We start from the raw sequence: 72,089 nt of genomic DNA on the forward strand, positions 1-72,089 counted from the left end.
GAGATTGGACGCGGAGTTGCTACGTTAAGTTGGATTGATATCTTCCCCAGTTATCAGATCGAACATTTAAATCATTCATTTTCTGATCATTGTCCTATTCTTTTGGATACTATGAAAAGAGTTGGAAGGATCAGTGTAGTTTTGATAAGGTGTTTTGATTTGAAGCTAAGTGGTGTTTGGATAGTTCCTTTGAAGATGTGGTTCGAAGTTCGTGGAATGATATGTCAGGAAGTGTTCCAAATAAGCTTGAGAGATTAGGCTCTTTGGTTCAGCGTTGGAGTAGATCCAAAATTAATGAGGAAAGGAAAAATCGAGTGGATTTGGAAGATAGTCTGGAATTCCTCTTTAATCAAGAACCTGATGATGAGATTCTAGGGGAAATAATAGAGGTCCAACTAGGACTTAATCTGGAAGCTGATAAGGAAGAATTATTTTGGGAGCAACGAGCCCGTGTTAATTGGCTAAAAAATGGAGATCGAAACACTAGTTTTTTCCACAAAATTGCTGTTCAACGCCAGTATCGTAACCGAATTGCAGAGTTAGATGATGGGAATGGAAGGAGGTTTTCTTCGACTGAGGATTTATTATGTCTCGCTTCCGATTATTTTAAGGATCTGTACTCGACTTCTGAGATAGGTTTTGACGAACATGTTTTTGGACTTGTGGAAAATAGAGTCTCGGGTAGTATGAATGATTCCCTTCTCAAACAGTTTACTGAGGAAGATATTAGTTCGACAATCAATATGATTGCACCTTTGAAAGCTCCCGGGGTTGATGGGTTTCCCGCTATATTCTTTCAAAGGTATTGGCACATAATTGGCCCTGACATTTCTTCCTATTGTTTATCTATTCTGAGTGGAGAAACTAAAATTGGTGATATTAATAAAACTTGTATTGTTCTGATTCCCAAGGTTGAGAAGCCAAAAAATTTGTCACAATTTAGACGCATAAGTCTCTGTAATGTCATTTATAAAATTATCGCGAAAGTCTTGGTAAATCAAATGAGTAACGTTTCGGGATGTTGTATTGATGAGGCCCAAGGGGCTTTCATCCTAGGAAGGCTTATCTCTGATAATGTGTTCATTGCTTATGAGGTCCTCCATTCTCTTAAGATGAAGAAAAATGGCAAGAAAGGGAATTTTGCGCTTAAACTCAATATGAGTAAAGCGTATGATCGGGTTGAATGGGATTTCTTGGCGGGAATGATGATTAAACTGGGTTTTCATGCCGATTGGGTAGTATTGATTATGAGGTGTGTTTGTTCTGTATCATATTCGGTGAGTCTTAATGGGTCTAATGGGGAGTGGTTTTTGCCTTCAAGAGGCCTAAGACAAGGAGACTCTCTTAGTCCTTATCTTTTTCTCATCTGTGCTGAGGGATTTTCTACGCTTATCAGGGAAGCAAAGTAGAAAGGGTTGATGAGGAGTGCGTCAGTTGGTAGGGAAAGTTTTTCAATAAATCATTTATTTTTTGCAGATGATTGTATTCTTTTTGGGGACGCTTCTTGTGAGGGAGCTCGTGTAGTTCGGGATGTCATTCGAGAATATGAAATGATTTCAGGGCAGCGTGTGAATTTCGACAAGTCATTAATTTATTTTGAGGCTAATGTGGACTCCATTACAAGGGAGAATATTACTAGCCTTTTAGGCGTTCGGGTAGCCTCAAGTCCAGAAAAGTATTTAGGTCTGCCTATGATGGTGGGTCGAAACAAAACTTGGGCTTTCTCCCATGTTGTCGACAGATTCAGAAATAGAGTAGAAGGCTGGAGTATGCGCTATCTTTCAATTGGAGGGAAGGAGGTCTTCATTAAGTCAGTATTTCAAGCCATTTTGCTCAATGTTATGCAGTGTTTTCTTATGCTGAAATCGTTATGTCATAAACTTGAATGCATTATGAACAAATTTTGGTGGACTAATAACAAGCTTGCGAAGGGGATACATTGGAGTTCATGGGACTTTTCATGTAGGCCAAAATGTGATGGGGGAATGGGTTTTAAAAATTTGTTTCTGTTTAATAAGGCGCTTATAGTAAAACAGGTTTGGCATATTTTATCGGAGCCGAATTGTCTTTTAGCCAAAGTTTTAAAAGCTAGGTATTATCCTTTCTCAGACTTATTATCAGTAAATATTGGGTCTTACCCTTTGTTTACCTGGAGAAGCATTTGCAGTGCTCGGGAGCTGATGGTGGAAGGGCTGGTGTGGTGAGTTGGTAGTGGTGACCATATCAACATATGGAATGACTCTTGGTTGCCTAGGAAAGAGAGCAATAGAATACCAGTTCAAAAGATTTTACCTAACTGGACTACTGTAAACCAGTTAATCAATACTGAGACTAATACCTGGGATAATGCGCTGATTCATAATCTAGTTGATGAAACCACTGCAAAGCGTATCCTTTCCATTCCTCTTTCTGGTGCTAATGTAGATGACATGTTGGTTTGGAAATATGAAGGATCTGGGGAATATACAGTGAAAAGTGGGTACCGGGCTCTATCTACAGAGTTACTACAGAATCATACATACACATTCTCTAACTGTGTTGATTATTGTGGTTTTTACAAATCTCTATGGAATTTGAACATTCCTGCGAAAATTAAAATTCACATATGGAGGCTTATTAATGATCTGTTGCCTCATTTCTGTAATTTGGCAAAGAGGTCTTTATCTGTTGATGTCGTCTGCCTTTTGTGTAAGGTTGAGATGGAGGACTCTGGTCATTTGTTATGGTCTTGTAACTTTTTACAATCTGTTCGGGCCACACTTCAAATCCAGCTGCAAGATTTCAGTGAGTTGTCAAATAATAAGCATTGTTTTATTCGGAATTTTTCTATTGCGAGTGATCAGCAGAAGCAATTACTAGTAATCTCTATATAGAGTCTCTGGTTTAGAAGAAATAATCTTGTTCATGAAGGGGTTAAACCATCCTTGATGGAATTGTTAGGGTTTATTCAAGGTTATAGTCGTGGTTTGAGCCTGAATCAAGAGATTTCTAGTCCTTCTCTTAGATCTATGGATAAAGTGGTCTGGAAACCCCCGATGTTGGAGTTTTAAAGCTTAATTTTGATGCGGCTTTTCAGCATGATTTACAACTTGTTGTTACAGCAATTATTGCTAGAGACTCGGAAGGTGAAATAGTCGAGGCAGAAACTTATCTATTTTCGAATGTGAGCGATGCTTGCTTGGCGGAGTCACGGGCATGTGAAAGGGCGCTTCTGTTTGCACTTGAGAAGGAATTTCGATGCTTGAATATTAAGGGGGATTCCTTAACAATTATTAAAAGCATTCACAAGAAGGAGAAAGACAAATCTGTTATTCGGTCAATAACACATCAAATTAATCTTCTAAATGAAAGCTTTGATTCTGTCACTTACACTTTTGTGCCCCGACTAGTGAATAGGACAGCTCACACACTGGTGATGGAAGGATGGCGAAGACAGATTTTTGGTGTCTGGACAGACGGAGTACCAGTCGCTGTGAAGGAGATGGCGATGCTGGACCATCAGAGGTTTCATGGTTCACTTTAATTCAGCTTTGAAAATGGTGATGATTCACCGATTCTCTATCTATAGATTCAAAGCTTAGTTCTCTTCTCTTCTTCATCTCAGGATCTTTCAATAGGAGAAGAGAATCATTTGTTTGGCTGATATTTGGGCTGTCTTTTTGGCTTAAGGTGTTTCTATTGTTGTTGGTTTTGGTAGGTTCTAGAACTATTTTTTCTTTACAGCTGTTTTGGTTTTCATTTATTTATCTGTCCTTTCATGTAGCTGTATGAGGGTGACGTTTCAATGTTTTTTTGCCTTGAGCAGTGTTTAATAAATATCAGCCAGTATTTTTTGACAAAAAAAAGATTAGTCATTTATAAGTTAATTTTTAATGTTAAAATACTAGTTAAAATTAAATAAAAGAAAAGAAAAGTCATCACCTTTTCATTCTTCTTCTTCGACCAAATTTTCCACCATTACTAAAGGAAATAAAAACTTCAAAATTTCAAACCTTCAAAGATATTCGGCCCTTGCATGTAAGCATTTCCTTAGCTTGTTTTTCTTAAATTTTATATTTTTAAGATCATTGAGCTTAATCTAGCTAACTCAAGGACTATTTTGTAATACTATTAAAGTTTGGAAAAGTTACCATTGTTGTTTTTAAAGCTTTTTGGATGTTAATGGTTGAGCTTGAAGCTTGATGTTGAAATAGAGCTATTTTGTAAAGTGAATTTGGGTAGTTTTGAGTTTAGGGACTAAAATGATAATATGTTGAATTTGACATGAATTTCATGTAAATTTCACTACTTGTGAGATGTAGAGGGATGAGAATGAATTCAACATCATGGTTTTAGGATTAATTGTGAAAAATAACCTTATTTCAATTTTAAGGACTAAATTGAATAAAATGTAAAACTTTAAGAAAATTATGAAAAATGTTAATAGGAAGACAATACATTAAATTAAATTTTATAAGGTAATTGAGACCGATAAGTTGAAATAAAATACTGTATAGATCAAGAATTGATAGATAGTCAAGGAAAAGAGAAAATTACATATTAGTCTCTAACACTCTTATCTTTGTTGTTTTCCCCTAGTAAGTTCATATGTTGTAGTATTGTGTAATTTTGTAATTTTTATGTTGATTCGTGAATTTTGGATATGTTTGAATATATATATATATATATATATATGTTTAAATTGTTACAGTTGAACAATGTTATACTGTTATACGTAATGAGCCCGAATGAACATAAGATAGGATACAATTGGCATGTCAATAGGTCATTTTGTGCATTGTATGAGTTTGATATGAGATGAGATGATGAAATATGACATATTATTATACACTGGATGTACCAAAATCTAACATTTATTGCGGATTTTTGGGTTATATTTATAGTGATTCAAACGTGTTTCTGGGAGAGGATGTGAAGCATACTAGCTTGGCACTTAGTGCCCAGGCATATTTTCTGAAGGGATGGTAGCCTTCAGGCTTGACACTCAATGCTTAGGTGCGATCTTGGTTGGATTAGCTTGGTTGAGTATTATGGTGTGTTTTGGGTGGATAATTGCGTATCTGTTTCTATTCATATTAGTTCATCGGGTTGAACTGTGATTATTAAATGATATAATAACTAGTAATGATGCAACATGATACAGTCTTGATGAATGACTTGAAAATGTGTTTATGCTTATGGATATTATATCATGACTTGGTATTGAATCAACTTGTGTAATTGGAAGGTTATATGGCTTGTATGTAATGAAGTCACCTTTTGATATGGTTGTGATGAGAGGGTTTAATGTTAGTTAATTGTTTATTAATTAAACTTTAATACTAAGGTATGTAATATCGTTTTCAACCTATGAACTTACTAAGGTCAATTCAAGCTTACTCTGTTTTGTTTTTCTGTTTTCCTGTAGTTATCGTTTTGTGGAACTCGACAATCGGATCAACTTGAAGATCATACTATCCAACCATCTTTTGGTAGACTTTGAAAAAAATTTATTTCAGTTATGTGGCATGTAATAGGTGTGATTTGTATATTTATATAAGTAATTTATAAAAGTAAGTGTGTTTTGTGATTGCACATAATATGTGTGCTTGTTGGTTAAATGATGTGGTTGCTCATGGCTTGGTATAGTAAACTTGAATGTGGTATTAAATTTGGCATGTGGTAGAATCATATAGGTAATTGGTATGCAAGTTATGTTCATATGGAAATGGTTGGAAATATGTGTTTTGGTTGATGGTTATGACATAACATTTTGATGGTTGATTTTGGATGTTTTAGTATAAAAAGGTAAGTTTGTACTTCTTGTCAAATAATAGGCTAATAGGTTGAAATTATACCAACTAAATGTCGTGGGAAGTTGATATTTGTATTGCATGTTAGGCACATGTATTGTTTGGTTCTAGTTTGGTAGGAAACGAAGCTGAACCTTAGTATTGATTATTGTTTGTGATAGTGCCTTATGGCATATTGGTTATAACTAGGTAAATGACATGTTTTATTATGTTTTTGGTGTATTTTGTTCAGGTCTATTGAATGGTTAATGGTATGCTTGTGGCGTAAGTAAATAGTTGGTGTATGTGACTTGTAAAAGAAGGTACATTTTGGCATACACGAACAAGTGACATGGCTATGTGCTCTGTTTGATCAGGGTGATTTTGAGTTCACACGATCACAGTCTCTCACATGGCCTAGCTACACGACCGTGCGAATGTTTGCAAAAGTTATACAATTAGGTCCACAGGGCCACAATTTGTTACATAGCCTAGCGACACATCCGTATGACTCTTTTATACATGACATTAATCTTGCACATGGTTAGATTACACGGCTGTGTGTTTCAACCCCACACGGCCTCAGTTTTTCACACGACCTGGCCACATGACCGTGTGACCTTTGTTTTATGTTTTTACTCCACTTTTATGTTAAGTTTCAAATGATTCTTTGTTTAGTTTTGAATTGTTTTTAGAGCTTTCGTAAGCTCGATTTAAGCCCGTTCTTGCATAAATAATATGTTTAATTGAATGATTGATAACTAATGATTGTTTTAAAGAAGTTTTAAATTGAAATAACATATTCATGTTATATTTTTTATTATAGTATTCCGTAATCCGATTACAACGACGGAGATAGGTGATAGGGTGTTACATTTAGTGGTATCAAAGCTACGGTTTAGTCGATTCTGGAACTGAATATAGCATGTTTTGAGTCTAGAAGTTACATGCTACATGAACATGTGATAGTGTGATGCTATTTGATCCGATCTAATCTTGTTTTTCTTATAGATTCAAAGATGTCGGCAGAGTCCAATTGTGTTATCATTGATGAAATAGACAATAATGTTCTGGCTTCTGAACATGAAGCGAGCCACAATCCTCTGGTTTTGAAAATGTTAGAAAACAAAGTTAAAAATGCCTTTTTTGGCATGATAGGTCAATGGTTCTTGGAGTTTATGTGAGCCAACCTTGTAGCTCAGCAACCTCACCCCTTTTCGTACATCCTATGGCACCCCGTGTCCTCAAACTACCAAACTACTAAAGTTATACGACGATTGTTGATTGATAAAATCATAATGTGGTGCCGAGGAATTCAGAGTCAAGACAAAAGATGATCCAGCTAGGGTTGATTATTAGCTTTAGAATGTTTAGAGGGTTTTCAATGAAATGGCATGTTCACTTGATGATTACTTATGATGTGTCGTATCTTTGCTTAAAGATGAAACCTATAACTGGTGGAGGTCAGAACAATGTTGAAGGAACCCATTCAGATTTTACGACATATGTACCTCCACCCCACATGCTCATTGTCGACTTTGATGCTAAAGGTGGGTTAAAATTTCCAGAACTTACTCATAAAAGACCAGGTCATGCAATTTCTTCTACAAATTTTGGCGATTTACAAGTTGGAATAGACTCTTCCTCAAAATATGCTTTTTTTTTGTAGTGAAATGGTATATAGCATAAAGCATGGGATCAACTTACATGTTATAAAATCTCGAGCGAAAAATATGATGCCATGTGCATAGTTTGTGACAATATATGTCCATGAAAATCATGATATATGTGAAAAGAAGATGGGATTTTGGATAATAAAAATATAATGCTCCACATACTTGTGTTATTGTAGGTATGCTACAAGATCATCCAAATTGCATTTTGATCTAATCTCCAAATTGTCTTACGTATGGTGAAATACTTGTGTTGTTGCAAGTATGTTATAGGATCATCCGGATTTGGATTCGCAATGATCTCTTACATTATCTTACCTATAGTGAAAGTGAGTCCTAAGATTGGTGCTAGATTTGATTGCTACTATCCGTAGTCAGTAAGATTATAACATGCCATACTACAAGACATTGGTTGCAAAATAAAGGCTATAGGATAGATGTATAACGAGTGGGATAAATCATATAATGATTTGTAGCAATGGTATAAGGTACCGAATTAGTACGTACCAGGTACCATCATCAATCTGCAAATAGAACTTGCATATTGATGACATTCAAGCCATACATTGAAGCATTTCGGACTTTAAGCCATTAGTCCAAATTGATGACATATTCATGTACGGGAAATAATGAGCATCAGTTGCTGTTGGCTATTACACAAGATGGTAATAGAAAAATCTTGCCAATATCTTTTGCAATTTTTGAACAAGAAACCGTTGATGCTTGTGATTTCTTCTTGACTAACTTGAGAAAGCATGTTGTGCCACAACCCGATATATGCATTATTTATGATAAGGCATCTGGAATACAAGTTGCAATTGATCGATGTGACAGCCTATGAAATCATGCACACCATAGGTACTGTATATGTCATTTTGGGTCAAATTACATGGGTCAATTTCATAATGATGCTGAACGGCGACATGCTATTAACATGGGTGTGTAGTAAATATTATTTTTTATATTATTCTTTAACATATACATTGTTTGCATTCATGGATATACTATTTATTTTCTTCGGCAGGGTACGAGCTTTTCACCGTAAAGTAGAACTCCACAGTTTTGGCAAAGTTCTTCAAGGTGCTTCACCACGAAATTACTAACCTTATTTGGTCTAAGTTTCGCAACTTAGGCGGTTTTCACCAGCGTAGTCTCCGAACTGGATCGGCTCGCCAGATCAGGGTGTGAAAAATATGCCTTAATTACGAAATATAATATAAATATATTTATATGGAAATATAAGTTTTCAAATGATTAATTAAGTATAGTAATTAGACCTGATTATGGGTGAGTCGGTGAAAGGGTTTGGACAAAATATAGCCCAAAAATAGGCTTGGGTAAAAAAGGCCCGTTTAGAAAGCGGGTTGGGACTCTCATAAGCTTTTTTGTCCCGAGCCTAACCCACTTTCAATTTACAAAAAAAACATTATACTACTGTTTTTCTCTTGCTTTTTTGCCATTTCACTACTATATTGCTACTACTTTGTTGCTATTGTTTGGATATTATATAACTCTTGTTTTATTGTTAATTTTGCTACTATATTAGAGGCATGTGCTTGTTAAGTTGCACTTATCTTAGTGTTATTTAAGTATAAAGTTTTTTTTAATTTATTTTCAATTTGTTGGGAAATATTATTTTAATATTTTTAGTGTATTTGATTTATTATATCTTTAAATTTATTTTTATATAAAAATAATATAAAAATTTAATACGAGAGGGTTAGGTCGAGTTGGACTCGGGTTTTAGCTTTTTATCTGGTCGGGCTTGGGTAAAATTTTAGACCCATTTTTGGTTAGGTCGGTGCGGGCCTATAAAAGGCCTAAAATTTTGTTACGACGACTCGAATCGAACCACCAATGATAACCTCTAATAGTGACTTAATTTAGTTATTATATTTAATTTTAAATGTAATAATAAATAAATATAATTAAGCTAAAAAATTAGTTTCAAATATTAAAATCTTATAGCAATCAATATGGGTCGATATGCATTGATATTAATTGAAGAAAATTGGAAAACATCGACACGGTCTCAATAGACTGAAATTTTAATCCAAACAATATTTAAACTACTTGATACTAATTGTAAGGCCAAAATTACATCGCTAATTGTTCAAAAAATCTGGTTTGAAAATAATTTTCTTACATTACGAAAAATTAAAATTTTGAAAATCGATCCGGTTTGTGATATTTATAACAATAAACCTTAACCAAATTCGCACTGTTTTTCGACTTAGAGGATTTAAAAGATGATCCACTAGGGTTGATTATTAGCTTTAGAATGTTTAGAGGGTTTTCAATGAAATGGCATGTTCACTTGATGATTACTTATGATGTGTCGTATCTTTGCTTAAAGATGAAACCTATAACTGGTGGAGGTCAGAACAATGTTGAAGGAACCCATTCAGATTTTACGACATATGTACCTCCACCCCACATGCTCATTGTCGACTTTGATGCTAAAGGTGGGTTAAAATTTCCAGAACTTACTCATAAAAGACCAGGTCATGCAATTTCTTCTACAAATTTTGGCGATTTACAAGTTGGAATAGACTCTTCCTCAAAATATGCTTTTTTTGCTGTAGTGAAATGGTATATAGCATAAAGCATGGGATCAACTTACATGTTATAAAATCTCGAGCCGAAAAATATGATGCCATGTGCATAGTTTGTGACAATATATGTCCATGAAAAATCATGATATATGTGAAAAAGAAGATGGGATTTTGGATAATAAAAAATATAATGCTCCACATACTTGTGTTATTGTAGGTATGCTACAAGATCATCCGAAATTGCATTTTGATCTAATCTCTGAAATTGTCTTACGTATGGTGAAATACTTGTGTTGTTGCAAGTATGTTATAGGATCATCCGGATTTGGATTCTGCAATGATCTCTTACATTATCTTACCTATAGTGAAAGTGAGTCCTAAGATTGGTGCTAGATTTGATTGCTACTATCCGTAGTCAGTAAGATTATAACATGCCATACTACAAGACATTGGTTGCAAAATAAAGGCTATAGGATAGATGTATAACGAGTGGGATAAATCATATAATGATTTGTAGCAATGGTATAAGGTACCGAATTAGTACGTACCAGGTACCATCATCAATCTGCAAATAGAACTTGCATATTGATGACATTCAAGCCATACATTGAAGCATTTCGGACTTTAAGCCATTAGTCCAAATTGATGACATATTCATGTACGGGAAATAATGAGCATCAGTTGCTGTTGGCTATTACACAAGATGGTAATAGAAAAATCTTGCCAATATCTTTTGCAATTTTTGAACAAGAAACCGTTGATGCTTGTGATTTCTTCTTGACTAACTTGAGAAAGCATGTTGTGCCACAACCCGATATATGCATTATTTATGATAAGGCATCCGGAATACAAGTTGCAATTGATCGATGTGATGACCTATGAAATCATGCACACCATAGGTATCTTGTATATGTCATTTTGGGTCAAATTACATGGGTCAATTTCATAATGATGTTGAACGGCGACATGCTATTAACATGGGTGTGTAGTAAATATTATTTTTATATTATTCTTTAACATATACATTGTTTGCATTCATGGATATACTATTTATTTTCTTGGCGAGTCGAGCTTTTCACCGTAAAGTAGAACTCCACAGTTTTGGCAAAGTTCTTCAAGGTGCTTCACCACGAAATTACTAACCTTATTTGGTCTAAGTTTCAAACTTAGGCGGTTTTCACCAACAGTAGTCTCCGAACTGGATCGGCTCGCCAGATCAGGGTGTGAAAAATATGCCTTAATTACAGAAATATAATATAAATATATTTATATGGAAATATAAGTTTTCAAATGATTAATTAAGTATAGTAATTAGACCTGATTATGGGCTGAGTCGGGTGAAAGGGTTTGGACAAAAATATAGCCCGAAAAATAGGCTTGGGTAAAAAAAAGGCCCGTTTAGAAAACGGGTTGGGACTCTCATAAGCTTTTTTTGTCCCGAGCCTAACCCAGCTCGAATTTACAAAAAAAAAACATTATACTACTGTTTTTCTACTGTTTTGCTGCCATTTCACTACTATATTGCTACTACTTTGTTGCTATTGTTTGGATATTATATAACTCTTGTTTTATTGTTAATTTTGCTACTATATTAGAGGCATGTGCTTGTTAAGTTGCACTTATCTTAGTGTTATTTAAGTATAAAGTTTTTTTTTAATTTATTTTCAATTTGTTGGGAAATATTATTTTAATATTTTTAGTGTATTTGATTTATTATATCTTTAAATTTATTTTTATATAAAAATAATATAAAAAATTTAATACGAGAGGGTTAGGTCGAGTTGGACTCGGGTTTTAGCTTTTTTATCTGGGTCAGGCTTGGGTAAAATTTTAGACCCATTTTTTGGTTAGGTCGGGTCTGGGCCTATAAAAAGGCCTAAAATTTTGTTACGACCTGACTCGAATCGAACCAGCCAATGATAACCTCTAATAGTGACTTAATTTAGTTATTATATTTAATTTTTAAATGTAATAATAAATAAATATAATTAAGCTAAAAAAAATTAGTTTCAAATATTAAAATCTTATAGCAATCAATATGGGTCGATATGCATTGATATTAATTGAAGAAAATTGGAAAACATCGACACGGTCTCAATAGACTGAAATTTTAATCCAAACAATATTTAAACTACTTGATACTAATTGTAAGGCCAAAATTACATCGGCTAATTGTTCAAAAAAATCTGGTTTGAAAATAATTTTCTTACATTACAGAAAATTAAAATTTTGAAAATCGATCTGGTTTGTGATATTTATAACAATAAACCTTAACCAAATTCGTACCTGTGTTTTCGACTTAGAGGATTTTTTTGTTGACTTAGAGGATTTTTTTTGTTCTCGAGTTTCAACTAAACAATCTTCTCCACTATTTTCGTACCACAAACTACTTCGAGTGTGGGCTCGAATCAATTGAATCGAAACACAGAACTAGAAAAAGTTTTCTCTCCTTTTGGGGTGAAAATGAAAATTCTCTCTTCTTAGTAAAAACCTGCAAAATTGTTATTTCAAAAAAATATATGTAATAGTTGAGATTAAATTCTCTCTATTTTTCAATAGAACAACAACTTTTCAAAAATTGTGTTAATAATGCTACTAGTGTCATCTATTTATAGAAAGAGAAGAAGGTAGAACCTTTATTGACTTGTAGTGATTTATTTTTAATAGAAAAACAACATCCTACTTAGAATAGAACTAGGGTGGATGGCACAACCTAGTATTCCTACTAGGGTTGGCACCCCCTTCAAGTCCAAGAATGGTTTTTAAGCCTCTCTCACATAGGATCCAATTACGAGTACTTTTAAGGCCTTTTTGACTCAATACTTTGTAATGTGATCCAACATGATTTTGTTTTTCTATTTCCCAAAATAAACTTTAATATTGATATATAAAAAAACTTTCTTATCCCTATTTTATCCCAGCAAAATTTTGATGCTTTTATCTCTAGTAAAATTTTGGCGATTTTGCCTCTAGTAAAATTTCCAGAAAATATGTTCAAAATTTCACAACTCAACATGTTCACTATGACCGAATAATTTATTTTCATTTTTGATACGATCACGTCCCGGAGTGCACCTAGCTCGAGCAAGGATCCATTGGAGCTGCCCTAAGGCCCTATCACACGAGCTCGAGCCAAGCTATTTAAGGAGGCCATTTCGGCCTTAGTCCATCAAGTGTGGGGCGAGACATTGGCGAGACACATTGAGAGAGCTTGGACCAGCTCTACGAGTTCACCGTGCAACCTTTTGCAAGCTAAACTCAACTCAACATTAGCTCCATGAGTTCGAATCAGCTTGATGAGTTCAATTTCAACTCAATTTAATTTATGCATTTTATTAGTTGCTGGAATAAATTAAATGTGTTAGTTAAATTAGTTAGTTCAGCTCAAATAATTATTAAGTGTTTAATTTTTCAAAATCTGGACATCTTAATTATGTGTTAAATATGTTTTATTTTAATGCATGCTTTTAATATGTCTTAGTTAATACATATCATTAATTTGTCTTAGCTAATACATATCATTAATTTGTCTTAGCGTATTACATAATTTTAATATGTTTTAGCTCCAGCCGAATTAATGTGCAGGTTTATTATGTCCTAGTTGCTGCTGAATTAATGTGCCTTAAGCTCATTTAATTTGCTGATTTATTAGGTGCAGCTACATGCATGAACGTCATTAATGCAAGGTGTGCTGATGTTTGGCCTCTCCTAAGCACCCATTTAGCTAATGTGCAGCTGGCTATTCATGTTTTCCAAGCTGCTCATTAATTCTTCAAGACTATATCAGCTGATCAAAGCAGCTCATTAAGGACTCCCACACCCTTTGGCCGAATGTAGGCATTGCCCAATCAGCTCCCAATCAACCAAGTTCATTTCAGTTGAATGTGCATCATCTAGAAGCTGTCCATTGACGTCCTCCATGCACAAGGAAACTTCAAGGAAGCTGTTTGGAAACTTCATGGAATTTTCAACACATTAAAGCTGAACACAATTGTCCATTTAGTTGCCTTATTGACCATTTGGATAGTTTAGGTTTATCACTATAAATACTTAGCTATTTCCATGTATTTCAAACTTTTGCAACTTTGAATGAAATTATGTTATTTTTGTGAGATTTACTTCTCTCAAATTTCGTCCAAAGACTTAGCTTGGCTTATTTGTTAGTCAGTGGCGTCAATCTTTGTCTTTTCTGTAGTAGCCCAAATTACAACAATGTTCCAAATAGTGGTTCGAGGCCACCAAATCTGGCAAATAAACTCGTAAATTATATTATTTAATATTTACGAGCCAAATGTAGCTTTTAAAAGATTTTTGAAATAGTAAACTGTGTTTTATAAAGATTTATTTGGTTAAGAAATTGAGAAATAGAGGTATTGAGATCTTGGTGTTATAAACCGAGCCATAAATATTTTTATGAATATTTACGGAGTGTCAGAAAATTTCGTCAGAAAATTTTAATGTTTTGGTAGTCAATTAGATAAAAAGAACTAAATTGAAAAGGTGCAAAACTTGCTAAAGTGATTAAATAGCTTAACCATTAAATAAAGAAGGACTAAAAGGGAAAATGGACCATTATAAAATGGCTGAGGCGGCATAGCGTGAAAAAGGTCAAAAGATTTGTATGTGAAAAGGACAAAATTGGAATTTTAACAAAAGTTACATGGCCAAATTGATTTTAATGATTTCTAGGCCATTTATTCTTCAGCTTTTTGTCAAAAACAACCATGAAAGAGGGTTTTGAGCTAGTCTTTCATCTTTTAGCTTCAAGTAAGTTCAGCTCTTGCTTTTTCCTTGAAATTTTTATATTTTTGGACTTTTACAATTAGGTCCAACTTAGTATTCTATTAGTTTTTGATTTTGTTGAAAATTTTGAAAGTTACCATTGATAAGTTCATATGATTTTTGTTATTTTATGATGAAATTGAGATGTTAATGGATGTTTAAAGGTGTTTTATTAAAGAATTTAGGATGAAAACATGTTTTAGGGGTTAAATTGAAAAGTGTTGAATTTATGGAAAATTCTAAAATTTCATGGAATTCATGGGCTGTGATTAGTATGTATGAGAATAATTAGGCTTGGAATAAGGATTAAATTGTAATAATTTCATTTTCCGAGCCTAGGGATGAAATCGTCATATATTAAAAGTTTAGGAGAAAAATGGTAATCAACATTTTACACTAAAATAGTTTTGGATAGTAGCAGTAGTCTAACTTTGAAAAATCACCAAAAATTGTGGGAATCAAATTAGAGAATGAATAAAATATAAAATTAAATCTTATTGAGTCTAGTTTCTCATAGAAGAAATAGTGTAAGCAATGTAATTGTAAATCATGAGATATAATAAATTTTGTGAGACAAGGTTAGAATGATTTCGGGTTCTGCTGTTCTGACTTTTGAAAATCATAAAAAATTAGATAAAAATAATTATGGGCTTAAATTTATATTTTTAAATTCTTAATGAGTCTATTTTCAAGAGAAACAAACGAGAATATCATCAAAATTCTGTGTTAAGAGATAATTAATTTTTAGTAAGCAAAGGTCAAAGTTGTCGAACAACAGAATATGGATAAATTTGAAGATTTTACTGTACTAACTGGCTAAACTATAAATTCTGAAATTTTTATGGTAGAAGGATATATGAATCTAGTTTCAAAAACATCAAGTGAATCTTAATTTGGAGTTTTGTAGCTCAAGATAAAAATAATTTAGTGACTATGACACGGATGGACAACTTTGAATATACATATAAGTAAATAGTGAAATTATAGATAATGTTACTTATAAGCGTGATATATACATTAAGGATGTGGAATGGAGAGGAGGAGGAGGAAAATATATGAATGACTTGTGTATAAATTGATCACATGCCCGATTGTAATCGATAAACGTTGAATTAGAAATGATATAATGTTTTATTTAAAATATTTATTATGAAATTAAGATTATCATTATGGTATAAAAATCGAATTGTAAGTTTGTGTAACTTGAATTATACTCTTAAATGCTTGAAATGTATGTTATTGATGTGAATATGATTTGAATGTTCATTGTATGAAAATTGATAAAACATTGATATATTTGATAAAAAGGGGAGAAATCCCGGTTGAATGAAAGGAAAATTCAATGGATCTTTGAAAAGGAATTGATAGTAAAAAGGATCTAGCCCGGATGGGTGATCCTATCTTGATATATGCCCTCCCGAAGAATATGTGTGAATTGGATTTAGTCTGGACGAGTAATCCAAAGTAAATGTGAGTCTAGATTTAGCCTGGACTAGTAATCCCGACAATACTCTTTGAGCATATGTTACAAGGAATTTAGCCTGGACTAGTAATCCCACTGTAAGAAATGAGGTTAGTGGGAGTGTGCTCTCTTACAGGGGATTTAGCTTGGACTGGTAATCCTACTGTAAGAAATGAGGTTCGTAGGAGTGTGCTATTTGAAAAGGACTTATGTATATATGTGTACCAATCGACAGTTAATGAGATTGTACACCATGAGTGTACTACAGGAAATCCATCGAAATTCTAAGGAATTCAACGGGATAATTATGGAAAATGGTAAATACATGGAATTATGAAATTGGTGACCGTATTCACAAGAATTTTTCGTTTGAAATTGTAATTGACAAGAAGAAATATTGAATTGCATACTTATGTATGGTTACAAGTATTTATATGAAATACAAGAAAATGATGGTTATTGATATATGGAGACATGAGACTATGGTATATTAACATGGAATATGTTTGATAAATATGTTCTTTCATAATTATAGAATTATGTACCTCGTGTGTACTATTTGTATAAAGATGATATTTCAAATACTTTGATGAGTAAAGCTCAAATATAAAGTATCAAGACAAGTTGTTATGAAAATGTATTTAAAGTACAGAGATATTGTTTCTATATGTTATATGATTACATAATGTAAAATTGTCTATATATATGAGAAATTTAATGAAAAATGGTTCTGTAAACTCTGGTAATGCCTCGTACCTTATTTCAGCGATGGATACGGGTAGGGGGTGTTACATTTTCAGAACATATCACTCTAATTCGAGTGTGGCGTTTAACCTAAACTTATGCCTTTAGTTCCTACCTTTTTAGGTAATGGGTCAAGGTCCTTTTATTTCCATCACCTATCCACTTTAAGGTCGTATAAGTCCCGGGTCAGCACTCTTTTATAGTGTTGGTTCGATCTTGACACTTAGGCTTTACCTCCATCCCATCTAAACTATCACTTTTCCGTTTTATTTTCTTTGATAGTCGAACCTAAAACAACTTAAACTTAGCAATTTTTGGAACCTAATTTGATACTTAATTCTATACTTAGTCAATTACCAACCATACTTCAAAACTGGAACGATACTTCTTCGTTAGATGATCGGGCATCTAAACGACTCAACTCACCATACCGAGGCGAGATCGTATCATTTGGTATTATAGCCATTTAAAACGAGAAGTATGGACGTTCGGAGCTATCCCGTAGTAGGTTCGTGAAAAAAAATCGAAAAAAATAATTTCGTGTATCAAAAGGTATTCTAAGGTATTCAACATATTGTAATTTAAAAAAAAAATTCGAAATTATAAAAAAAAATGTGTTCAGTTCTTTTGTTATTCGATTTCCAAAGTTCTGTCAAAAGTGTTGAAAGTTTGAATTCACCTTTTGTAGTTCCCGATCATCAATTCTTATTACTATCACCATCTACCTTCACGCTACACTCAAAACCAAATTAGTTTCTTTCAACCAACCTTGCACCTAACATCATTACCATTGTTAACCCATTTGAAGCCGACCCCTAAAATACAATAAAGCCTAAACGAGTCTTTTTATGAAATCACGAGAGAAGAAACGAGTGGAAAAAGGCACGAGTGAGTGAGCACAATAGAGAGAAGAAAAAGCCATATAACAAGTGTAAACACAAGTGTTACTGTTATCCATTCTTTATTTCTGAGTGAACGTGAGGTTTTCTTGTAAGGTTTATAATTTTCCATGTCAAGAAGTCCGGAACGAAACATGGTGGATAGACTCGAAAGGCAACCAGTTTGAAATGTACCATATTTAAATCTCCAAGCCTTATTGCGTGAAGTGGAACATTTATTCGATCAGAAGCTTGAGCCTATCCAAGAAAGGCTTGATCAAGTCGAGGGAAGACTCCGACGAGAGAGGACGCCCCAAAGTCCACCAAGGAACCGAGGCTGGCAATGAGTCCACGAAGACGAGTTGTTCGACCCTAGTGATGTCGAGAGTGACCAAGGGTCCAACTTAAGTGATCGGCGGAGGGGGCAAAGAAACCGTGGCCAAAGAGAACATCGGCGGATTGATGACGGCCTTAAATATATTAAACTTTCAATTCCACTATTCCAAGGCTGATCAGATCCGAAAGCTTATCTCGAGTGGGAGAAAAAGAAAGAATTGGTGTTCGAGTGCCATAATTACTCCGAGACCAAGAAAGTGAAGTTGGCGTCAATCAAGTTTTTAAATTATGCGATGATCTGGTGGGATCAACTTACCACGACTCAAAGGAAAAACAGATAACAACCAATTAGCACATGGGCCGAGATGAAATCAGTGATGCGCCAGAGATTCATTTTATCTTATTACTACAGCGAGCTCTATCAAAAGTTCCAAAGCCTTACCCAAGGATCGAAGAGCGTGGAGGATTATTACAAAGAAATGGATATCGTAATGATAAGAGTGGACGTGCAAGAAGATGGTAAAGCAACCATGGCACGCTTTTTGGCTGGTCTCAACCGAGACATTGCCATTATTGTGGAGTTGCAACACTACGTCGAGGTGGTGGACATGGTGCACATGACCATCAAAGTGGAGAAGCAACTAAAACGCAAAGGCATTGTCCGAGGCTACTCTACCGTGAACACTTCAAAATAGAGCCAAAGCATTAGCAAAAACCCTCCATCAAGTCGAGCCAAAGAGCTGATGGTACCAGCAAAGACAACTAAGCTGTGGTCGAATCAAGCAAAAGCAAGGCTGCTGAAAGCTTTCCCAACCGTTTGAGGGATATCAAGTGCTTCAAATGCCTCGAGAGGGGCCATATTGGAAGTCAATGTCCAAACTGAAGCACTATGTGGTGTGCGCGAATGGTGAGATTGAGTCGGAGGAAGAAGTTAAAAATGAGCCTAAAGTAATATCCGACGAAGAAAAGGACTTAGAGCATGCTGTTGATGGAAAGCTGCTTGTCGTCAAACGAAGTTTAAGTCTCCAAGGTGTGGAGAATGAGCAACAAAGAGAAAACATCTTCCATACACGGTGCTAAGTCTAAGAAAAAGTATATAGCATCATCATCGATGGTGGAAGTTGTACAAACGTGGGTGGAGAAACTTGGTTTGCCGACCACCAAGCACCCGAGCCCGTACAAACTTCAATGGCTCAATTACGGTGGTAAGTTAAAGGTAACAAAACAAGTACTTGTATCATTCTCAATTGGAAAATATGTGGATGAAGTGCTTTGTGATGTTGTGCCTATGCATGCGAGCCATTTGTTACTTGGAAGACCGTGGCAGTTCGACTGAAGAGTTATCCATGACGGGTATACCAATAGGTATACGTTCAAGCATTTGGGAAAGAGTTTCACATTAGCCCCATTGACACCGAAGCAAGTTTACAAGGATTAAATGAAATTGAAAAACTCTGTAGATCAAATGAGAGAAAAAGAAAAAAAATTGAGAAAAAAAAGAGGAAAAACAACAAAAGAAAGTGAAAAAAATGAGAAACGAAAAAGATGAAAAAGAAAAAGAATGTGAGAAAATGAGTGTATTTGCAAAAGTGAGTGATGTCCGAAAGGCATTGATGTTGAAACATTCCGTCCTTGTACTTATGTTCAAGGAAAATTTATTTAATACTAATGAGTTACCCAAGGACCTACCCTCTTCTATCTTGTCTCTTTTGCAGGATTTCCGAGATGTGTTCCTGGAAAAAACTTTGAGTGGGTTGCCAGCCCTTTGCAGAATCGAGCATCAAATCGATTTCGTACCCGGAGCTGTCAGTCCGAACTGACCAGCCTATAGGACAAATCTCAAAGAGACTAAGGAACTACAACAGCAAGTAAACGAGTTGATGGAGAAAGGCTACATTCGAGAAAGCCTTAGTTCTTGTGTCGTACCCATCTTGTTGGTGCCAAAAAAAGACGGAACGTGGCAAATGTGTATGGACTGCTGAGCCATGAATAGGATTACTATTAAATACCGGTAGTTGATACCCTGTTTAGACGACATGCTTGATGAACTAAGTGGTGTAAAACTATTTTCGAAGATCAATTTGAAGAGTGGTTACCATCAAATTTGCATGCGAGAAGACGACGAATGAAAGACGACCTTCAAAACTAAGCACGGCTTGTATGAGTGGTTGGCCATGCCGTTTGGCCTAACCAATGCACCTAGCACCTTTATGAGTTTAATGAATTATGTTCAAAGATCTTTCATTGGTAAGTTTTGTGTTGTGTATTTCAATGATATTCTTATATATAGCAAATCTTTGGAAGAGCATGTGATACACCTTAAATCTATTTTGGAGGTTCTTCTTAAGGAAACCCTTTATGCTAACCTCAAAAAGTGTACGTTTTGTTCTGACAAGGTTATTTTTTTAGGTTTTGTGGTTAGCTCGGAAGGTTTAGAAGTGGACCAACAGAAGATAAAAGCTATTCAAGAATAGCCGAGACCTAAGAGTATCAGCTAAGTTCGAAGCTTCCATGGATTGGCTAGCTTCTATAGGCGTTTCGTCCCTAACTTCAGCACTATAGTCATGCCCTTGACAAGTGTAATCAAGAAGAACTCAGCTTTCTATTAGGCCGACAAGCAAGAGAAGTCTTTTATTGAGATTAAGAATTGTCTTACAAAAGCTCCTTTATTAGCCTTACCTGACTTTACTAAAACGTTTGAGATTGAATGTAATGCATCAGGTGTTGAGATCGGAGCCGTTTTAACTCAAGAAGGAAGGCCTGGTGCTTATTTTAGTGAGAAGCTCAATGGAGCTACACTCAACTATCCTGTCTATGACAAAGAAATGTATGTGCTCATTCGAGCCCTAAAGACCTGGCAGCATTACTTATAGCCAAAAGAGTTCGTGATTCTTTCTGATCACGAAGCGTTGAAACACATCAACGGCCAGCATAAGTTGAATAAATGACATGCGAAGTGGGTCGAGTACCTCGAATCCTTTCCCTATGTTATAAAATATAAGAAAGGTAAAGATAACATCATCGTTGATATACTTTCGAGAAGGTACACTTTATTATCATTCTTTGATTCAAAACTGCTTGGACTTTCTTTCTTGAAAGATTTGTACGTTAATGATATTGATTTTGGTGAAATCTTTACTGCTTGTGAGAATAGTGCTGTTGAGAAATTTTATAGGTACGAAGGCTTTCTCTTCAAGGAAGGAAAATTGTGCATTCCATAAAGTTCTATTCAGAACTTACTTGTACACGAGGCGTATAGTGGAGGTCTCCTAGGACATTATAGTATTAGCAAGACCTTAACAACGCTCCAAGAACATTTCTAGTGGCCTAAGATGAGAAGATATGTTGAACGAGTTTGTGAGCATTGTGTAACGTGTAGAAAGACTAAGTCCAAGATTCAACCCCACGGCCTATACACTCTACTGCCCATACCCGAAGCCCCTTGGATGGATATCTCTATGAACTTCGCCCTTGGATTGCCTAGAACAAAAACGGGGAATGATTCCATTTTTGTTGTTGTTGATTAATTTTCAAAGATGTCTCATTTTATTGCATGTACAAAAACTGACGATGCTGTTCATATTGCTAATCTCTTCTTTAGGGAAATCGTTTGACTACATGGAATTCTGAGAATGACCGTGTTTGATCACGATGCCAAAATTTTGAGTCACTTTTGGAGATCATTGTAGGGAAAACTTAGAACCAAGCTGTTGTTTTCAACAACTTTCATCCCCAAATCAATGACCAAACTGAGGTGGTCATGCGTGTTCTGTCAATATTGCTTCGAGTGATCATCCGAAAGAACTTGAAGATGTGAGAGGAATGTTTGCCACATATCGAGTTCGCCTACAACAGATCCGTTCATTCGGCGACTAAATATTCACCTTTTGAAATAGATTATGGGTTTATTCCTTTGACGTCGTTAGATTTAGTGCCTTTGCCTAATGATCAACTTATTCATGCAGATGCTAGGAAAAAGGTTGACTATGTGAAGGATTTACATCAAAAGGTGCAAGCCAACATTGAGGCAAGGATCGTGCAAAAGGCAAACAAGGGCTGAAAGAGAGTTGTGTTCGAACCCGGTGATTGGGTTTGGGCTCATATACACAAAGAGCGTTTTCCAGCCCAACGGAGGTCAAAATTATTACCTCGAGGAGACGGTCCTTTCCAAGTCCTAGAATGAATCAATGAGAATTCCAACAAACTTGACTTACAGGGTAAGTATAATATAAGTGCGAGTTTCAATGTTTTTGATTTATCTCCCTTCAATGCAGGTTTTGACTTGAGGCCAAGTCACTTTGAAGAGGGAGGATGATATGATCATGCCCCGGAGTGCATCTAGCTCGAGCAAGGATCCATTGGAGCTGCCACAAGGCCCTATCACACGAGCTCGAGCCAAGCTATTTAAGGAGGCCATTTCGGCCTTAGTCCATCAAGTGTGGGGTGGGACATTGGTTGGACACATTGAGAGAGCTTGGACAAGCTCTACGAGTTCACCGTGCAACCTTTTGCAAGCTGAACTCAACTCAGCCTTAGCTCTATGAGTTCGAATCAACTCGATGAGTTCAAATTCAGCTCGATCTAATTTATGCATTTTATTAGTTGCAGGAATAAGTTAAATGTGTTAGTTAAATTAGTTAGTTCAGCTCAAATAATTATTCAGTGTTTAATTTTTCAAAATCTGGACATCTTAATTATGTGTTAAATATGTTTTATTTTAATGCATGCTTTTAATATGTCTTAGTTAATACATATCATTAATTTGTTTAGCTTACTACATAATTTTAATGTGTTTTAGCTACAGCCGAATTAATGTGCAGGTTTATTATGTCCTAGCTGCTGCCGAATTAATGTGCCTTAAGCTCATTTAATTTGTTGATTTATTAGGTGCAACTACATGCATGGACATCATCAATGCAAGGTGCGCTGATGTTTGGTCTCTCCCAAGCACCCATTCAGCCAATGTGCAGCTGGCTATTCATGTTTTCCAAGCTACTCATTAATTTTTCAAGACCATTCAGCTGATCAAAGCAGCTCATTAAGGACTCCCACACCACTTGGCCAAATGTAGACATTGCCCAATCAACTCCCAATCAACCAAGTTCATTTCAGCTGAATGTGCATCATCTAGAAGCTGTCCATTGACACCCTCCATGCACAAGAAAACTTCAAGGAAGCTGTTTGGAAACTTCATGGAATTTTTAGCTCATTAAAGCTGAACACAATTTAGGTTTATCACTATAAATACTTAGCTATTTCCATGTATTTCAAACTTTTGCAACTTTGAATGAAATTCTGTTATTTTTGTGAGATTTACTTCTCTCAAATTTCGTCCAAAGACTTAGCTTGGCTTATATGTTAGTCGGTGGCGTCAATCTTAGTCTTTTCCGAACTTATCACTCTAATTCGAGTGTGGCGTTCAACCCAAACTTATACCTTCGGTTCCTACCTTTCTATGTAATGGGTCAAGGTCCTTTTATTTCCATCACTTATCCACCTTAAGGTCGTATAAGTCCCGAGTCAGCACTCTTTCATAGTGTTGGTTCGATCTTGACACTTAGGCTTTACTTCCATCCCATCCAAACTATCACTTCTCTGTTTTATTTTCTTTGATAGCCGAACCTAAAACAACTTAAACTTAGCCATTTTTTGAACCTAATTTGATACTTAACTCCATACTTAGTCAATTACCAACCATACTTCAAAACTAAAACGATACTTCTTCGTTAGACGATCGGGCATCTAAACGACTCAACTCACCATACCGAGGTGAGATCGTATCAATTTTCGGGCTTCAAAACAGTCCAAAAACATAAACTCATTTTGTCGATTATCTTTTAAGTAATCCATATAGGATTGCAAATAGATCATTTTCATTTCCATTTCCATTTTGGAAACCTACATTCATTTCCAAATGATTCCATTTCTCAATTTCAGAGCAAATCATAATCATTCCTGAATGTTTCCCATTTCTCTTTTCCTCTTCATTCCATTCATTTCTATTAAAACACGCAATTCATTTTTGGTTTCAATGAGCTAGCAGAGGGACCAATTGGACATATGTAGTTGAGGCTCAAATGATTTATAATTAAGTTCTGGCTTTTCACCTATTAATTATAAACTCATTTAGTCATGAAGTCATTCCACTATAGTATCGTGACTGAGCTCTCCCCAACGACATACCAACGAAAGCAACTACTCAATTCTCGTTCAATGACCTTGTGATTAGTGTGTTACCCTCATAATATATTCTTGATCTCTTAGGGATAATATTTGTTCTTCCAATATGTTCATATTTTATCTCATGGTAGTCATTACTTCTTTTTTCATGAAAAGTCAATCATTATCAAATAGTAATAAAGTCATCCATCACAAAGACAGACAACTCATGGTCACGTTTACCTTTTATCAACCGCGTAATGCCAATGAGAGGATATCATTACCCATGTTTTGGGCTATGAATTCCACTGTTGTGAATGATTCTACATACTACAGAAGTCGTACACCTAACGCACCAACTTTCGATTCCTTATCTTTTTGAACTCAGGTTTTTACTTACATCAAAGTGTACAAGTCACACATATATAGTCTGCTATCCACTCAGGATTTAGGTATGCCACATTATGAATGTCACAAGTAAATAAAACCATAAGCATGTTAGAATCTATTCTGCTTGGGTCTTGTCTAATGTCCAATTAGTCATATCTATGTCTAAATTTTCTAGGAGTCATTCGCTCCGATGCCCAAGACAAGGCATCTCCCCAATTGGACTTGATAGACGGCATATTAGTCTTTAAATTGACTTGCTCATTTTCAATTAAACTAATGAAATATTTAAGTTCGTCTACTAATATAAGTTATCTTTTTGTATTACGATCCGACTATGTAATACCACTTAGTATTAGTTAAACATTAGACAATCAATGAGTAACATTTGTTTCCATTTTACTTTGCATGCAAAAACCATGTGAGGATAATATACAAAATATTAATATAATTCATGAATAATTTTATTAATCAATCTGCTCGAAAAAATTACAAATGTACTTAGATAGAAATACTACACTTAGGGCACCAAACCCAACATTAATATCATAAGGACATTGGCTACCATGACTAGAACAGTTTTAACACGGTATTCTGAGTTTAGCCGACTAGCTAATCTTCATCTTATTTTGTAAGGACCTTTTATATATCATACTAGCCAATGTTTTAATAATTGGATTGAAGGTCAAACTAGTAAGGCCATTGGCTCTTAGTTCAACAATAATTAAATAAATAATTAAAATATTTAAAAATAAAATATATTTAAAAAATTATAAAATCAATTCAATCATTAGTTTTGTCTTGATTTTCAATTTTTTATCGGTTCCAAGTAATTTATTTAGAAATTGGTTCAACCCTATGTTCAGGTTAATATATCGATCGGTTTCTGGTCTAATCAACTAGGTTGACATGGTTTAAATAACATTAATACTAGCATGGATAATAAGATCAGTGATTTGTTTTAAAATATTTGAGTACTTTTCATTGATAGCTAAATATATACAAAATGAAATATATATATATTAAAGGTTTTAAGCATAGTAATAGGTATGGCTGATATTATAAACTCGTTAAGGTTGCAAATTTGAGTACATTTAAGCACATAATGTTTTTCTTGTGTGAGTATAATTAGTTAGGGATTTAAGGAGAATAGTATATTAGAAAATGCATGTAGAAATCATTTAAATTTTTTGTATATTAAATTTAAGGACTGAAACTTGACATGCTTTGCTAATTGTTGAATAGAGATCGACTTTGTCAAGAGAAGTAAATGAAGCATCATCCATCGAAAGCCAATAATCTCCTCAAAAAGTTGATATTGTCCTTGGTGGTGTATGGTTTGCTTGATCAAGCACTTAACCAGACAATCTTACTCTATGAACCCGCCACTTCTTTAAGCACTCGTAGAGTTAGGAGACAAAACCCTTACTATGAAAACTATCAATCCATTGAGGAGTCCCCTCGCTCACTATAGATGATACTTCGTAGTAGACTAAGTGGTGACATGTCAACCATAAGTGTCCTATATGCTATAGGGCATGAGTTCAAGTCCAACCATGTGCGTCGCACATGGCTTGCCTTCTTTGGCACTTTTGCTTTATGAATCACACTTGAGCTTTCGATAGGGTCAAGAGATAAAACTGTATTGAGGATAATATTGACTTATTAAAGGGTCCATCGACTCCTGAAAAATGACACTAACAAACTTCTCTTGACGAAATTAACCTCCCCTCAACAACCATGCACGTTCACCTTCTTAGCCACCCGAAAAGGTGTTTCGACTTTGTAAACATGTTACCTTTCTAAGTACTCAGGCTCTTGGAAGAGTTGAGAGACAAAACCCTCCACTAGGGACAATAATGACTTGTTGAGGAGTCCATTGACTCCGAAGGAACCACACTTTGTAGACTTATGCTAATGAAGTCAACCTCCCCTCAACAACCTTATGCAACATGCTAGATTTGCCTTCTCAGGAAGCTCTCACTTTGTGAACTCACCCACTCACCCACCGCCTCTTTAGACCACCTATTTAGGCAGTTGAGCACTAAATAAAATTGGGAGACACAATCTCCCACTAAAGACAATACCTACGAGTTGAGATGTTTGTTGGAACCACACTAATTCTCAACAAACGATAATTCACAAACTTCTGAACCTATACACAACACTAATCACATTGCTCAACTCATAGTTGCATAATTCTATTATTTAATTTCATTAACTCAAAAAAAAAAAATTGACATAACCCACCAAAATTACAATATCCAATCAAAGGTTAAAATGTGAAATGAAGAGTAAATTCAACCTCCTAGACACACAAAACCAACAAGCAGAATACAAGAAGGAAGTCTGTTTGAAAACACTTAAGACCAAACACTAAATTATTTAATTGGTAAAGCAAAAAAGGGAAAAGTGTTTGCAAAGCAGTTAATCATGATCGAAGCAGCTTGATTCCGAATGAAATGGTGCAAATCATCAGCCCAAACAATGCCAAAAACCCATATTTCCTGCACATTATAATATTATCATTTTTATTTTTCTATCGAATGACAATAATAACTAATAAAATTAGTTCACATTACTCAAATTGATTAATGCAGATTCCATTGATATCAACTAAAGAATTCTAACATAAATATGTTACTTCAGTTTATGTAATTGATAGCTCGACCGACATAATTTAAATATAAAATAAAATTATATAATTAATTAATTTTTAGTACAATATATGAATTAGAAAAAGAAATACTTCATATTACTTTAAGAGATTCAATCTACCAACTTAAGTCGATTTGATTAAATTATATTAAACTTTGTTACTTTAGTTAAACTAACTTTTAATGTCATATATAATTTTATGAATCTAATATTTGATTTAATTGTATTTCTAATTATAACCATTAACATAAAATAATATTTCTTATTTGAATTATATAGTATAATTAAAATATATCAATTTATTAATTTAAATATTATAATAGAAAATTTTCAAATAATAATTAAAACATTTTTTAACACATTCATCATTTAATATAATTTTATTCTATATAACTAGTGCAACATAATATTTTTAAAATAATAATTAATTAACATATTTAACACTAATATTAATTAAAATTTTAAAATTTTATTCAAATCTATTATATTATATATATACATATTCTATAGCCAGGTTTTGAATAAAACTGGAAACTTTCAATTTGGGGTAAGTTATGAACATGACATATGTCACCAATGAAATTAAAATATTAATTTTTATGACAAGAAATCAATTAAATCAATATATTAATTTATTACCTAATATATATTTTCGGAAACTTCAATGTAATTTAATATTTTTCACAAAAATTATTGGTGTAATTAATGTGGCATGGTGAATTAAAAATATCAGTTGTTCACAAGTAAAAACTTTACCATAAAATTTGTGAGAATTAACCAATAAATGCAGTCAACAGGAAAATTAATGAAACAAATTTTAGGGTTTGTATTAATGCTATATTTAGCACTCAAATGGCTAGAATTTTATTCAAATAATAATTTTATTTTAATATTAATTATATAATTATAACAATTTTATTTTATTTTAAAATTTTAATTAATAATTCTAAATTAAATATTATAATTACTTTTAAATGTAAAATAATATAATAAAAATAAAATGTATTCTTTAATTTTATAAACTCATATCTTATACTTCTATTACATCCAAATAAACCCTTACGACGTTAATTGGTATCTAAGTTAACTCTAAATTAGGAGTGAAGTGAAAAGATTTTTAAAATTCTGGATTGAATTATAAAATTTTGAAAAATAAAATAATAATATCATTATTATATTCACTTCTAAATTTATGGCAACAAAAAAAATCTAATTATTGGAAAAAGTAATTAAGTGCTTAGTTGGATATGGGTCAAAGATGGGTTCTAATTAAAATGTAAGCACTTATATGAAATATAAGAAATTATATAAATAAAATATAAAGTTGAACAACATCATCTCAGTTTTCACAAGGGTCTAATTAGTTCAGTTAAGTCGGTTTTCTGGGTTTTTTCATTTTTCTTTTAATGAATCAATTACAAACAAATACCAAGAAAAGAGAGAGAAAATGAAATACCCGATAGTGAGACGGTTCTGAGGATCGCCGGTGGAATAGCCGGTGAAGTAAAAATAACGGGTGACGGTGTAGAAAAGACCCAGTGCAGCGGAGACGCAAGGATGCCCCATCCCTCCCAACACTATCAAAATGAAGAACACGGGCATCATCTCCAGCGAGTTCTGGTGCCCTCTCTGCATTTACATTTATTCGCATTCAATTCAACATATTGACAAACAAATCAAGATCAATGGCGAAGGCGAAGGCGAAATAAGCAAACCTGAACACAGTTGAAGATTTTGGCATTTTTGTTTTCGGATTCGAGAGCGTAGAGGTTAGGAAAATTGACCTTATACTTCTTGCGAGCTTTCACAACTTGGTACCCCATCCACATGTTGAGGCAGCAGTAAACAACCACCACTATCACTACATAACCGTATTCCTTTCCCATTATCATCTCCATCTTTTCTCTGTTTTTTTCTTTTCTTCTCTTTTTTGAGTTCTTATAACGTTTTTTCACTCCAGTCGCCCACTGGGTTTGAATTTAATTTCCACTTTCTTTTCTCTTCTATGGGACTCTTGACTTGCACGCCAAGTTTATCCATATACAAAACTACAAAAATGTCAAAACCGGCCACTTGAATTTTTTTTATTCTTTGTTTCACTGTGATATAAATAAATAATTCAAAACCAACTATCGAGAAGTGGGAAACTTGAGAGGAAATGAAAACCACGGACTTTGTCAATTGATTCCTTGCTTAACTGGATCCTCCCACCCCAATTTCACATTTTTATTTCGTTACATCTATAATATAAGAAGGGAAAAGTTAATATTAAAATTATTTGCATAAAAAATTATTTAATAGCATGAAGTCTTAGTTAAAATTTTTAAATATGAGGTCAAACTGTATTACCTCATCTCCCCAAAAGTGATATACACTTTGAATGAGTTTAATCCTCAAAATCATTTATTTTAATTGTTTAATTTAAATATTTCATATAAAAATTATAAAATGCAAAAACATTATTATATTAACATTTATTGTTTTATAAAATTGATTTAATGTAATTTTTAAATCAAGTTGATGTTAAATTAATTTGTAGCGCACATTATATAAGTATAGCTTAAAGTATTAGTGAAGCTTAATCATCATAATTCATAAAATATTAAAAATCAGCTGAATATAATTCATAAAATAAAAATATATATATATACAGTAGTTCTTTCTTTCTTTCTTTCTTTTAAATTAAAAATAAAAACTCGATTTCGACCATCTTAATCATCATCATTACTATCAAGGTTGATGCATAAATAAATCAACTTGGATAAGAATGAAAAAAAAAATATAAAATGACCATAATTTTTTTTTTTTGTGGGGGCGGTTAAAAACACTCCATTTTTATCGAATTTTCTGGTTCCAGGCTTCCCGTCAAAAGAACCATGCTGTCCGTTTTGAGTTTTCAATACACTGATATGACAGAAACAAAAGGGAGTAAGACTTAGGAAACAACGAGTCTTACACAACACAAGCAAATGCTTTTACATACTACATTTAAAGCAAAACGCCAAGGACCTTAGTTTCCTTTATTCACATACTGTCACTGTTCAAGAAGTTAAGCCAGTACACTGCTTAAGGTATGACAGAAATGAACCAAAAAAACAAGTGAATCTCAAATGTTTATTAATACTGAATCCTATCACTCACTTCTTTAGTAGCATAGCGCTGCATTGTGCCATTATCTTTGATGCCCTGGTAATAGAATCAGTCATGTAGAAATTCTCAACAGCAGCCTTGAACGGTGTCAAGCTTATCTTCTGACTACAGTCTGGACTCAATGAAGGTCCAAAAGCAGCTGGCTCTATCTCATCTGTGTTGAGTAGGTTTGGTGCAACAGTCCTCATCCTGGATCGTATGGCTCCTAATGTATCATAAGGTAAACGAATTCCTGCAACCTCAGAGAGTGCTCGAATAATCTTCCAATCATCCCTAGCATCACCCACTGTAGGGACTGCAGGTAATGTTTGCTGAGAGCAACCTTCAGTATTTTCATATGTACCCTCCTTCTCACTGAATGCTGCTGAAGGAAGAATTACATTGGCACAATAGACACTTTGGTCCCCATGGTGCCCCTGATACACCACAAAAGCATCCGATGGAACTTTGTTCAAGTTCACATCATCAGCACCCATTAGATACAAGAATTTCGCGGACTCGATGCTGTTGCTGGATTCTGGTACAAGTCCAAGGTCGAGGGCTGCAGCCTGGGCTGCATTGAGAAGTAAAACATTGAATCCATTCCAGTCAGGTCTGATAACATTTCCATTCTTCGCAATGGCTTCAACAGCAGCAAAAATTGCATCTTTGTCGTCCCTCTCAAACAGGCCAGCACCAACAATGATGGCTGGGTTTTTGGCATTTGAGATGGCAGAGCAAAAAGAATGATGCCCCTCAGCAATTTCTATAAGTGTTTGTGGGCCAGTACCAAGATGCTGGCAATCATAGTTGAATTCGGTTGGCGGACCAATATAGGCAACTTTAGCATTTGATGCTCGAACTGTTTTACAAATTCTGGCATTTACCATAGCAGCTTCAACCCTTGGCTGAAATTTAACATGAAATTATAAGATTATTAAGCTGAAAATTAACAAGAAATTATATGATCAGCATACCTTATACTTACTATATTCTAAAATCCAATCTATCCGCACTATTCACACACATTTTATTGTTCGGGCAACAGTATCCTTTTTTCTTTACTTGATTAGTCATCTAGGACTCCGTTTATGGCTTAGAATGTCGGGTTATATTGGTATCAAATTTTAAATTCTCTTACACCTTTGGAGCTACTCAGATTTCTCTCAACATTCCTTTTGGCTTCTATTTGGTAAACGATTCGTGTCATTCATTGTGTTTTCTTTTTCCCCAGAATCACTATAAGTTTGATTTTAATCATTTTAGTTTATGCCAATAAAGAACTTACTGGACCTTTTACTATTTTAGCATTTTATTGATTTAACAATACTTTATGAGGCTTTAATAAAATTTAAGAGACATCCAAAGAATTTGAACTGTAGGACTAGGATGGCAAATATAGCATTAATATAGCATAGACGACTAAAGACACCATATACTTAAAAACATATAAATCTAAAACCCTTTTACTTTCATAGCAGAAAGAAATACTATTTAAAACTCAATATTATATAAATAGAAGTATAGAACTAAATTTTTCTATAAACCTACACAAGCCACACAGAAGACATGATTCAAACCTACAGAAATAATTCAGAGAATGAACCGACAGCATGCATCCAAAAATATTAATTTAATTTAGAAGGAAAATGTAACCCATACAGATAAATAATTGCTAACCATGCGCAGTGAAATTGGATAAAAGACATTGTGAGTGACATTCAGAATGAGCACAGGCAAGAAGCATGCAATATAAGAATTGGGGTTGCTAGAGCATTACCTGGGTACCAACCAAAAGGAATACGTCAGCCTTCTCAAGCCCAGCAATACTGCTGTTCATGAGATATCTATATCTTAGATCAGCATTAGGGCTTGTGCCAGTTCCTTCGCACCACACATTGTTTGATCCCATGTTGTTTAACAAATCTTTCAGTGCCATCATGGATTCAGCATCGGAAAGCTTACCGGCAATCCCAACAATTTCCTCTGGTTTAACCTGAAGGGCAACCTCAGCAACAACAGCCAATGCATCACGCCAGCTCACAGCCTTAAAGCGTCCATTAGCATCACGAATCATGGGGTCATTTAGCCTCTGTCTCTTCAACCCATCATAACAGAAACGAGTCTTATCCGATATCCATTCTTCATTTATATCCTAAAAAGGTCAATGAAACAGGCAAAAGTTACTTATCTTGTCAAACAGATCAACGCTCTGGCTATTAGCAGAACAATTAAGTTTACTGTTTCTCTAATGGACAAAAATCTGATTTAGGCAGACAAACAGAACATTGAGAAACCTTTTTCTTCATAAAAAAAAAGAACACTTCTTTTTTTTCTTTTTATTGATAATTATAAACATTTCAATGATTAATGCATGTTCCTCAGATAAAAAGGACCGCACCAGTTGGAAAAATAATCAGCTTTGAAAGTGCAAATTCCCTTCTTAAAATTTTAATCATTGAAATTCAGAAGTTCATGACAAGAAACCTTAGTTACTTCGAACCTTGCACAAACTGGAAGAGAACATTTGACCATATTATCTAAATGAAACAAACCCTACTAGAAAAGTCCACAATTCACAATTTCCACATTCTTTAGGGGTAGTGGTAAATTGTGAGATAAATTTGCAACAAGTGCAAGAACATAACCAAGCCCTTCTCAGATATTAACAAGACCATAATAACTCTATCCCATGCAGCCCATGCCACACATTTACCGTCACAACTGGAAAATAAGATGTGTCTAGCTAAAACTAAAGTGGAAAATGTACAAAACAATATCATTAATGTGTTGTTACATATGCCACAGTAATCACAATGAAAATTTAAAGCTGGTATAAGTCAATCTTAAATTATCACATCTCCTCAAGAACTAAATATAAAGGCTGCTTTTCTCATAAACAGAAATAATACAGGTCGTAGAGTTAATGAAGTGATAAGACCAGAACACTTAAAAGTACTAGCACAAAAGCAGTCGACACTCAACAGATAGTTCAGTGCTTCATGGGCATCAGACAAAAGATTCCTAGAAATGAGTGTACCATAAGCATCGTATGACAATTTACACTTACCTCATTTAAACGTGGAAGGATACGCATAACCTCCGGACCTCTGCTATCAATTCGAATGTTGGATCCAACTGCATCAGTCACATCAATGGTCTCTGTTCCTTTCAACTCCCAGTTTCGGGCCTTAAATGCAAAGGGTTTAGAGGTAAGAGCTCCAACAGGGCAGATATCAATTACATTTCCAGAAAGCTCACTTGTCATAAGCTTTTCAACGTAAGTCCCAATTTCTTCTCCACTACCACGACCTAACATGCCAAGATCCTGAACTCCAGCAACTTCTGTTGCAAACCTGACACACCTGATGAGACCACAAAAAGTTAGTTGCCTCAAGCTCTGACCTATGGAACATAGAACAGAAAGAAAATTGCTTATAGATATTTCTCAAACAAACAAATCCTCAAAAGATCACAACGATTTGGCCCAAAAATGGCTTAAAGAAGAAGATGCAACTTTTAGCTTATCACTCAAAAAGGAAAATACACTAGAGAGGCTTTGAAAGACCTATTTATGAATCACAAAGCTTTAGAACTCGGACTGATTTGTGTAATAGAAGAAGTGCATCAGTCTAACATAATGAAGTAAAGCAAAATTCACAAAGCAAATTGTATAGGCTAACTTAATCACAATCTGATATAAACAATTCTAAGTGTAGGGCAACACATGATTAAAAAGGTAGTGAACACATAAACAAGCAATACCAGTCATTCTTAAGTGGGATTTATTGGAATATAAATTCTCGGTACCTATATGTAGCCATAAATATCTAAAGCTAAAAATTCTCCAATGCATTTGTTTATTTAAAAGAAACTCATTAGTGGAAGCAGTTATCCTTGGGATTCAAATCTTAAAATCTTTGAAAATATAAATAAATAAAGAACTTAGGAATATTGTTAGGTTAATTTCGGACCTAGTACACTGAATGCACCGAGTCATGACAGTCTTCACCAAAGGACCAAGATTCTTGTCAACAACAGATCTCTTCATTTCAGTAAAACGGCCACGATCAGATCCAAATGCCATAGACTGATCCTGGAGATCACATTCTCCACCCTGATCACAAATTGGACAATCCAGTGGATGGTTCATCAGCAAAAACTCCATCACTCCTTCTCGTGCCTTCTTTGCCAATGGCGTATCTGTCTTAATCTTCATTCCTATATTAGAGTCCCAGAGAATTAGAGAACATAATAATAATAATAAGAAGAAGAAGAAGATAAATAAAGAATGTACTGGGAAATACCAGAACCAAACCAAAATATAAAACAAACGGACATATTTAGATAAAGAGCAGCCTAATTCCGTAAAGGTTAAATTGTTTAAATGAAAAGCACTTTCGACTTGTAAGAGCAGTTTCACACAAGAGCTTAGCATTTCCAAAGCCATATTGCTAAAAAAGTAAAATAAAAAAGAAATTTATGCGAATATAAATACTATAAAAGAGAGAAAGAATTGGATCATAGTGTAATGAATCATAGCGTTGTATATTTCTTAACATTAAACAGAACAAATAGCAGCATAAAAATAGCAAGGAAAAGTTGAAGCAAACTAAACAGTATTCAATTAATTTGATACCCAAATCAAAATCACTAAATCCACCTAATTAAGTCACGAATCTGTATATAGGAAATCAAAATCGCTCCTCCCTGAAGGTTAATCCAAACAAATGAATAAATTTATCTATCCAAAATAAAAGAAAAAAGAAAGGGCAATGAAACGGAAAGGCTCACCAGGAAGGGCAGGCATGGCGCAAGAGGCGACGGGCTTGGGGGATTTTTCAACCTCGACAAGGCACATACGGCAGTTCCCCGCGATCGAAAGTCGGCTATGATAACAAAACCTAGGAATGTCAACTCCAGCGATCTCGCAGGCCTGAAGAACAGTCATGCCCTTAGGGATTTTCACCGGGAACCCATCAACGAACACCTCGAGAGCATCATCTGGGTTGGTGAAGTGGACCCGGGCACCGCCCACAGGTTTCTTAGGCGGAGGCGGAGTGGGCTCCGGCTGCGTTGCTGGTGCGGCCGCTGATGCATCGGGGGATTGGAGGCCGGGTTTGGTGACGATGGGTCGGAAACGAGAGTACTGAGAAGAGAGAACCCTGGAGGTCTTAAGGGTTCTTGAAGCTAACAACCCTAATCCCATTTTTCCAGTACGGTGAGATCTCTTAGCTTCCTTTGTTGGAGCTCAGAAAGAGTGGCGACAGATTTTGAGTTTGCACTGAAATGAAATGAAAGCGTGTGATTCCCACAATTCGGGTTTCAGGTTGACCCGTTTTTCTCCACATGGTCTGCCTCTGAGTTTCCATACGCCATCGTTTTAAATTAAGGTTGTAAAGTAATGCTTTTCTTTCCGAAAATTAGGGTATACTATAAAAATAATCACTTTTGTTTGTTTTAGATTACATTTTAGTTACTTATGTTTAAAATATTACATTTTGGTTATTTATGTTATTGTTTTGTTACGAAGTGGTCACTCTACCGTTAAGTCCCATTACCTCCCTAATAGAGGTCTTACGTGGCAATCCAAATGGTTTTAAATGCCAACTTGGATGTCTTACGTGACCGTCCAAATAAAATTTGTTTAATTAAAAACCTATTTTCATTCTAGCAATTGGACATCCAAGTTGGTATTTAAAATCCATTTGGACTACCATGTAAGACTGCCGTTAGGGAGGTAACGGAGTTTAACAGTAGAGTGACCACTTCGTAACAAAACAATAACGTAAGTGACTAAAATGTAATATTTCAAATATAAGCTAAGAAAATATAATCTGAGACAAACAAAAGTGACTATTTTTGCAGTTTACCTCGAAAATTATGTCTATTAAGAGACACACGCCTGTGTCTTAGCCCATGTATTTACTACTGAGCATACTGACTTGTAAAAATTAAGGTGCATGGGACACACGGCCATTCAACACGCCCATGGGGCAGACCGTGTGTCTACCCATGTGGACCATTTAAAGGCTATTTTCCAAGCCAATTGTCACCCTCAATCATTCATACATTCAAACATATTTCATAGCATGCAACATGACATATTTAGACACTCAAATATTCAACACCATGGCACTCTCACATATTCAAAATGTCATCCTATTGCACATTCATTTTGTTACACCATTTAGAAGCATTCCACACTAATTTCATGCATTATTAAACTTGTTACCATAACTTCAAATTATGCATTCATGACTATAGTCATTTTAAGCCATTAAGTCATCCCTTATCTTTTAGCATCTAATCCATACTTTATCATACATTCACCAAGCAATAACATATCACATCATCAAGGCACTAACACATGCATACATGGGTAATTAGATTACAACCCAATGATCAAATATAAGCCATACCACATGGCCATTACAAAATAAATCATCAACATCATAAGCATTCACAATTTGGCCAAATAGCATGACACATGTCACAAAATAACCAAGTCCCCTATACATGCCATACTCAAAATAACAATTTCACTATACCCGATAATCTTTTGATAGTGTGATTGAATACTCCGACAACTTTCGGTCCCCGAGCTAGCTTGGCGGAACTATAAAGGATGGAAAGGAAAGGGGTAAGCATTAAAGCTTAGTAAGTCCACATGCAAATAATATGCAATGGTAGTAAGAAATCAACATGCAAAGACATAGTAACATATACATAAAGATTATTCATCACTTAAACCTTTTGGCTTACTTATCAAATGTACACATATACTTTCTCATCACAAATCATTCTTTACCAAGGCATTATTCATAGGTTTAGCGTACCTATCTGTACTTATCTTAGTATATCATATAACCATACCTCTTTAACATGCCCTCCTCTGGACTTTCATCACATCCATTGTATTACCTGTTGAACACTAAGAATACTATTGGATACGAGAAAAACTAGCACATAAGTGCCACATATACATACGTAGCCAAAGCTACCTCATAACATGTAACGCTCGTAATGGAGCTACTCACGAGCTTGCTCATAAAAGCTATCGGTCAAGGTGTAACTACACGGGCTACTCACACAAGCTGTCAAGTATCAGACCAACTCAAGGATTACCTAGCTACCGGTAGAACACATAAGACCATTACCCGGAACCCAATTACATGTAACGCATCCATAATGAACTCGGACCAACTCAACGAGCTCGGATGCTCGTATCCATAATGAACTCGTACCAACTCAACGAGCTCGAATGCCTCATACATATCACGAACCCAGACCAACTCAACGAGTTCGGATTTCTAAATTCCTAGTGACATGTCACTTGTATCCTAGACTATTCCTAAGGTTTAAACAGGATTTTCCTCACTTGCACAAGGCATACTTTGTCGTACTTGCTCGTGATGTTGTATGTAACGGTCAATTATCATTTATGCTTTCATAATAACCAATAAGTATATAACTTATACTTACAAGAAAACATTTATCACATAATATCAAAACATTAAAAACATGTTACAACACCACATTATTTGCATATGCACTTACCTTGGTACAAAATGATGGTAATCAGCCTAATCGTCGTATACTTTATTCTTTCCTCGATCAAGACCCGGTTCACTTTTTTTTGATCTATAATGCCAAATTTAACTTGTTTATTAATCATATTATTCAAATCAATCCATAATTCATGCTTTGGTAAAATTACCTTTTTACCCCTAACTTTTCACTTATTTACGATTTAGTCCCTAGGCTCGTAAAATAAAATGCATGCATTTTCTTTGTTACCCAAGCCTAGCCGAACCTATACCATGCTCATATCAGCCCACATTTTCCTTTATTTCACATTATTACTACCCACTTTTACACTTTTATAAACAAGTCCCCTTTTTAGGTGTTTTTACTAAAAATCACCTAGTAAAAGATGTTTATCATGCATCAAACATTCATATTCCCCCATTAATCATCAAAATACATGCATGTTACACATGGTTCAAATTTCATACATGAACCTTAGCTCAAAATATAGCTAGAAATGGGTAGATCATGCTTCAAAGACTTCAAAAATACAAAGAACATTAAAAACGGGGCTAGAGAGCATTTACAATCAAGCTTGGAAATGTTGAACAAAACCCTAGCTATGACTATTGAGAAATTCGTCTAGCACTTGGAGAAGATGGACACAGTTTTGCTTTGATTTTCCCTTTTTATTCTTTTAATTACCAAATGACCAAAATGCCCTTAGGGTCTTTCTTTCAAATTTTTCCTATACATGTCCATTTTTGTCCAAAATTATAGAAATTGGTCAAATTGCTAATTAGGACCCTCTAATTCATAATATAAATCAATTTCATGCTTAAAGCTTCTAGAATGCAAGTTTTGCATTTTATTCAATTTGGTCCCTAAAATTCAATTAGACATTTTATGCATAGAATTTCTTCATGAAACTTTCACATGAGCATGCATTCATATTATAGACCTTATAAAAATCATAAAATAATTATTTTTATCTCAGATTTATGGTCTTGAAACCACTATTTTAACTAGGCCCTAATTCGGGATGTCACAACTCTTCCTCCCTTTAAGGATTTTCGTCCCCGAAAATCTTACCAGTAAAAAGGTTTGGGTATTGTTTCCTCATAGCCTCCTCGGGCTTCCATGTAGTCTCTTCAACCCCATGTCTTTGACATAAAACTTTCACAAGAGCAACACTTTTGTTTCTCAATTGCTTGACTTCCCGAGCCAAGATCTTAACTGGTTCCTCACCATAAGTCATATCCGGTCTGATTTCAACATCTGTCGGTACAATCACATGAGAAGGATCAGATCTATATCGGCACAACATGGATACATGAAACACATCGTGAATCTTTTCTAACTGAGATGGTAGGGCCAATCGATAAGTAACAAGCCCTATCTTTTAGATAATCTCATACGGTCCTATAAGATGAGGCCTCAACTTGCCTTTTTTTCGAATATCAAAACCTTTTTTCCATGGAAGCACTTTCAAGAATACTTTATAACCAACTTGATACTCAATTTCCTTTCTTTTCAAGTTCGCGTACACCTTTTGTCTATTCGATGCCGTTTTTAAACAATCACGAATTACCTTCACCTTTTCTTTGGTTTCTTTAACCAAATCAACTCTATGTATATTATTCTCCTTAAGTTCAGTCCAATACAAAGGTGTACGGCATTTACACCCATAAAATGCCTCATAGGGTGCCATCTTCAAGCTCGACTGATAACTATCGTTGTAAGCAAATTCAACCAAAGGTAAGTATTTTTCCCAATTACCTTGGAATTCAAGAACACAACATCTGAGCATATCTTCAAGTGTCTGAATTACTCTCTCGGATTGTCCATCAGTCTGTGAATGAAAAGTGGTGCTAAAATTCAACTTTGTACCTAAATCTTCTTGTAACTTCTTCCAAAATCGCGAAGTAAACCTCAGATCTCTATCTGAAATAATCGATAAAGGTATTCCATGAAGTCTCACAATCTCAGAAATATATAATTTGAATAACTTATCAAGTGCATAATCAACACGTACTGGTATAAAATGAGCTGATTTAGTCAATCTGTCAACCACAACCCATACGACATCTTTCTTTCTTGGTGTCAACGACAAGCCTGTTACAAAGTCCATAGTAATTCGGTCCCATTTCCATTCGGGAACTAAAATAGGCTGGAGTAAACCTGAAGGTACCTGGTGTTCGGCCTTTACTTGCTGACAAATCAAGCACCTCGACACAAACTCGGATATATCTCTTTTCATGCCATTCCACCAATACATTTTCTTTAAATCATTATACATTTTTGTGCTACCCGGGTGAACTGACTCCGTTATGAGCCTCATGCAAAATAATCTGAATTAACTCAGCATTCTTCGGGACACAAATCCTTCCACGGAACCTCAGACAACCATCAGAATCTCTCTAAAAATCTGATTTAGTGCTCGACTCACACTGAGCTTTCTTAGCTTGTAACTCTTTATCAGCTTCTTGAGCATCACAAATCTGTTGAAGAAAAGTCGGTCTAGCTCTTAACTCTGCTAGAATTGCACCATCATGAGATAGGGTTGGCCATGTGTTCATAGCTCTCAAAGCAAATAAATACTTTCTGCTCAAGGCAAATAGACACCTTTATCATATAGAATGCAACTTTTGTATTTTACACGATTTGGACCTTTTTCTCAAATTGAGCTATTAAACGATAAAATTAGCTCACAAAATTTTCACACATGCATATTCACACACTGAAAACACCAAAAATAATATTAAAATAATTTTATGACCTCAGATTCGTGGTCCTGAAACCAATGTTTCGATTTAGCTAAAATCGGGCTGTTACACTATTAGCTCCTCTCTTTCTCCTAGTTGGCCTAGAAAATTGTTTTTCTATGAAATAAACCTTTACAATTCAACAAGGTTTCCACCTTCTCTCCTTATAAATAGGTTGTACCGGTAGAGCTATTTACACACCTTTGAGAGATTGTTACTCTGTTGAAAAATAGAGAGAATTTATTCTCAACTATTAAATATATATTTTTTGGAATAACAATTATAATAGTTTCTATTAATGAAAAGAGGATTTTCGTTTTTACCCTAAAAAGAAGAGAACTTTCTCTAATTTTGTGTTTTGATTCAGTTAATTCGAGCCCACACATGAAGTAGTTCATGGTATGATAATAGCAGAGAAGATTGCTTGATTGAAAGTCGAAAAACGTCAAGGATTTGCTTATCCATAAACACAGGTATGACTTCGGTTCAAAGTTTATTACTATAAATGTCACAAATCGGTTCAATTTTTAAAATTTTAATACTTTCGCAGCGCAAGAAAATAGTTTTCCAACTGGATTATTTTCCAACAATACTCTCATTGGCATTACATGGTTGATGAAAAGTAAACGTGGTCTCGGGTCATACATCTTTGAGATTAATGACTTGATTACTATTTGATAGTAATTTACTTTTCATATAGGAACATGTAATAGTTACCTTGAGATAAAATAGGATCATATTGGGAGAATGAGTATTATTCCAAAGAGATTAAGGATATTCTATAAGGGTGACATACTTATGAGAAGGTCATTGGATAAACACTGATCGAGTTGCTTTCGTAATGATATGTTATCGGGGAGAGCTTAGTCATGATACTATAATTGAATGAATTCATGATTAAATAAGTTTATAATTAATAGACGAAAAGCTAGAACTTAATAATAAATCATTTGAGCCTCAATTGCATATATTCAATTAATCCCTTCGTTAGCTCGTTGAAACCAAAGATTTGAATCAAATGAATAGAAATGAAAAGAAATGGTGAAATGGAGAAATAGGAAACATTTGAAAATGGTTAAGGTTTCTCCAAAATGAAAACGGAGAAATGAAATCATTTGGAAATGAATGTGGTTTTCTCCAAAATGAAAATGATAAATGAAAATGACTTGGAAAATGAATTTATGTTTTTTGAATTAGAGGAAGTTAGAAAATGAAAATAAATTATTTGGTCATTGTGACCGGTTGAATGCAGAAATATTAAATATATTTTCTCATAGATTTTTTTACGGTATAGTCGTCATGATTTTAATGGAATTAGAACTGGATTGAGAAAATTATTTAATTGGAAATATATTGAAGTTTATTTTTTGGAAAATAAAAAAATATTGGGTTAGAATAAAATTCTACAATTCAACAAGAGATCTACCTTCTCTCCTTATAAATAGATGACACCGGTAGGGATATACACACAAATTTGAGATATCATTATTCTGCCCGAAAATGTAGAGACTTTTATTTTCCATGAATTAAATATATTTTAACGGTTCTGTCAGTTTCTATTTAAGAAGATAATTTTTATTTTAATCAAAAAAAAAAAGAAAACTATTTCTAGTTCTGTATTTTGATTCAATTTGATTGAGCCCACACTTGAAAAAATTTATGGTACGAGAATAGTGAAGAAGATCTGTAACACCCGTAACCCACATCCATCGCAGAAATAGGGTTTCGGAGCATTACCGAAGCTTATCAATCAAACAGACATAATTTACAAATATTTCCTATCATATTATATTCATATTAAAAATTAATTAAAATCATACATATTGTCCCTTATTCGAGCCCTTGAGGCCCAAAATATGCGTTAGAAACCAATCAAGACTAATTCAGAAACTCAGAGAATTTTTCAAAAAATATTAAAATTTTCAAAGCTGCAAGGTTCACACGGCCAAAAAGACATGCCTATGTCCTAGATCGTGTGGGCATTCGAAATAGGGACACACGACCGTGTCCTAGCTCGTGTCTATACTCATGTAACTCCTTGAATTGGGTCACATGGCCAAGCCACATGCCCATGTGCCAGACCGTGTGCCCTTTCGAAATGGCCTCGCACGCTCGTGTGCTAGCTGTGTGTCTCACACGGCCTAGTCATACGCTCGTATGTCTGGCTGTGTGGACTCAAAATGTACCTTAAACAACAAGTTTACCATTCCTTGCAAGCTTGGACAATAAGCAATTCAAAAATCAATCGTTCAACCAATTCAAAACACAATCAAACACATCCAAAACATGTCAAAACAATCATCCTAGGTGCCTAACCAATGTACCCTCATTGGTATCATAATTATATCATCAAAACATATCAATAAAACATCATTCAAATCCAATTTGTAAACATGCCAAATCTAATCTATTTTGCCTAATTCATGCCATTTAAACATGAACTTAAACATGCCATAATATGACCTTAAACATAAACACATGTTTATATGTCTATACCAACCAATATTAACTTATAATCTTATTTACAATCAATCCACAAAATAATTAATATTTAGACACCTTAGGTACATGCCGATACAAAAAGAAAAACATCACCACGTTTGAGTTCGAGATCGTTGTTGGATGCTGAATCGACGATCAAAATTAAGTACCTACCCTGCGCATGGAAAACAAATTCGTACGCTGAGTAAAAACTCAGTGGTATTTCTATAATCTGAATATTTAAAGACAACAATATAATATGTATTTGTTAATTATAAGCACAATTGAATATTTAAAACCACATTTATTCATACAATAGCATTAGTCATACATTACTCAATTCATGAATACATTATTATATACCATATTCAATTTTCATCACTTGCTATATATAATAGTTTTTCACAATTTGGTACACATATAATTTAAACAACAATATTGTTCATTCCATATCCAATTCATGAATACACAATTCATGTGTCTCATTTTCATTTTGTAAACAATAACATTTAATATCAATCGTAGTACCATTTTAATTAATTACCCCTATTAACATGACTCAGACTCAGACGGATACACAGATCCAACCAAAACACACCAGTTTGGCACCCAGTGCCTTATCGGATAATTCAGAGTAATAAATTGACACCTAGTGTCTCATCAGCTAAACCGAAGTAAATTGGCACCCAGTGCCTCATCAAATTAATTTGAAGTAGTAAATCGATACCCAGTGTCTCATCGACTCAAAGTCGAAGAATCCCTGAACTCTTCCAATCCTATAGTATGCCATCTATATCCGACTGAGCCCGATATAGTTAATAGGGTTTAATTTCACAATCCAAAAACAACCAATATCTAATATCAATTTTTCATATAATCACATATACATATAAATTGAATTCAATATCAAATTGCCAAATACTCACCTCAATCACTTACTATAAACATTTAATCAAAATACAACAATTATTAATTAGATTCAGATTATAAAAGTACAAACCGAAAATTCTAAGCTATTCCACGTCGATCTTACCTTTTTCTTTTTTAGTCGAGGGTTCCGGTACAACGTTAGCTACAGAATTAAAACAATTAAAATTCATCAACACAACACAATTCAATCTCATATTTAATATTTCAATTTTTACTCAATGTTTGCCTAAATTTCAATTTAGTCTCTAGACCAAGACTAACTTTATTTCTTCACAATTAATCTTATATTTTCATACAAATTCTACTTTAAACTAAATTTAACTCCCTATTTTCACTTAAATCCCTAAATTTTAAATTTTTACAATTTAGTCCCTATTACTCAAAATTTACAATTTACTCTAAAATCCAATCCTTTTTCATTTCTAACTTAAAAATCTATCAATTTAATCCCTAATACTAAAATTATTCAACATAGACAACACTAAAAATGTAACGACCTGATAGTTAGGTAATCTGAAAATTGCAATTTCGGGTCATCGTTTACATGAAACGGATTCGTAAATATTTATTAAAAATATTTACGAAGTTAGTTGTGTGGTCAATTAGGTTTTGGTTAGGTGAATTAGTTTAAATTAAGACTAGATTGAATATAGAGTAAAAGTTGAATTAAAGAATAGAAAAAAGTCAAAGGACTAAACTAGTAATTAAACCAAAACATGACAAGTGTATGGTGGTGGTGGTGACATGTGGATTAATTAAATACATATATTAGTAATTATTATTTACTTATAATATAAGTAAATATATTATATTATTACATATTATATTATATTATATTATTATTATAAATATAAAATATATAAGTCAAATTAATACAATTGTATGATAATAAAATGTACAAGCGTAATAAATGCATACATACATTTGTAGTATACATGTACATTTACTTAGTATTTAAGAATAAATATTATATTATATTATATTATATTATATTATATTATATTATATTATATTATATTATATTATATTATATTTGTTTAATAATAAAAGAAAAAGAATAAAAGAAAAAGAAAAAGAGACTAAAGAAACAGAATAGCAAGAAACCAAACAGGGGAAGGAAAGAAAAAGAAGGAGGAATTAGGGTTTAAGGTTTCAAGCTTAATTTGGTAAGTCAATTTAGTACATTTTCTTATGATTTTGATGTTTTTGGAATTCTAGAACAAAATACTATTTGATTTATATGGAAATTTTGAAAGTTAGTTGATTTTTGAATGTAGTTCAAGTTGAATTAATTGAAGAATTAGGGTTTAAATTGATAGAATTTCAAGTTAGAATTGAGAAAAGGATTGAATTGTAAAATAAATCATAAGTTTTATGTAGTAAGGACTAAATTGAAAGAATTTCAAAATTAGGAAATTGTGGTGAAAATTAGAGAATTAAGTTTAGTTTGGGTGGAAATTGAATGAAAAATAAAGAATAAATTGTAAAGAAATTAAATTAGTTTTGGTTCGGGATTTAATTAGAATTTATACAAAAGTTGAAAATAAATTAAAATATTCAAAGTAAAATTGTATGTGTATTGATAATTTTTAATTGTTTTAATTTCCGTAGCTAATGTTGAGCCGGAGACTTTGGCTAAAAAGGGGAAAAGAAAGTCAATGACGAGTGACTCAGAAAAATACGGTTTGTATTTCTATAATCCGAATCTAATAATTATTTGTTGTATTTATTATTTAATATGCATGGTAAGTGAAATTAAGGTGAGTATTGGTATTGTTGATATTGAATTCAGTATAAATGAATTTGTGATTAATGTGAATGTGAATATTGAATATTGATTGTATGGAAAAATGAATATTGACTTGAGTTGAATTATGAGTATATGTGATTATTCGAATTGAATTGTGTATTGATTGGAAATTGAGAAGTGATTTGGAAACCCTATTAACTGTATCGGGCTGAGTCGGATATAGTTGGCATGCCATAGGATTGGAAGTGTTCAGGGATACTTCGACCACGAGTCGATAAGACACTAGGTGTCAAACTATTACTTCGGATAAATTCGATGAGGTACTGGGTAACAACTTACTTCGGCATGGCCGATGAGACACTAGGTGTCAATCTAATACTTCAAATTGTCCAATGAGGCATTGGGTGCCGTACTGGTGTGTTTTGGTTGGATCCGTGTATCCGTCAAAGTCCGAGTCTTGTTAATAGGGGTAAACAAATGATTTGGCCAATTGGTTGACAGTGAATGATATTGAAAATAGATTGGAACGGACAATGAAATGAAATATGCAATTGAAATGCATGGAATTGCATGAATCAAGGATTCATGAAATGGATATTGGTTTGAAATTTAATAGTATAACCTATTGAGAAAAGCTATTGAATAGCAATTATGAAATTGGAATAGTAAAAAAAAAAAGTGAGAATTGAAAGTGTTTTGAATAATTGATTATTAATTTGATTATTTGTTTGAATGATTTTTATTATGTGTGTTTATACATATAAATATTATAAATTCTTATTTAATAAGTATTTGGATTATAGAAATACCAATGAGTTTTATACTCAGCGTACGGTTTTTTTCTGTACGCAGTTAGGTGAAAGTCAAATTACCAAATCAGTATCCAAGGCCAATCCCGAACTCATTGTGGTGAAGTACTTTTCTTTTGGTATATGTCATGTACCTAGGTTGTTGTATTTGTCATTTTGGAAAATGATTGTAAATAATATTAAAGAATGATATTAATTCCTTATATACATAAAAATAAATTATGTGTTATGTTGAAGTTATAAATGGCTTATTTTGGTTAAAGTATGCATGAAGTTAATATATGCAAATTTAGGTTGATATTTGGCTTTAAATTTAGTTTGGCTTGAATGAATATAAATGAATTGAATTGGTTAGTATTTGTATAGTATCTATGTTGGTATATTGATTAAGTCAATAGATGGATTATTTTGTCATGTTTTAGATATATTTGAATGTGTTTTGGATTGGTTAAAAGATTGGTAAATGAGTTGCTTGTTGTTCAAGATTTGCAGGGTTGGTAAACTAGATGTATAAGGCTCATAAAGGGACAATATGATTGAAGTATGATATTTATGTGTGAATAATTATATAATATTCATATTTGATCTAAAATGTCTGGTAATACTCCGTAACCCTGTTTTAGCGACGGATAAGGGTTAAGGTGTGTTACATTTAGTGGTATCAGAGCTATTCAGGTTTAGCCAATTCTCGGACTAAATCGAGCTCGGAATTGAGTCTAGAGGTACATGCCATAATTGAGTTAAATTTGAGTCTGGATTTAGATGCTGATATATTTATTTGTTTCTGGTTTATAGTGAAAATGTTGGATGAATACATAGATGATACTGATCAAGAAATGTATACTAGAGATGATGAATCATATGATATAGATTAAACCGAGTCAGTAACACCTAATGTAAATCTGGTAAGAAATCAACCACCTAATGTTGAAAAAGGTAATACTAGAGAGATAGATGATTCTCAACTACTGAGGGTTATAGCTGATGCCCTTCAAAGAGTAGCAGAAACTGGACCTGCTACAACATCTGCCCCAACTACTCGATGAGCCTCAATTAAATAATTAAGTAAGTATGGTGCTACTGAATTTCTGGGCTTAAAAAGGGGTTGATCCATCTACAGCTGAAAATTGGATTGAAGCTACAAAAAGAATTTTACAGCAACTTGAATGTACTCCCCGAGAAAGTTTATTATGTGATGTTTATTTACTTCAAGGGGAAAGCCTATGTTTGGTGGGAATCGATAACTTGACATATACCGGCAGAACAGGTAAACTGAGATTTCCTTTAAAGAGAATTTTAGAGGAAATATATGAGTGATTTTAGATTGTTATAAAAAGAAGTTTATTGTTCAAAGTGAAAATGAGAATAAGATTAAAGTAAATAGTATTTGAACCAGTAGGTTGACTTGTATTATTTCAGCAATTCAGGCTAATAAACTTCTTCATTAGGGTTGTGCAGCTTTTTTGGCATATGTTATTAATTCAGATTTTGTTGAAAGTCAATACAGTAAGATCTGAACTGTTTGTGAATTTCCTGATGTTTTTCCTGAAGAATTACCGGGATTACTACCAGATCGGGAGGTTGAATTTTGAATTGAAGTGTATCCTGGTATAGCTTCAATATCAGTACCCACATACTGTATGTCACCTACCAAATTAAAAGAATTAAAAGTGCAATAACAAGACTTATTGGATCAAGGATTTATTCATCCGAGTACTTCACCTTGGGGAGCTCTAGTGTTGTTTGTTAAAAAGAAAGATGGTTTGATGCGATTGTGTATTGATTATCGGCGATTGAATAAGGTGACAATGAAGAATAAATATCTGTTACCTCGTATTAATGATCTATTTGATCAGTTAAAAGGAGCTTCTGTGTTTTCAAAGATTGATTTGAGATCGGGTTACTACCAATTAAAGGTGAAAGAAAGTGATGTACCGAAGACGACATTTCGTACAAGGTATGGCCATTATGAATTCCTAATTATGCCTTTCGGATTGACAGATACCTCGGTTGCTTTTATGGATCTTATGAATCAGATTTTTCAACCATATCTAGACCAGTTTGTGGTGTTTTTCATTGATGGTATTTTGGTCTATTCAAAGTTTGAATCTAAAAATGAACAGCATCTCAGAATTGTTTTACAAATATTACAGGAGAAATAGTTAAATGGGAAGCTTAGTAAATGTGAATTCTGGTTATTAGATGTTGTATTTTTAGGATATGTGGTATCGGCAGATGGAATCAGAGCTTGTAACACCCCAAACCCGGCCTAGACGTTATGACCAGATCTGATGCGCCACATCGAAGCGTTCAAAACATTCCGTATTACTTAGTTGGAAAACTTAGTTGGTGTTGTAGAAGACACTTTTAAAAGTAGGTTAAAGTGAATGGAAGTCATGCATCGTAGGAAACCAGAAGAAGAGGAGGTGAGTCCGCTTGACCGCTTAAGTACCAAGCTCCCTTCGGATCCAATCCTAGACATGCACACCGCCATTGCCACACTCTAACATCTCGTATAATTTTGAGAAAACCGTTTGGTTATGTCCATCTTAAGAAAATGATTAAGTTTGAAAACGTTTGCTTAAAATAATTATTTTCTTGGAAAAACATTTACTTTGCGGAAACTTTGTGCGTCATCGTGATCCTTTATAAAAACGAGTAGTTTTTTTTTTTTATAAAACGAACCCTAGTGCTAGCCAGTTTAATAATCCCCAAAATAAAAGTAATTAAAAAGAGCGGCCTTATTACAACTTTAATCATAATAAAAATAATCCAAATTAAATGCTAAACTTATTTAAAATCGGCAATCAATCTTCATGGCCACTCTAAATCCCGCCCAGCTCCAAGTCCACCAATTCTAGGGCTCACCTGCAAGGATGGAAGAGGAAGGGGGTGAGTTTGGGAAAACTCAGTATATCTGAAACCCATCCAAAGCCCAAATCACTCGAGCCCATTGGGCCTAAGCCCTATTCAGATAACAAGACACAGTGGACCGAAGCCCTTTTCGTAATACAAGAGCAAGGCCTTAGCCCTTTTTACATAACAAGGTGGCCCATAGGCCCGGTTCAAGAACATGAGTAACAACAAGAATAATGAATGCAAGCCCATCCGGGAGACTACTCAACCCACCAACCGCTACATCGCTCTGCACCAACCCTACACTCCATGTGGGAATATCTCAACCCACCCAAATTTACACTCCACAGCTTGCAGACAGAACGCTCAAATTTCGATCGATTGAGGCAAAGCCTCCAAGACGTGGATGAACCACTTTCAAGATTTCCTCCAAGAATACTCCAATCCCATGCAATGATATTAATAAAAGCATATCATGTAAAATACAACATTAATCAATCATGTAGTTCAGCCATTTTAAAACCCTAGGGGTATATCGGTAATTTTGCTCTTTAAGGGTAATTTCGGTAATTTTGCTCTTTAGGGGTAATTTCGGTAATTTTGCTCTTTAGGGGTAATTTCGTGATCTACGCTACTACACAAGCTAATTCAGTAATTTTTATCGCTTTTATGCAATTTGATTCCACCATCTACCTAATGTGCTAATTTGCCCTCTCTTACCCATATTGGTCCAGTAAGCCCATTGGGCCCAGCTTTTGGCCCATCGAGCCCTTTTTTCAAATACGCTAAAATGTCACGTGAACGTGCTTACCACCTTGCGGTGCCAGATCTAACAATTACTCTATGACTTGAGAGCATTCGCATACTCACATGACCATGAAATGCCGAATTTCGGCATTTCGGTTTTGCTTAATTGAACTAAGAAAGGGTGTTCTAGTACACACCGATTTGCGATTTAACGCTTCGAGATCCCTTTCGATGTCCTACAATTTATTAGCACAGTTCTTATTTACAAACCATAATCACTAAACCCCTAAAACTTACTTATCCATGATCGAACCATATCCCTAAAAAGCCTTTGAAACCTTACCTTTTTACCAAAATCGATAGCTATCTCCGAATCTGATTACTCCAATGAACCACGACTTTAATTCAATGCTTAAGAAGACTCTAGTCATTGACGAAAAACATCGGTTAAAAACTCTTAGAGCCACATGCCCAAGTCGATGCCTCCCTAGATTTTAGGGATTTCGGTTTTCCTAACATCGTAAATTAAGAATGATCTAAGATGATAAGTACTTACCCTTACTCCTACTTGATTTCCACGCAATCTGTGCAGATTTATCCTTAGAACAATGGTAAAACCCGAATCCGGGGTTGAAGAAGTTTCGCTATAAGCCCCAAATCTATGGTTTTTCGGCTTTTGTGGTTTCGGCACAAGTGTTGATGAACAAAGAGTTTGATGAACGGTTTTGAAGAGGAAAAAAAGAAAAGAAAAAATACGTAAAGAAGAATAGAGAGAATGGTGGTTTTGGATAGAGAGGAAAAGAGAAAATAACCCTAAGGTGTTTAAGGTAAGAAAACGGCACCATTCTATCTTCACCGATTTCGCTTTTGCGCTTTTTTTTTTCTAAGTAGGGATTAACGAGAGAAATAACAAACGAGTAGAGGAAAATAGTGGGCTAGTTTTCGAAAAAGAAAGGGAGAAAGATGAGAGGAAAGATGGTAGATTCGGCTAGGGAAGAAGAAAGAAGAGAAAACTAAAACAAAAGAGAGAAAATGGCACAGCTAAGACCCTAATGCCGAATTCCCCTTCTTAATTCCCCTAATTCGGCCAACTCTTAGCCTCTATCCCAATCTCTTAAATCTCTCCCCTTATCCCTCCTTAATCCAAGCGTTTGGACTGATCCAAACTCTCCTTTAGCAGAATCCACCTGGACTCCAACACTACTCCTCCTGCACTTAAAAATAAATGCATCTATTTGTCAACACAGGGAATCGATCCCAGGTCTTCCCCCATGCTCCACACGCCACATTTTTAGGAGCTTAGTGGTGTCACCCTTGCCACTTTACTAAGGCTCTTTTTGTGATACACTTTACCCACAACTTTATATAAGGCCACCTAGCCAGAACCCCTAACTCCTAAATCCAAAATTTCAAAAATTTAACCGGGTTTTGGCCAACACATGGGCCTTCTATAAGCCCATTTACCTTCTCAAAATATTAATTTCACATCCAAATATAAAATTTTAAAATCTCTATCAAAATACTGAAAACCACGAATAAATCCGAAAATCAGGACGTTACAACTCTACCCTCCTTAAAGAAATTTCGACCTCGAAATTTTACCTTATTAGAACAGTTGAGGGTACTGTTGACGCATAGCCTCCTCAGTCTCCCAAGTAGCTTCTTCTTTGCCATGGTTCCTCCAAAGTACTTTCACTAGTGGAACTAATTTCCTTCTCAACACCTTGACGTCACGATCAAGTATTTGCACAGGTTCCTCTTGAAGGTTAAATCGATCGTATTTCGATTTCAGAATCGGTATGACATGAGTTGGGTCGATCGATACACCAAAGATGGATACATGAAAACGTCGTGGATACGATGCGCTTCGTGGTAACTCTAGTGATAAGCCCTCGGTCCAACCCGCTAACAATTCGGTAAGGCCCAATAAATCGTGGGCTCAACTTACCCTTCTTACCAAATCTCAAAATTTTCTTCCAAGGGGAAACCTTCAAGAAAACCATATCCCCAACAGCGAACTCAATCTTCTTGTGCTTTAGATCCGCATACGACTTCTGTCTATCCGATGCCTCCTTTAACCGACCCCTTATCAACCTAACCTTGTTTTCAGTGTCTGCCACCAATTCCGGTCCAAGCACTCGTCGTTCACCCAACTCTGTCCAACACGTTGGCGTACGACATCTTCGCCCATAAAGCGCTTCATATGGTGCCATCTGAATACTTGCTTGATAGCTGTTATTGTAAGCAAACTCTGCCAATGGCAAGTAGTCCTCCCAACTTCCACGAAAATCAATGATACAACCTCTCAACATATCTTCTAGAACCTGAATAACTCTTTCAGACTGTCCATCTGTCTGTGGGTGAAAAGCAGTGCTAAAATCCAATCGTGTACCCAACGCTTCTTGCAACTTCTGCCAAAACCGAGATGTAAACCTAGGGTCTCGATCAGAAATTATTGACACTGGCACCCATGCAGTCGCACTACCTCCGCCACATATAACTTGGCTAACTTCTGCAGTGAGTAGTCGGTACGAACAGGTATGAAATGAGCAAATTTTGTTAACCTATCCACAACCACCCATACCGAATCTTTCTTGGTGGGTGACAAAGGTAACCCACTCACAAAATCCATTGTTACTTTTTCCCACTTCCATAGTGGAATTTTCACAGGTTGCAGTAATCCCGAAGGCAATTGGTGCTCACCTTAACCTCACCGCACGTCGACATTTCCCAACAATTTCGGTCACCTCCGCTTTGAGTCCTGCCACAAGACACCTCTCGCAAGTCTCGATATAACTTATTCCTCCAGATGCATGGCACGAGTCCACCATGAGCCTCTTTTAGAATTAATCGCCTCAATTCAGGTCCTTTGAATACAAACCCTTCCACGGAAGCACGTAACTCCTTCAAGTGTTCAACCCAAAATCCTCGTTCTCACCATTCTTAACTTGTCGGACCAAGAGCTAATGAATCATCCTTCAACTGTTTTTCCTTAATCTGCTCAGTTCAAGTAGGCCTTATTTGCAGTTCTGCCAACAAGCTTCCATCATCGTACAGACTTAATCGTGCGAACAAGGCTCTCAAATCAGTAACAACCCTTCGACTCAACGCATCCGCCACCACATTAGCCTTTCCCGGGTGGTACTCTATCGAACAGTCGTAGTCTTTAAGCAACTCTACCCACCTTCGCTGCCTAAGATTCAGCTCCTTTTGAGTCAGCAAGTACCTAAGACTCTTGTGATCCGTATAGATGATGCATTTCTCTCCATACAGGTAATGCCTCCATATCTTAAGTGCAAAGATTACCGCAGCCAATTCCAAGTCATGCGTAGGGTAGTTCACCTCATGTGACTTAAGCTGTCGTGAAGCATAAGCGACCACTTTTCCCTCTTGCATCAACACGCAGCCCAAACCTACATGTGACGCATCAATGTACACCGTGAAATCCTTACCAGACTCTGGCTGAATCAACACTGGCGCTTCCGTCAAAACCTTCTTCAACTGATCAAAAGCTTTTTGCTGTTTCTCGGTCCAGACAAATGGTACTCCTTTCCTTATGAGTTTTGTCAACGGTGCCGCCAACACCGAAAATCCTTCCACAAATCTCCGATAATAACCTGCTAGCCCCGTAAAACTTGAATCTCATTCGACTTGGTGGCTTCCATTCCAGAATTGCTTCAATCTTTCGAGGATCCACCTTGATCCCCTCGACAGACACCACATGTCCCAAAAAGGTAACTTCCTTCAGCCAAAACTCGCACTTACTAAACTTCGCATAAAGTTGCTTCTCCCTTAACACTTGCAGCACTACACGAAGATGCTTATCATGCTTCTCTTCCGTTTCTGAATACACCAAGATGTCGTCAATAAAAATGACTACAAACTGATCTAAGTATGGTTGGAACACCCGATTCATCAAATCCATGAATGTCGCCGGTGCATTAGTTAGTCCAAAAGGCATTACCAGAAACTCGTAATGTCCATATCGAGTTCGAAATGCTGTCTTATGAACATCTCCTTCTTTTACTCTTAATTGGTGATACCCTGACCGAAGGTCAATCTTAGAAAATACCGATGCTCCCTTTAATTGGTCGAACAGATCGTCGATTCTTGGTAACGGGTACTTGTTCTTGATTGTCAGTTTATTCAACTGTCGATAGTCAATACACATTCGCATGGTCCCATCTTTCTTCTTCACGAACAAGACAAAGAGTCTTACGGGAAACACTTGGTCTTATAAACCCTCTATCCAACAGCTCTTGGATCTGAGCTTTCAATTCTACCAACTCCTTTGGTGCCATCCTATAGGGTACAATAGATACTGGAGCTGTTCCAGGCAACAAATCGATTCCAAACTCAACTTCCCGATTTGGAGGTAATCCAAGAAGCTCTTCCGAAAAAACATCCCGGAATTCCCTAACAGTTCTGATGGTCTCCACGGTCAGATCCTCCGTTTTAGCTTGGCTTACCAAAGCCAGATATGCCTCGCACCCCTTGCGCATCAGTTTCTCAGCCCTCAACGCCGATACTACATTGGATAAGTAATCCCTTCGTTCTCCAATAATCATTACCTCTTCATCATTGATGATCCTTAACACCATCCTCTTAGTGCACAATCCAAAGTTACCTTATGCTTGGTCAACCAATCCATCCCTAGTATCAAATCGAATTCTTCAAACGGTAACTCCATCAACTCCCCACAGAAAATCTCGCCTTGAATTTCCAGAGGCACCTCCTTGAAGAGTTTCTCTACCTTAACCGAATGACCTAAAGGACTTATCACAGACACCCCACACACAGCCTCCTCGAAGTGCACACCCAAAGGCCCAGAAATGTTATATGCCACATATGAATGGGTTGATCCCACATCAATCGAGCGAGATAAGGTACACCATATATAAAAACGCATCAGCTTATGACATCAAAAGGTCACCCTCCTCATGACGAGCAAAGATACACCAAAGTGGTGACGAGCATCTGCGTTACCAATACCCCTGTTGGGTGCCCCACGTCCACGGCCATTACCACCGCGACCTTGTCCACGACCTCTTGGCAGCGGCGGTCCATCCCTCACAGGTTGAGCCGGTCGCACAGCCCCTTGGTCGGCCCCCTGAGCCTGAATGGCCCTCCTAGGACAATCCTTAATCCTATGCTCCTTAGACCCACAACGAAGACAAGCCCCAGAACGCTTCCAGCACTCTCCTTGATGCATTCTGCCGCAATCCCCGCATGCTTGCGGTCTACCTGTGTTCACTGGAACTGCTCGAACCGGTTCCTCTATCCTAGCTTTCTTAACATTTCGATTTGCAGCACCCGCTGGTCCAGCATCCCTCATGAACCGATTCCGATCATTATCACGATTCCTCCGTTCGGTTTGCTTCACCTCCTCGGCTATCTTAGCCTTCTCTACCAGTGCAGCGGAATCTCGCTCTCTCTGCGGAGCTATGAGTACCCTTAACTCATCTCTGAGGCTATCTTCAAAACAAACGCTGCGCTCGTATTCGGTGGAAACGATGCCATTAGCATACCGACTCAATCGTAGAAACTCCGCCTCATACTCAGCAATGGTCTTATTTCCCTGAGTCAGATTCAAGAACTCCTTTCTGCGTGCATCCACATAGCTAGCTCCAATATATTTTGCCTTAAAGGTCTGTTTAAACAGCTCCCATGTTACCCCCTCAGCTGGGGTTCACTCTCTCACAGTAATCCACCACTGATACGCTTCATCCCGCAGCAACGACACCGCCCCTTTCAACTTCTGTTCTACCGAACAGTCCAGGTCATCCATGATCCGCTCTGTGGCTTCCAACCAGTACTCAGCCACATTTGGGGCCACTCCAGATACGCCCCTAAAAATCTCAAATCAGTTGGTCTGGCCGTTCGAAATGGACCCCCTATTCATGGGCCCGGTGTTAGCTCCGGCCACCCTTTCCAACACCCTCAACATGGCCTGAGACAAAGCGTCATCCCCTGCAGCCCGGTCATACGGCCCATTTTTATTAATCGGTGGTGGACGTACCCCGCCAGCTGGCATGTGTTCAGATGACGCAGATCTAGCTTGAGTGCTACCTCGGCCTCGACCATGGCCTCTTCCTCGAGTAGCCCTTGTACTCGGATTTATCTGATTACGAATTTTATGACATTAGTTTACTGGTTTCACTGTTTATTACAGAATGTCTTATGAACAGATAGAGTTTCAGAGTTATTTTCGCGCAATCGCAATTTAGCTACGGTCCCAGTTTTGTAGCCCTAATTATCAATGACACTATCTCTAAGGCTCAGTACTATCTACAGTATTATTTCCAGTCCAGTTCCATATAAATATGTAAAGCAGAAAAACAACACTTACAGACTTGGTGCCGGGGATTCAGTGTGCCACCTCTTTTGTAAAAATCAAAAACCCTGTTTTTTTTTATTTTTTTACTGAAAATAAAAGGATTTGATTTGAAAACACTTTTAATATTAAAAATATTGATTTATCCTTGTTTAACAATAGAAAAACTTGAACAGTCTTTGAAAAACTTACTATTTCCAAAAATACCCTTCTTAGGCCCAAGTTTTTGAAAAGATTTTCGGACCCGATCCACAGCCGAGTTGTTGCAACCTAGGCTCTGATACCACTAAATGTAACACCCCAAACCCGGCCTAGACGTTATGACTGGATCTAATGCGCCACATCGAAGCGTTTAAAACATTCCGTATTACTTAGTTGGAAAACTTAGTTGGTGTTGTAGAAGACACTTTTAAAAGTAGGTTAAAGTGAATGGAAGCTGTGCACCAGGTAGGAAACCAGGAAGAAGAGGAGGTGAGTCCGTCGGACTGCTTAAGTACCAAGCTCCCTTCGGATCCAATCCTAGACATGCACACCGCCATTGCCACACTCTAACATCTCGTATAATTTTGAGAAAACCGTTTGGTTATGTCCATCTTAAGAAAATGATTAAGTTTGAAAACGTTTGCTTAAAATATTTATTTTCTTGGAAAAACATTTACTTTGCGGAAACTTTGCGCGTCATCGTGATCCTTTATAAAAACGAGTAGTTTTTTTTTTTTATAAAACGAACCCTAGTGCTAGCCAGTTTAATAATCCCCAAAATAAAAGTAATTAAAAAGAGCGGCCTTATTACAACTTTAAGCATAATAAAAACAATCCAAATTAAATGCTAAACTTATTTAAAATCGGCAATCAATCTTCATGGCCACTCTGAATCCCGCCCAACTCCAAGTCCACCAATTCTAGGGCTCACCTGCAAGGATGGAAGAGGAAGGGGGTGAGTTTGGGAAAACTCAGTGTATACTGAAACCCATCCAAAGCCCAAATCACTCGAGCCCATTGGGCCTAAGCCCTATTCAGATAACGATACAGTGGACCAAGCCCTTTTCGAATACAAGAGCAAGGCCTTAGCCCTTTTTACATAACAAGTGTGGCCCATAGGCCCGATTCAAGAACATGAGTAACAACAAGAATAATGAATGCAAGCCCATCCTGGGAGACTACTCAACCCACCAACCGCTACACCGCCTGCACCAACCCTACACTCCATGTGGGAATATCTCAACCCACCCACCCTACACTCCACAGTTAAGAACGCACTCAAATTCAGTCGATTGAGGCAAAGCCTCCAAGACGTGGATGAACCACTTTCAATATTTCCTCCAAGAATACCCCAATCCCATGCAATGATATTAATAAAAGCATATCATGTAAAATACAACATTAATCAATCATGCGATTCACCATTTTAAAACCCTAGGGGTATATCGGTAATTTTGCTCTTTAGGGTAATTTGGTAATTTTGCTCTTTAGGGTAATTTGGTAATTTTGCTCTTTAGGGTAATTTCGTGATCTACGATACTACACAAGCTAATTCAGTAATTTTATCGCTTTTATGCAATTTGATTCCACCATCTACCTAATGAGCTAATTTGCCCTCTCTTACCCATATTGGTCCAGTAAGCCCATTGGGCCCGCTTTTGGCCCATCGAGCCCCTTTTTCTAAATACACTAAAACGTCACGCGAACGTGCTTACCATCTTGCGGTGCTAGATCTAACAATTACTCTATGACTTGAGCATTTGCATACTCACATGACCATGAAATGCCGAATTTGACATTTAAACTTTTGCCAATTGAACTAAGAAAGGGTGTTCGGTACACACGATTTGCGACGATCGCTTCGAGATCCCTTTCGATGTCCTACAATTTATTAGCACAGTTTTTATTTACAAACCATAATCACTAAACCCCCAAAACTTACTTATCCATGATCGAACCATATCCCTAAAAAGCCTTTGAAACCTTACCTTTTTACCAAAATCGATAGCTATCTCCGAATCTGATTGCTCCAATGAACCACGCCTTTAATTCAATGCTTAAGAAGACTCTAGTCATTGACAGAAAACATCGGTTAAAAACTCTTAGAGCCACATGCCCAAGTCGACAGCCTCCCTAGATTTTAGGGATTTCGGCTTTTCCTAACATCGTAAATTAAGAACAGATCTAAGATGATAAGTACTTACCCTTTACTCCTACTTTATTTCCACGCAATCTGGTGCAGATTTATCCTTAGAACAATGGTAAAACCCGAATCCAGGGGTTGAAGAAGTTTCGGCTATAAGCCCCCAAATCTATGGTTTTTCGGCTTTTGTGGTTTCGGCACAAGTGTTGATGAACAGTCAGGTTTGATGAACGGTTTTGAAGAGGAAAAGAAAAGAAAAGAAAAAAATACAGAAAGAAGAATAGAGAGAATGGTGGTTTCGGATAGAGAGGAAAAAGAGAAAAATAACCCTAAGGTGTTTAAGCAGAAGAAAACGGCACCATTCTATCTTCACTGATTTCGGCTTTTGCAGTTTTTTTTTCGGCAGAAGTAGGGATTAACGAGAGAAATAACAAACGAGTAGAGGAAAATAGTGGGCTAGTTTTCGAAAAAGAAAAGGGAGAAAGATGAGAGGAAAGATGGTGATTCGGCTAGGGAAGAAGAAAGAAGAGAAAACTAAAACAAAAGAGAGAAAGTGGCACAGCTAAGACCCTAATGCCGAATTCCCTTTCCTAATTCCCCTAATTCAGCCAACTCTTAGCCTCTATCCCAATCTCTTAAATCTCTCCCCTTATCCCTCCTTAATCCAAGCGTTTGGACTGATCCAAACTCTCCTTTAGCAGAATCCACCTGGACTCCAACACTACTCCTCCTGCACTTAAAAATAAATGCATCTATTTGTCAACACAAGGAATCGATCCCAGGTCTTCCCCCATGCTCCACACGCCACATTTTTAGGAGCTTAGTGGCGTCACCCTTACCACTTTACCAAGGCTCTTTTTGTGATACACTTTACCCACAACTTTATATAAGGCCACCTAGCCAGAACCCCTAACTCCTAAATCCAAAATTTCAAAAATTTAACCGGGTTTTGGCCAACACATGGGCCTTCTATAAGCCCATTTACCTTCTCAAAATATTAATTTCACATCCAAATATAAAATTTTAAAATCTCTATCAAAATACTGAAAACCACGAATAAATCCGAAAATCAGGACGTTACAGAGCTGATCCAAAGAAAATAGGAACAATTGTCCAGTGGAAAGCACCGAGAAATGTGTTAGAGGTACGTAGTTTTCTGGGTTTGGCTGGTTACTATCGGAGATTCATAAATGGATTTTCAAAGATAGCTTTGCCGATGACAAAGTTGTTGCAAAAGAATGTTCCATTTGTCTGGGATGATCAGTGCCAGGAAAGTTTTAAGAAGTTAAAGCAAATGTTGACTGAAGCACCGGTTTTGACATTACCTGAGTTCAGAAAAGATTTTATTGTTTATAGTGATGCTTCTTTGAATGGACTCGGATCTGTTTTAATGCAAGATAGAAAGGTGATAGCTTATGCATCTTGGCAATTAAAATCACATGAACGCAACTATGCAATGCATGATTTGGAACTAGCTGCTGTGATTTTTGTACTAAAAATCTGTAGACATTACTTGTATAGTGACAAATGCTATATTTATACTAATCATAAAAGTCTCAGGTATCTTTTATAGCAAAATGAGCTAAATTTGAGACAGCGTCGGTGGATATAACTTTTAAAAGACTATGATTGTGTTATTGATTATCATCCGGGAAAGGCAATGTTGTGGCTGATGCATTGAGTAGAAAAATAACAATTGAATTACGAGCGATGTTTGCACAGCTCAGTGTAACGCCCCGAATTTTGGGCCTAGAAGTTTAGAGTGTTTGTGGTTAGGGACAGTGAAGAGGTTACGCTTTTGTGTTTAGTGGCGCATTTAAGTGGCAGAATGGGCCTGCTGGTCTGATGGTTGAGTGAGTCTTAGGGAACTTCTGGGTTCCAGGTTCGAGCCCCTGTGAGAGTGTTTTTGGAGAAGTGTTATCAATTTGTTTTGTTTTTAAAATAGTAATTTTGTTTTAAGTTAAATTATTTATTTTTCCTTATTTTTATTTTTATTTGGTATTTTCTATTTTGGTTTTATTTTGTTTTTCTAGAACGTTTTTGGTTCCTTTTTCTCTTCTTCCTTATTTCCTATCTTTTTCTTTTGAGTACGGGTTTCGTTGGCCGATTTCGGGAATCTCGCTCCTTCATCGTCATCTTCGATTGCAAAATAGGTGTGGGATTCAAACCTTAACTATTTTTTATGAATCGTTATTTCGGCTTTTCTTGACTGTAGGCTAAATCGTTGGTTTTGGGTGTTTAGTCATTGGAAGTGATGGGAAATTATCACTTTTTGATATATGTTGACAGCGCAAAGGTTGGGGATGGATCTGGAGGTTGAAACAGTGGTTTTGGGACTGTTTTAAGGTGGTTTCGTGACTACCCCGACGGCCACACGGGCGTGTGTCGACTCACACGGCCATGTGAAATTGGGTGTTAGGGTTTTCAGGCCAAATCAGGTGCCACATGGCCGTGTAGCCAGTTTGGGGATTTTGTTGATTTTTCACACGACCGTGTCCCTTGGGTATACGGACGTGTGGGCTTGGAAATTTGGTGTTTCAGAGATGTGGTGTCACACGACCTAGCTACATGGTCCTGTGTTTTGAAACACATAGCCGTGTCTGGTGCTACACAGGCGTGTGAGACCCTCACACGACCATGTCTGCTCTGCACGTGACTTTAGCAAAACTGAGCAGTGAGTTACACGGCCTGTTCGCACGGTCGTGTCCCTAAACCACACGAGCTTGTGCCTCTATCACACGGTCGTGTCCCTGAACCACACAGGCGTGTGCCTCTGTCACACGGCCATGTACTGCCCTTCACATCGGTGTTTTGGACTACCACATGGCCTGGTCTACTCCACACGGCCGGAGTACACGGGCGTGTAGCCCTATCTCGCCAGATTTTGGTTCTTGGTCAATTTAAGCGTACTTGTGACTCTATATGTTTCAACTATTGGCTAAGCTTTAGTAAGGGTAATTATGACTCTATTTCGACTTCAGTTTAAGTGAGATGTGTGATCGGTTGCATAACATGTTTGTTTCTAAACTCGGTTGACGGGGTGTGTGTGTGCAATGTTCTTCAACTCGATTGTCTGACTAGGTGTCACTGTTCTGTGAGGTTACATAGCCATTAAATCTGAATCTGGGTAATTGTGTATACCCCTATCTGTATCTGACTGACTGGATATGAATGACTGTCTGTAATCTTATACTCTGATTCTGTTTATCTATTTGCACACATACATATGTGTAACACCCCGAACCCGAGACCGTTGCCGGTGTCGGACACGAGGGGTTAACAAGCCAAAACCACTTATGGCACCGACCAATTTGACATTTCCAGGCAAGCTGGAAATCTGCGTCGCTGTCGCCTTAAAAAGCGTATCTCGAGTTTCACAACTCGGAAACTGATTCCGTAAATTTTCCCTGAATTTAGACTCATATATCCATCCATGGATTTATTTCTAGAATTTTTGGTTGGGCCAATTGGTACAGTTTATTAGTTAAAGTCACCCATGTTACAGGGGTCGACTACACTGACCTTCGCGCGTTACAACTTGAATATATCTCTGTACAGGGTTTCAATACTGATGTCATTTGTTTCTAATGAAACTAGACTCAAAAAGGAATCTGAAAATATAAGGCATGACTTCTAATTCATTCTGTATAATTTATGGTAAATTTTCAAAGTCACGACAGGGGACCCAGAAACCGTTCTGGCCCTGTCTCACGAGAACTTTAATATCTCTCGGTATACTGTTCATATGATCGTTTCGTTACTTTCATATGAAAATAGACTCGTCAAGGTTCGATTGCATAATTTATTCACTAATTAACACCATTCCTACAAATTTTGGTGATTTTCCACATCCACATCACTGCAGCTGGCAGCATCTATTTTTAAGGTAGGCTTTACCTATATTGTAGTTCCCATGGACCAACTATAGTCTAGTCATACTTAGGTCCAACATATGATCATATTTAGCCATTCCAATGGCTGATCATGTGACCAACTCTCTCATTCCAAACCATAATCACATCATGAAACCAAATATAATTACAAACCACATATGGTCAAATTCCATACTCCACTTTTACGAACCATTTTCGCATGGCCGCACACATATACATCACAAGTACTTAAAAACAACCGAGAGTAGTCCTATACATGCCATATCCAAAACTCAACTAAAGGAGTACCAAAAAGGGCTTTGATAGTGTGGTTGACTTCAACTTCTATGATCCCGAATCCGATCGCTAACGAGCAAAATCTATAAACAGAGAAACAAAGAAACGGAGTAAGCAATTTATGCTTAGTAAGTTTCGAGCCATAATATACACACAACCAAAGCATAGCATTCAAGTAGCTAAACAATAATTCATATGCACAATTTCTCAAAGACATGCTTACTTCACAATCCCAACTCTTATATTCATACACAAATAACGGCCTAGTTAATGCCGATAGCTCATTTATCATTAGAGCGAATATTCATACGCACTTACTCATAGTGTGCGAAGCACACAAAACACATACCTTGTTGTTGGGAATTTCACAAGTGCATTAACTGAAAATTTTCCAGCAAGTTCAAAGTTCTCGAATCACATACCTTGAGTTTATTCGGATATAGCTACTCGTTCAAACGCCTTGGGACATAGCCCGGTTATGGTAACCCGCACAAAGGCCTTGGGACTTAACCGGATATCACAATTTGCACAATTGCCTTGGGCTTAGCCGGATATCATAACTTCGCACAATTGCCTTGGGCTTAGCCCGTATCACAATTGCACAATTGCCTTGAGCTTAGCCCGGATATCACTCGAACATTCATACACATCTTTGTTTCAATTTCATAACACAACTTTTATGCACAATTCCCTTAGCAAAATATCATTTCGCTCAATGGCCACATACAAAGGCACAAATTCGATTGCTCATTACTTCATTCAATCGAATCAAAATCTAAGTTTCGATACTCGAAAACTTACCTCGGACGTGGTCAAACGATTTGACGGCTATTCGACGACTTTTTCCTTCCTCTTATCGGATTTAGCTCCCTTTGCTCTTGAGCTTAATTTAACAAATAAATTGGTTTTATCATTTGAGCATCGAAGAGAATTCAAGATACCTAGCCAATATATATGCTCATTAGGCATCAAAGTCACATATGTACGAAATCACGAATCGAACTCAACACATTAGTTAATATTCCTCTTAGCGAATTTTCTAAGCCAAGAATAGGCATCAATATGCTTGCCTCTAACCGAATGCATGCACACCAATTTCCCTCATGTGGCGAATATGCATGTCCATGTTGAGGCCAATTATGCACTTAATACCACACAAAACAGCATGCATTTTACTAACTAACGCATTACATATTGTAGCTCAATACACATCTCTCATGTACTTCATAACCAAACATCATCACAAGCAAATATATACCTTGAAATAGTATATATGTCATGCCAATACATCATGTGCAAACATGTATACACATATAGGTGCAAGGTCGAATCTCAAGGGTTCATACCCATCCAAACACAAATTTTACCAATCAAGTAACAAGCATAAATCATGCTCATGAATGCACCATGGCTGAATACTTCACAACCATACTCTTTCAACTTCGGTCATGGTTAAACAAAGAATTCAATGTCTTACTCAAGATTGCTACAAAGAAATTTCAAGAGTAGTCAATCCATCATTGCATGCATCATTAGCAAGCTTCACATTTAGCATGCAATGGCTTCAACACAATAACAACCTTGGCCAAATACCATTTCCATGGCATAACAAGGATTTGAAACATGGCTAACATGAACATCAAGTTAGCAACTAAAACATGCATGAATCTCATGACACAACCTCATACATACCTTAATCTTGATGCAAGTATAGCCAAAATCTCCTTCTAGATCTCTTCCAAACAAAAAAAATGGAGCAAAAATCCCTCCTTCTTCCTTAGTTTTGGCTCAAAGAAAGGATGAACAAAATTTTTCTTTCTTTCTCTACAACTCACGGCAATGGGGGGGAATACCACACTCACACACATTTTTTTCATTCTTTTCTTACCCATACACCTTTGTTTATTATTTCTCCCTAATGCACCAACAAAACATGTTTCATGACATGTTTTGCCCATCCTCTCTTGCCATGGCGGCCACTTCATGTTGGGGGAAATTTGACATGCAAATCCTTATTTTTGCATGCATGAGCAACTAGTCATCACACATTTCCCCATCATACTTTCAAAGTTCACTACTAGGTCCTTTCTAGTGAAATTCACATTTATAACACTAAATCGAAACATCAAAAATGTCACACACAAATTAACACATATCATAGGCATCAAAATAAATTTTAAATTATTTTTATGCCTCGGTTTTGTGGTCCCGAAACCACATCCCGACTAGGGTCAATTTTGGGCTGTCACAATATGCATATAATATTTTTGGGTGGGATTGTGAAGAGAAGGAAGACTAAAACTGAACTGAACTGGCAGCTGATCTGCTGGTTGTTAGCCCTTAATACCAAGAGGGTCGTGTGCAGTCCCAATACCCTGAGGGTCGTGGACTATGTTGTTAACGGGCTACCGTATTGGATCGTACAACGCATACCTCAGCCTTGCTGCGTATATTTATCTGAACTGGCTATTTAACTGCACTGTCACGTATAGCGGTTTATTGCATTGCATTGTACCGCTTAATATGTCAGCTTCGCTGCGTATCATCACTATCTGATCTGACAGTTCATACTGCATGTCTGTACCACGGTTTACCGCATGACACTGTACAGTTTACTGATAGCCCCTAATACCCAAAGGGTCGTGGGTAGTCCCAATACCCTGAGGGTCGTAGACATTATTGGAGTGTAGGGATAGATGGGCCTTACGAGGTTTTATGTGGTGTGATTGGTTGGATGAGCTCAGACAACTCGTATGTGGAGTGATGGGGGACAGAGCGGAGTGTTGGCTGGATAGGTGGGTTTTGTAATTTAATTGCATTCATAAGCATCTGTTTGACTGTTCTACGCGCTAGAATATCTGATTGTTCTGTTTGACTAAAAAGAACTTTTGTGGTTTTACGTACTTTGTAACTCCAATTGTATCTGACTGATGAAATAGAACTGGTGACTCTTTTGTGTACTGTGATTAGCTGATTGAGACTTCTGTCTCAAAGTTACAGCCGGATTCTATGAGTATGTTTTGCTTCTGAATTGCTATGGGTTTTCTATTTCTGATTCTGTAGTAGTTGGTTTTGAACTCACACTGAGCTCATGTAGCTCACCCCTTTTTTTCTATTTTCCTTTCAGGTACTTTTCAGAATTTTGGATACTGGACTCGATATGCGGAGGTTTCAAACAGTCTCGTAAGCATTAGATTAACAGTTTTGTTTTCTGCTATGATTATGTTATTTGATTAATTTTGAACTGCAAGGTTTTAAAAGACTATGGTACAGTTTTCACTTTAGATTTTCATTCGAACGTTTATTCTGATTATTTATCATACTTAACGATAACTTTATTGGAATGAATTTTAATGATTAAAAGTTTTTGGTGCGTAAAGATATGAATGGTTTATAGAAATGAAATTAAAGTCGTCTGGTTTTGTAAAATTTTCCCTTGATCACTTCGGTGATCAATGTAGCATCCTGAGTTTGGTCTAAACTTCTAGGCCGAATTTGGGGTGTTACAATCAGTATCAGTTGATGGAAGTCTATTGGCTGAATTGAAAGTTAAACAGATGATGTTTGATTAGATCAGGTCAGCACAATTAGAAGATGAAAAATTATAGAAGAAAATAAAAATAATTCAGAATGACATGGCAGAGAATTTCAATATTGATGATCATGATTGCCTAAAATTTCGTAATTGGATCTGTGTTCTAGCTGTTTTAGAATTGAAAGAGTTGATACTTCGTGAAGCACATAATAGTTCTTTTGCAATACATCTGGGAGAAACGAAAATATATCGTAATCTACGAGACTCTTATTGGTGGTTAGGTATGAAAAGAGATATAGCTTAATATGTAGCGAAATGCTTGACTTGTCAACTAGTTAAGGCAGGCCATTAGGTTCCTACTGGACTACTATAACCTATTAATATTCTTGAATGGAAATGGGATTTTATTACGATGGATTTTGTAACAGGGTTACCATTTTTAGCAAGCAAGAAAAATGCTACTGGGGTGATTGTTGATCGTCTTAAAAAATCGGCTCTTTTGATAGCTATCAGAACTGATTGGTCATTTTAGAAACTTGCTAAGGTTTAACTTCGGGAAATTGTGAGATTGTATGGTAATCTTGTGTCAATAATATCTGATCAGGATCCGCGGTTCATATCGAGATTTTGGAGACAATTGCACGAGTCACTTGGTACTCGACTCAGCTTCAGTACATCTTTTCATCCACAGACTGATGGGCAATCTGAGCTGGTTATTTAGATTTTAGAAGATATGCTTCAAGCTTATGCCATTGATTTTGAATCAGGCTAGGAACGTTATTTACCATTAGCTCAATTTATATACAATAATAGTTTCCAATCGAGTATTCAAATGGCTCCGTATGGTCGAAGATGTCGATCACCTGCATGTTGGATGGAATTGAGTGAAAGAAAAATGATTGGGCTGGAATTGATTCAAGAAACAAAAGACACTGTTAAGAAGATTCGAGTTAGACTGAAAATGGCTTTTGACAGACAGAAATCGTATGCAGGTTTGAAACATCGAGATATTGAGAATTCTGTTGGTGATAAGGTATTTCTTAAAGTCTCGTCTTGGAAGAAAATTTTGAGATTTGGTCGGGATGGAAAATTAAGTCCACGTTTTATTCGACCGTACGAAATTACAAAAAGAGTTGGATCGGTAGCATATCGTTTAGCATTATCTCCGAAATTATAGAAAATTCATGATGTTTTTCATGTTTCTATGTTAAGACGATATCGATCAGATCCCTCTCATGTTATTTCGATAGAAGATATTGAAATTCAACTTGATTTATCCTATGAAGAAGAACCAGTTAAGATATTGGCCCAAGAAGTAAAAGAGTTGCGTAATAAACAAGTTCCATTAGTGAAAGTGTTATGGTGAAGTCATAGTGTTGAAGAAGCGACTTGGGAACCGGAAGAAACTATGGGATCTCAGTACCCCCATCTCTTTGCAGGTAAATTTCGAGGATGAAATTTATTAAGGGAGAAAAATGTAATGACCGATAGTTGGGTAATCGAAAAAGTGCATTTTTGGGTCGTCGTTTACGTGAAACGGATTCGTAAATATTTATTAAAAGTATTTACGAAGTTAGTTGTGTTGTCAATCAGGTTTTGGTTAGGTGAATTAGTTTAAATTAAGATTAAATTAAGTGTGAAGACTAGATTGAAGATAGGGTAAAAGTTGAATTAAAGAATAGAGAAAAGTCAAAGGATTAAACTAGTAATAAAACCAAAACATGACAGGTGTATGGTAATGGTGATGACATGTGGATTAATTAAATACATATATTAGTAATTATTATTTCCTTATAATATAAGTAAATATATTATATATATATTATATTATATTATTATTATAAATATAAAATAAATAAATCAAATTAATACAATTGTATGGTAATAAAATGTACAAGTGTAATAAATACATACGAGACATTTGTAGTATACTTATACATTTACTTAGTATTTAAGAATAAATAAATAAATAAATAAATAATATTATATTATATTATATTATATTTGTTTAATAATAAAATAAAAGAATAAAAGAAAAGAAAAAGAGACTAAAGAAACAGAATAGCAAGAAACAAAACAGGGGAAGGAAAGAAAGAAAGAAAAAGAGAAAGAAAAAGAAGGAGAAATTAGGGTTTAAGGTTTCAAGCTTAATTTGATAAGTCAATTTAGTCCATTTTCTTATGGTTTTGATATTTTTGGAATCTTAGAACAAAATATTACTTGATTTATGTGGAAATTTTGAAAGTTAGTTGATTTTTGGATGTAGTTCAAGTTGAATTAATTGAAGAATTGGGGTTTAAATTGATAGAATTTCAAGTTAGAATTGAGAAAATGATTGAATTGTAAAATAAATCATAAGTTTTTATATAGTAGGGACTAAATTGAAAGAATTTCAAAATTAGGAAATTGTGGTGAAAATTAGAGAATTAAGTTTAGTTTTGTCTGAAATTGAATGAAAAATAAAGAATAAATTGTAAAGAAATTAAATTAGTTTTGGCTAGGATTTAATTAGAATTTATACAAAAGTTGAAAATAAATTAAAATATTCAAAGTAAAATTGTATGTGTATTAATAATTTTTAATTGTTTTAATTTTCGTAGCTAATGTTGAACTGGAGACATTGGCTAAAAAGGGGAAAGAGAAAGTCAACGACGGTTCGTATTTCTATAATCCAAATCTAATAATTATTTGTTGTATTTATTATTTAATATGCATGGTAAGTGAAATTAAGGTGAGTATTGGTATTGTTGATATTGAATTGAATATAAATGAATTTGTGATTAATGTGAATGTGTGTAATATCCCGAAAATTTTTACAGTAAGATATTATCCTTGATATAGTAAAATAAGGAAATAAAGTGAAAAAAAGGGAAAATTCTGAGTTTTGTCAACATTGGGAAGTATATTATGATATATTAATTCAAGAAAGGACTAAATTATAAAAGTGAAAAAAGTTTTGTTGCATAAGAGTAAATACTCAAAATTTAAATGGCTAAAGTGTAAATATGAAAAAGTTGAAGGACTAATAGTGCAAATATTTTAAGGGTGGAATGATCTAGAAACTAAAGAAAATGGATGAATTAGGACTAAATTGAATAGGAAGAGAATTATGAGGGACTAAATCATAATTTTACCAAATTATGTGATGATTCAATGATGGAATTTTAAAAGATCACAAAGGGAAAAATGGTCAATTGGAAGAGAGAGAAATCTAGAAAGTAATGATGATATTGATGATATTTTATAATTATTAATTATATAAATATTATTGTATTAATATTTTAATAAGATATTTTATTATTTTATTATTATTTATTAAGTATAAAAGGAAGGAAAGATGAAGAATTTTCATCATCTTTCCCATGCAAACCAACGTGAGAAGAAGAAAAAAAGAAAGAAAGTTTTGCTTTCTTTACAATTTGGTCATTTCACCAAAAATCCACCATTTTCACTTAGAAATCAAAAGAATTTCCATAGCCATCAAGAGATAAAGATCAAAAGGAGACTATGGGGAGCTAGAATATTAAGTTAGATTTAAGAAATAGAAGCTGGAGGAGAGAGAAAATCAAGTGAAAGATTGAAATCAATGGAACAAGGTAAGAACATCAAGATTTTAATATATTTTTAAGATTAATATTATTAAAAAGCATGGAATTTATGTTAATGTAGATTTTTCTTATATATGGTCTTATGTTCTTGATATGTTAGTGAAGAGAAAATAAGAGAAAGTAATGAGAAATAGTGTAGAGAAAGAAAATAAGGGTGTTATAAACATGATAAATAAACATCTTGCACTAAAACAATTTTGGCAGCAGCAGTAGACTAACTTTGAAAAATCACCATAAATTGTGGAAATCAGATTAGAGAATGAAAAAAATATGATATTAAATATTATTGAATCTAGTTTCTTATAGATGAAATGGTGTAAGCAATGAAATTTTAAATTGTTAGATATAATAAATTTAGTGAGACAAGGTCAGAATAATTTCGGGTTCCCCTGTTCTGAATTTGGAAAATCATCATAAATTGGAGAAAATAATTAAGGGCTTAAATTTATATTTTTTAAAATCCTTAAAGAGTCTATTTTCAAGACAAATAAGCGGGAACATCATTCAAATCTCATACGATGAGATAATTAATTTTTAGTGAAGAAGGGTTGGAACTGTCAGACAGCAGAACAGGGGTAACTTTAAAGAATAAACTGTATTTATTAGTTAAACAAAAAAATTCTAAAAATTTTATGGTAAGAATATATGTGAGTCTAGTTTCAAGTAAAATTAACGGATCTTAATTTGGAGTTCTGTATGTTAAGATAAAAATAATTTAGTGACTATGACACGAATGGATAGCTTTGAATATACATATAAGTCAATAGTGAAATTATAGATAATGTTACTTATAAGCATGATATATACATCAAGGATGTGGAATGGAGAGGAGGAGGAGGAAAATATATATGAATATTTAGCTAGCATGGCTAATTTCCATGTTTTAGGCTCAGGGACTAAATTGAATAAAAGTAAAATTTTATTGGCAATTTTGTAAAAATGTTAGAAGTGACGAAATTGCATGAAATGGATTATCTTATTATTTAAATTAAAAAGTTGAATGAAATTATTAATTTAGATCAAGCTCGGGTGAAAACATGTTTTAGGGATTAAATTGAAAAGTGTTAAAATTATGGAAAATTTTGTTATTTTATAAAATTGATGGGCTGTTATCAATATATATAAGAATAATTAGGCTCAAAACAAGGATTAAATTATAAGAAATTTATTTTTCTGAGCCTAAGGATGAAATCGTCATTAATTAAAAGTTCAGGGATAAAATAGTAATTTTGCCTAGAACATTAATTGAACGTATCAGAATATGAAATAAATAAAAATGATGATCAAATTTATTTATAAAGATCCGGGCGGCTCAAATATGAGACTTGAATGTGGAAAAGAAAAGTTTTCAGATTAGTGAAATTATAAACACGAATATGCAACGAAGTAAGTTCGTGCAACTTGAATTGAATTATTGAATGTTTGAATTGTATATTTATGTGACATGAATGTGAATTGAATGTTTAATGTATGTTTTGGGCTTTGAGGGCCCAATAGAGGGACGTTATGATTATTTTTAGAATATGAATAATAAATGATTCAGAATTATCTGAAAATGTTCAGTAAACTACGGTAATGCCTCGTACCCTATTCCGACAACTAATATGGGTAGGAGGTGTTACAATGTGAATATGAATATTGATTGTATTAAAAAATGAAAATTGAAAATGAAAATTGAATTGAGCTGAATTATGAGTATATGTGATTATTGGAATTGAATTGTGTATTGATTGGAAATTGAGAAGTGATTTGGAAACCCTATTAACTGTATCGGGCTGAGTTGGATTTAGTTGGCATGCCATAGGATTGGAAGTGTGGCACTTACTCCTACATCGGGGCTAACCACCTTTTGAGTTCATTGTATGATGCATCCCAATCTTTGTACAACTACTTCATTGCCATCTGTTTAGCCTACC

The 72,089-nt window shown here is 35.3% G+C and overlaps 2 protein-coding genes across 2 annotated transcripts; both read right to left on the reverse strand.

Moving 5' to 3' along the window:
• Positions 1-26,938: 26,938 nt before the first annotated feature.
• LOC108463191 (uncharacterized) lies at positions 26,939-29,441 on the reverse strand. Its single transcript, XM_017763133.2, has 3 exons — positions 29,121-29,441; positions 28,862-29,034; positions 26,939-27,254 (listed from the first exon to the last, which is right to left on the reverse strand). The coding sequence occupies exons 1-3, from the start codon at positions 29,301-29,303 to the stop codon at positions 27,179-27,181; spliced, it is 432 nt and encodes a 143-aa protein (XP_017618622.1). The 5' UTR covers positions 29,304-29,441; the 3' UTR covers positions 26,939-27,178.
• A 916-nt stretch (positions 29,442-30,357) lies between these two features.
• On the reverse strand, positions 30,358-35,913 carry LOC108463933 (NADH dehydrogenase [ubiquinone] iron-sulfur protein 1, mitochondrial-like). Its single transcript, XM_017763945.2, has 5 exons — positions 35,329-35,913; positions 34,509-34,755; positions 33,605-33,899; positions 32,315-32,689; positions 30,358-31,442 (listed from the first exon to the last, which is right to left on the reverse strand). Exons 1-5 carry the CDS (start codon positions 35,741-35,743, stop codon positions 30,543-30,545), a joined length of 2,232 nt encoding a protein of 743 aa, XP_017619434.1. The 5' UTR covers positions 35,744-35,913; the 3' UTR covers positions 30,358-30,542.
• Between the last annotated feature and the right edge of the window lie 36,176 nt (positions 35,914-72,089).

Source organism: Gossypium arboreum, chromosome 7 (assembly GCF_025698485.1).
Source record: "Gossypium arboreum isolate Shixiya-1 chromosome 7, ASM2569848v2, whole genome shotgun sequence".
Lineage (NCBI taxonomy): Eukaryota > Viridiplantae > Streptophyta > Magnoliopsida > Malvales > Malvaceae > Gossypium > Gossypium arboreum.

Excerpts from the sequence above, each read along its gene's own strand:
- LOC108463191 (XM_017763133.2), bottom strand. The coding sequence starts at position 29,303 with ATGGAGATGATAATGGGAAAGGAATACGGTTATGTAGTGATAGTGGTG. Across the intron at positions 29,035-29,120 it reads AAATCTTCAACTGTGTTCAG|AGAGGGCACCAGAACTCGCT; the intron begins GTTTGCTTATTT and ends ATGTAAATGCAG. Across the intron at positions 27,255-28,861 it reads CAGAACCGTCTCACTATCGG|GAAATATGGGTTTTTGGCAT; the intron begins GTATTTCATTTT and ends TATAATGTGCAG.
- LOC108463933 (XM_017763945.2), bottom strand. The coding sequence starts at position 35,743 with ATGGGATTAGGGTTGTTAGCTTCAAGAACCCTTAAGACCTCCAGGGTT. Across the intron at positions 33,900-34,508 it reads CGGTGCATTCAGTGTACTAG|GTGTGTCAGGTTTGCAACAG; the intron begins GTCCGAAATTAA and ends TGGTCTCATCAG. Across the intron at positions 32,690-33,604 it reads TCCTTCCACGTTTAAATGAG|GATATAAATGAAGAATGGAT; the intron begins GTAAGTGTAAAT and ends TGACCTTTTTAG.